At 40.2% G+C, this 65308-nt stretch overlaps 1 protein-coding gene across 1 annotated transcript; it reads left to right on the forward strand.

Annotated features, from left to right (window-relative positions):
• The first annotated feature begins 9567 nt into the window (after window positions 1–9567).
• Window positions 9568–57856, forward strand: LOC122805999 (vomeronasal type-2 receptor 26-like). The gene is made up of 3 exons (XM_044076240.1): window positions 9568–9744; window positions 46115–46238; window positions 56946–57856. Exons 1-3 carry the CDS (start codon window positions 9568–9570, stop codon window positions 57854–57856), a joined length of 1212 nt encoding a protein of 403 aa, XP_043932175.1.
• Window positions 57857–65308: the final 7452 nt, after the last annotated feature.

Genomic DNA, 65308 nt, shown 5'->3' on the forward strand with positions numbered 1-65308 from the left:
TTGAGAGGTTTGGCTATGCCTAATTCTATAAAGCAATTTATTTCCATGTACTTCTCAACCTGTTAATGCAATAAATCTGGACAAGGCGAAATATATTGGGGGAACATAAACAGTACTAAAAATTGCTCTTGTATAAACTGAAACAGTTGATAGAACAGGTCTTACTTCAGCATGCACTTTTCTGAAGGTTATGAAGTCTGAAACTCAGTGTCATTATTTAGTGACTTAATTCCTAAATGATTTTCCAGAAAACCACAAATATTATGAGGAACAAACCAAAAATAAGAAGCAAAAATCTATTTATTCTGTGAAAATCTGGACAGTTGGGAGGTTTAGTTCAGCTGGGGCTGTCTGAGTTTGCTGCCCCTCCCCCTCACAAAATCATAGTCGAATGGAGCCCGCCCCCCTGCAGCCATTCCAATGATCCATTACTTGGCTATTTCACTCCATTTACCATAAACACTAATGTGCATACTGCTTTACTTCTATGATGATCTGGATTTCATTTGAAAGTTTTATTTTGCATTTTACAGCACAAACACTAAGACATCTGCAAAACAAAGCAATGCAGTCTCACAATGAAAACAGGCTTAGCATTAAAAACTTCTCTGCCCTTGAAACGCACATTCAATGAAACAGCATTGAAACCCACATTCAAAGAAAATACATTTTGCCAGTGGCAGATAAAGATTAACTTTGGACTGTTTTCAAATCATAGGCCCCTTGCACATGAAACATACATGCGCTCTTTGATACACTTTCCTTATTCTACTAAATTATATTCCTTGTACAATACAGTACAGTTGTTAGACGGCATTTTAAATGTATTGTTTTGAACATTTTTCCAGTAAACAATGAAACAAAATGCATGCACCAATGACAAAACTACCCAATTCAGAACATTTCCATCATAAAAGTCTACTCAACCTTCTACAGTCCACCAGTATCAGTAAATATGCACAATTTCTGAAGTTGTAAAAGTCATCTAAATAATTCCACATTAAAGAAATCTGTAACAATGAAGAGGTTGCTGCTAGCAATCAACTTTATATGTCACTGTTTATTCATCTACAAATAAAGTGCCTGTTGCCCTTGAGGAATAAATTGCCTATGTTGCATGCATTAAAAAAAAAATAAGCTAGTAATATCGCAATAGGGACTGTATGGCAAACTGATAACAGGTTCATAGTTACTACTCTAGGTATCTTTGCCAAAATGGACTGCAGCATCCACCCACTTTACAACAAAGTACAGTATCAGCAATGCATTTATCTACTGTGAGAGTAGAACCCACAGCCTTCTGCATTAAATGCAAATACACTACCTGTTGTGCTATTAATGAAAGCAGACTCAGAGCAAGCAGCACTAAAGTTTTGTTCCCCTGCAGCTCTCAGCTCTTTGTAAAATCTACTTGACACGTAGTTGTATCTCTGAACTTTGCAGCACAAGAAATCTGGAAAAAGCCAACATTTATTGGGGGAGAGACAACCAGGGACACATTTTAAACATTGCTTGTATAATGTTGGAAAGTTGCTAGAATAAAATGCTGTTACCACCATACATTTCACTGCCACGTCTTTAACCCAGGGGACCCTGTGCAAAACAGTCAGAGAAACATACCACTATGCCAAATCAGCTGTTTTGTAAAAGAGAGGAAGACAAACTTAAATGGCTACCATTTAGTGAATTCAGTTCTCAGCATAGTTGTCAACCTCTTGGCACAAAACACCTGAACAAAGCCAATAATGGGGGGAATACAGCCCTCAAACATATTCAGTGAATTCAGTTCTCACTATAGCTCTCAATCTCTTAGCAAAAAAACATGTGGACAAAGCCAGTAATGGGGGGGAATACAGCCCTCAAACATTCAATTAATACAGTTCTCACCATAGATAACTCTCAAGCACAAATACCTGGACAAAGCCAATAATGGGGGAATACAGTCCCAAAAATAGGGACAAATTTCAAATATCCATGTTATAAACTTAGGCAACTGCTAGAAAAATGTTGTGTTACCATGTACTTTCTAAAGAATATGAAGTCTGAAATTCAAATGCCTGTTATTTTTTAAACATTTAACCAGTAAACTAGTCTGACTTGGAACAAAAGAATTTTCAGCAGAGCAGAGAGAAATGCCAATCACATCTTTGCAAAATGAGAGAACATCCAGACACCACACAGAAGGCACCCCAGCCAAGAATCAAACCAGTGAACCTATAGCTGTTAGGCAACAATGCTACCAGTGCACCACTACACTACAGACTTTGCAAGGAAAAATGTAGATATAGAAACCACAGATTTTATGAGGTACAGAACAAATATAAGGCAAAAATCTGCAAGTTTTTTTTTTTTAGAAATGGTGGTGGATAGGGAATTCAGGTCCTTGCCACCTGCATCCAAGATACAGGGTTCAAGCCTGAGTATCTCTATCCACCACCATTTGCTCTCTCTAGCCACCAGTATATAGTAACTGGGGCATTATACACACACACACACACACACACACACACACACACACACACACACACACCTGATGTATGTCTCACCCAGCGACTTGAAGTAATCCAAGCAGCAAAACCACCCGAGAAATCCAGCATCCTGAAGTAGCAAAACCCACCCGTGACACGGAGCAATCCAGCCAGCGACCAAAACCTGCTACACCTACCTCCTGAATGAGCCCGTGCAATGAAAGTCCCATGAGAGCAGCTCACCTCTCTCAGTCCTGATTGGATCTGCCTGCAGCTGAAGCAGTCCAGACCTCCTCTTCTGTGCGGTCGTCCCCACACTGATTCCTGGGTGCATTTGCAGCAATGATTGCTGGGTACCTGTCTATCTCTATCCAGACTGCTGATAAAGGCAGTCTGGACTCATGCTTTTTTTTTTTTTTCCTGTTTGTTTTTTAGTTTTAAAGATTTTTCTTTTTTTTTTTCTAGGTGGGAGGGCTGCAGTTCGGCAGTCCAATACCACGAGCCGCCCCTGTATATATATATAAATAAATATATATATATATATATATATATATATATATATATATATATATACACACACATACACACACACACACACACACACACATATACATACATATCTATATATATATCTATATATATATATATATATATATATATATATATATATATATATATATATATATATACTGTAGATGTAGAAATACAAACACCTGATGAAGAAATAATCCAAAATGCCAGTACACAAGGCACAACAGAGAGACTGCAGTACAGCACAGGAAGTGCAAAAATCGACAATGTTTTTGAAGTAGTGAAAAAGAAACAAACTCTTTTGAAAAAAGGACAGTGCATATAAATAAATAAATAAAATAACAGGGGCTGCACCATGCATGTTACTTGTGGTAACTTTTTTTTTCCATCTCTCTCAACTTTCTGGTTTTAAAGCCCGTGTTTGCGCTTGATCCCCACCTTTCTCGTAACTAGTCTAGTCCAGGTACAGATTTGCTGTATCCAGGACTGTTTGTAAGCTTCTGAGCCCCCCAAGCCTTTGTGTTGGAGTGCAGCCTTCTAGCTTATCAGTGGGAGTGGTAAGTACTCGGTAGCCTGTCTACCACAAGAGGAGTTGTTCTTGACCCAGGAATTGTAGTTTATTGATCATTCGGGAAGTTGTCCATCTCTTTCAACTTTCTGGTTTCAAAGACCACATCTGACCTTGTTTCCCATCTTTCCTGTAACTAACCTACTGGAAAGCACTAGAAAGCCTTAAACTGATATAAACCTTCTAGCTTAAAAGAGAGACTTTGTAGTGATTGAGTATCAGTTTTCTGTATTTTCTTGCTGTTCTTAACTGTTTTCCACCTAAACACTGATTTTCCAGCACTTATTGTGATTTAAAAGCTTGTTTTTTTCACATATTGTACTTATTTGACTGCCTGCACTTTTAAAAAGTTGTTTTTTGTTTAAATAAATTGTTTAACTGTTGTAGGCTACACACTAAAATGTGATAGCCTTTTCTGGTCGCTTGTAATCACTTAAAGCTGTTTTAAGTATACTTTTTACTGTTTTTGCCTTATCTTTTCAAAAAAAAATTTCTTGTTTCCTTCCTTTCTAAGCTAGTATAGTCCAGTTTTCAGGCTAGTGCTGAATTCAGGGCTGTGTTACAAGTTTCTGAGTTGCCCATACCTTACTTGGATAGAGGGAAGTTTCTCTGTTCACCTGTGACAGAGGGGAACTTTGAGCAGCCATCTGTCCCTGGAGGAGTGGTTCCAGCCCAGAAGTTAGTAGTTTAAAAAACGCATTTGCACGGTTTTGTGTGCCGGGCAGCACCAGTTAGCTAGGGTTAAATTATTCCCGGCTCCACTAAGTCTCCTCTTTAATTTTTCACTTCAAACTAGTCTAACTCTCAACCTAAGCACTCAGGAAGCATCCTACAGTCCAGCACTTGCTCAGACCTAATAGCAAGCACTAATATACCCTGACACTTGACTGCCCAGCAGGGCATGGCTCTTTATCCACCCCTCACCAACCAAGTGACTAAGCAGCTCACCCTACTATTCAGGCATGACCAAAGGGCAACTTCAGGTGTACTCTCCAGTCCAGCTGGTGAATCTGGGTATCCTGAGGCAATGTTACAACTGCCTCATGTACACAGACAGCCCTCTCCTCCTACCACAAAACACTAACATATGTGAGAGATGCAATTATACAGCCAAACTGGAGGCTAAGGTCTCTCCACCCAAGACTGGAACAGACAATCATGAGGAGAAGGTTAACACTTGCACCACACCTCCAACCTCACATAGGCCTACTAAACCAACACTGGCAAAAAATACACATAAATACACAAAGTCATACTCAGAGGCTCTAAATAAAAACCTGCAAAAGCATCAGAGAGCTCCAAAGCAGACACCCACAAAACTTGCACCTCCCGTCACAAACCAGACAACACACAAAACACAAAATCAGTGTGCCACACAGTCACAGTCCTTAAGGTGAAATAACATACCTAACACACTAGTAATAGGTGACTCAATAGTCAGGCACACTGACGCCCCACTCACTAGGCTGGACAAGGAGAAGGTTGCTGTTAGCTGCCTGTCGGGAGCCAGAATCCACCACATAACACAAGCACTCAGGTCACTCTAGAACAGGTACAAATATGACTCTGTCATTGTTCATGTTGGTGTGAATGACCTGAGACATCCCTCCCTGGACTACATGAAAAGAGACATGGAAGAGCTCTCTGATCATGTAGCCCAGGCAGGTATGACCCTGACTAGCATCCTGCCCTCACCAAGAATGATACCTCAGTATAAAGAAAAAATGATCAATTTCAACAATTGGCTAAGCTTCTGGTGTCAATTCAAAGGGGATCCAGTGTCTGTCAGCCTAGGATGACATGCTCGACAAGCCGTGTTGCTTCGCAAGAGATGGCTTGCACCTGTCACCCCTTGGCTTTCAAATACTGGCCAAGGCTCTTGCTGCCCCTATAGTGCCTTTTTTAGGCAAGGCTCAAAATTCAAACCCACCTCTGTAAACAGCACAAGTAAAAAAATGAGGGTTATGCTACTCAACGCCAGGAGTTTAAATCTCAAAATGCATGTGCTCAAAGCACTCCTAAGTATGGAGAACATCGACATCTGGGCAGTAACTGAAACCTGGTTCAAGGCTCCAGAGAGCACTCCAGCACTACTGGGCTACAACTCATACCACACATTTCAGCCACAGAACATGGACCGAAACACAAAAGGAAGGGGTGTATCCATATTCATCAAGGATACCCACACCTCCAGGTTAGTGGCGCAGCATGATACCTCTGAGATCATCCATGTGCAACTAACATCAGGAAAATCTGCAATGCAAATAGTGGCCTGCTACAGATCACCCTCCATGACCCAGGACCACCACTCCGCCTTTCTGGAGACACTGGAAAACATGAAGGTCCTACCGAACACCCTGATATTGGGCGATTTCAATTACCCTACCATTAACTGGAAAAACTACTTGAGTACAAAATCCCAGGCTCAGCACTTCCTGGAATTTATCAACTCAAATGCCCTGGATCAGCTGGTAAACTCCCCTACCAGAGGCCACAACATATTGGACCTGGTCATCACCAACATGGGCGAGAGGTCCTCTGTACCAGAGGTCAACCCGTCACTGGTTAGATCAGACCATAAACTAATCACCCTGGATGTCCACACCCCACCACCACCCGCAACCAAGGAAACCACAGTGAAAAACTTTTCTAAAGCAAACTTCACCTTACTTAAGGCAGAGGTGGCAAGTTTCACAGCCCCCACGCTAAAGGATAACACTGCCCAAGATGCAGAATCCTTTACAATTGCACTCTATGAGCACCTATAAGGATGCATGGATCATGCCATCCCTAGCAAAACCAAGACTCACTCCCCTAAGAGAAGGAAACCAGTCTGGTGGACCCCTGCCATAAACAGGTTATACAACAAAAGGAGGAAACTAGTTCAGAAAAAAAGCAAATCCCAAGAAGGAAAGACATCCCTGATCAGTATCAGTAAGAAACTAAGGTCCCTCATAAAATCATCCAAGGCTAACTTCAAAAGAAAAATAGCCAAGGATTCGAAAGATAACCACAAAGCCTTCTTTAGCTATGTCAAGAATCTAAGTGGCAATTCGCAGATATGTTCTGAGATAGTGCAAAACAGTACAAAATATACTGAACCTACTGGTATTGCCAGCATACTGGCAGATAGATTCAGTGCAAACTTCACCCCCCTCTCACCTTCAAAAGGGCCCACAACAATACCGGAAAAGTGTAGTGTCCCGGAAACCAGATGGTGTCCCAGGCTGCATCTTGCACAAACTACAGAATGAACTAACCCCCCACCAAAACACGCTGTTCAACCTCAGCCTCTCCACAGGCTACATGTCCATAGAATGGTGCACAGCAATGGTTATTCTGCTCCACAAAGGAGGGGCCACAATTGACCCTGGTAACTATCACCCCATAAGCCTGACTAGCCTGGTCTGCAAGGCTATGTAGCGCGTCATCATGGAACTCATTAACAAAGACATTGGGAACCTCCAAACACTTGACCCGACCCAGTTCGGCTTTGTTAAGGGCAGATCATGCCTACTAAACCTGGTTGACATCTTTGAGACAGTCACGAAGGTCATAGACAAGGGAAAGGTGGTTCACACAGCCTACCTTGATCTTGCCAAGGCGTTCAACACCATTCCTCACTCAGGTATTATAGAAAAACTCACCAGCCTGAACATAAACCCCTACGTCATGAGATGAGTTGCCAACTGGCTTACAGACAGAACTCACACAGTAAGAATAGTAGGCTCCAGGTCTGACTCTAAACCAGTCACAAGTGGTGTCCTACAAGGCTCGGTTCTGGGACCCCTACTGTTCGGCATATATTTCTCAGAAGTACAGGCAAACACAGGAGGACTATGGCTAACCAAGTTCACCAATGACTGCAAACTGGGAGCCATAATTGACTCTCTGGCTGACATGGGCATCCTTCAAAAAGGCCTTACTGAGACAGACACATGGTGTCAAAGTCATGGCCTCAAGCTAAATACCAAAAAATGCATAGTCATCCTGTTTGGGAAAAACAAAACACCAACAAATTACCACATAGGTGGCAGCCCCCTTAATACTGAAAATGTAATAAGAGATCTGGGGACCCAGGTAGATAGTAATCTCTTCTTTGACAATTATATTGCCAAAGTAGTTAGGAAATCCTTCTATGTGGCCCATCTAATTACTAAAGGGTTTGCATCGAGAAATAAAGAGGTTATAGTGCCCCTCTACTCGTCACTCATCAGACCCATCATAGAGTACAATACCCCATTTGGGATGTACCTCACAAGACACTTCCAACAGCTGGAAAGACCACAAAAGCACCTCACCAAGAGGATTACTGGCCTCAAACATATTTCCTATGCAGCCCGACTGAAAAATCTCCGACTGTACTCAGTGGCATATCGCAAAGCCATGTCCAACTCAGAATTGATGGACATGGTCCACCTAAAGAAATCCAAGTCACTACGAGCCACATACTCTAGTAAGCTAAACCTCACCACAACAATAAATAGAACATGCTGGAGGATAGATTCCTGTCACAGAGACTCCCCATGCTTTGGAATAAAATTCCTAACTACATTAGGCAGAGCCCCTAACTAACACTCTTCAAGAGAAGCCTTGACGAGTGGATGGGTAACAAAAAAATACACCCCTGGGATCACTTCATTGGCTCTGCTTGACAGAGGCTCAGTTAATTAATCAATGGGGCAGCAAAAGCCAACACACTCTGGCTAGGCTTATAAATGCCCTCAGGCAGATAGCCTAGTACCTACCTATGAACCTATGAACCTATAACTCCTTGAAGCATACCTGTCAGCTTCTTTGTTCAAGAATTCTGGACAAAGCCAAAAATAATGAGGAGACAAAGGCCCAAAATAAGAGGCAACTTTTAAATATGATGTAATTCATTTAAAAAGTCAATAAACAAAAAACGTTTTGAATCAGCATGCATTTCTGGTCATTAAAAAATATGAAGCTCAAATGCATGGTATTATTGACTAATCTTCAGTAAAGTGATTTACCACAAAAGCCCCTATATTCTAAAGACATGCTTCTGGAGCATTTTTCTCCCCGGGCCTCCACTGAAAACAGGATCTGTGGAACCTAGTCGGACTTTCCCGGTCAACAAATGTTAAATAAATAAATAAATAAAAAGGGCAATGTTCACCCTCTAGTACAATGATAGTCCAAAATCTCCAGAAGTAGCCCTTTCATTGGATACAGGCCAATACAAAATCAAGAGGAAGTTCCAAAAGAGACAGCAGTCCCTGAAAGGCTGATGGGACCAAGGTCCACAGTAGGGAAATCGGCAGAAAGAAATAAAACCCTTCAACAAATGGAGTTACAATCCTTCTTAGCTCTGCTCCTCAAATAATGGAGTTACAATCCTCATTAGATGTCCTCCTCAACTAAAGTAGTTACAATCCTTCTTAGCACTCTTCTCAGTTCCTCAATCTTCTGATGGGAGAACTTCCAAAATCCATGTGTGTAAGTGTGTGCGCGAACGCACGCGCATGCATGTGTGTCTGTCTGCCTTTCTGTCTGTGTCTGCCTTATGATCACACCATGCCTGATGAAGCAACCTGTTCATCATTGAAACTTGCTTTCACACATTGCTTCATTTGCCAGTAAAGTAATCTGTTAAACAGCCAAGTATTTTTTTTAGATTTGCTGATATGGTATAATCTCCTGTTCCTTCATGAGTTCATAGAAATACATCTGAAATGCAAGATGAGACCACGCCCACACTTTGTATGATCACTCCTAGTGCTGATAGATTCCATTGGATGTTATAGATACATAACAGCACTACCTTTACTGAAACCTTGCTTTCCTGTATAGAAAGGTCTGTCTCATAAATCAATGTGTTGGTAATCAAAAATGGGAACAACTGCAAATCACTGATTCATTTAAAGTTTACTATGCACTGTTTTATGGCCATTAATTAGGACTTTCATTGTCTCTTATACATAGTTGCTTCATTATACAAGAAATGTCAATTTTAAGAACACTGGAGGTGAAGACATGTATTTTGATGCAAATGGTGACCCACCACCAAAGTATGACATCCTTAACTTTGCCATATTCCCTGATGGAACCAGCAAATACTTTCAAGTGGGTACATACGAGTATAAAGCCAATGGAAAGCCAGAGCTCATCATCAATGTGGGAGACATTTTGTGGAATGAACGATTCAGTCAGGTACTTCAAATTCAGTTCTACCTTTTATTATTCAGACTCTTACAAGGTCCTTTTTTCCCCTTCCGTTTTTATTTATTCCTTGCATTATTTCTATTTTTTAATTTCGCTTCTCTATATGTGGTGTTTAGCCATCTGTCTGCTTGTCCTTTTATCTCTAGAATCATAAATTTATATACTTTCTTATAGTGCTCAAGCCTTAATTCCTTTGAGGAACACTGACTCCTTCAAACTTGTATCATAGCTAATCTACTATGTCTTATTTCAAACTGTTTATAAATTATCACAGGCCTTCATAAAAGTTGTTCCAGTAAGCTGGAATGTCTTCCAGGAAAGCATCAGAAAAAAATATTATTTAGAAAATGCCCAAAAAAAAAACCAAATGTAACTCGACTAGAGACATGGGTTATCAAAATGAAAAATACCACTAGTTCCCTATATTCAAATGTTCATTTCTCATAGTTGCTGTCATTTCATTACTTATTGTATTTACATTCCTCCATGTAAATAATGTTTGTAGAATTTATGTTAGTAACACATACTTGTATATGTATGTTTAAAGCTTCATAGTTGTGTCATTCATACCACTTAATACTATCCAAGTTAACCCAACTCAGTGCTAGACTGGTAACCACTGTACATTGTTTACCCAATTTCTGTATCTTTTCTAATTCGAGACTTTCATGCTCTATAACAAGCACAATCAGAAGGTGTCAACATATGGTACTATACCCCTAAATTACCATGTATATGTAACCCCTTATCAACTTATAGAGTCTTCTGCAATTGTATAGATAGTCTGCTATATTTTATCATATCACCCTCTTTATCCATACATTGTTATTTCTTCATCTACAATGTTATCAATATGTTGTGTTTAATTGAGTGTTTACTTTAGTCAGTTTTGCTGTATACATAAATACAGTATTTCTTCTATGTACTGTGTGTTCTGTTCCAAATGCATAACATATCAAAGCTCATGTTCCTTTCTTGTTCTTGCTTTACCAAACAAAATCATACAAATGTATCTCCAGGTTTTAACAGTATATCCTCTGAAATTATTGCACATTGTAAAGTAGCATCATTGGTTTATTTTTCAGTGCTGTATATGGATGTCACTGTAGTGTCATATATACTTTGACCAAGGTTCTTGATGAAAAGGGTCAACAGACCAGTTCATTCATCTAATTAATAATGCAAAAATAAATAAAATACTTTACTGGGTGGTGTATGAGTGAGATTCATGAAATTTTAGTGAGGCACAGCACAGCATCACTAACACCATGTAGACCCACTGCACAGATTTAAATAGTACTCAATGCAGCACCATGTAGCACCTCATATGACACCATGAAAGATAGCATAGCACAGGTCATCCAAAGACATAAGAGTACAGCAGGTTGGAAACAAGGAGTGTAGCATAATGCCATAGAAAAACATAAGTGAAATAGAATGAGTGTTACACAGTACCGTAGAAAAACATAAGTGAACTAGCATGGATAGCAAAACACAGAGTGAAAAACAAAGCAGAAAGCACACTGATCTAAAAAAAATGAAATGCGGCTCAAAATGTGCAATTCAAAAAAAAAAAAAATGGAACAGAACCCCACACTGTAAAGTGTGTTAGTAAAATGGCAGGCAAGCTATCATGCTTCATCAGACATGCAGGGTTAAACTACATGCTTTGAGAAATTAACAGCAGTATTGCAGAAGACATCCTACATGCACAAAAGCAAGACAGGTGTGGTATGAACTGACTGTGGCCACCAAAAGCAGTATGGAACATGTCATGCTAGAAGAGTGGAGAGGCACAGAAAGATCCAAGACAGTACGCTTGTGTCATTTTGGGTAGCCATTGTAGTCAACAGCCAATACTATAGCATGTGCACAGGTACAGGCAGTGTATAGAGAGCACATTTTGTGTCACAAAAGTTGAAACTCCAGCACATGCAATAGCACAGCTGTGTATGTCCTACAGCAGCCACATGCCATTGAAAAAGCAGTACCACATGATCCACTGCATCTTGCCAGTACAATCCAGTGTGGACAATGCAGAGGCAAACAGATGGCCCATGAGGCCTAGAGAGATCATTCTATATCGCTGTTACCAGATACAAATAGCAGAACAAGTACAAATATGACTTTGTCATTGTTCATGTTGGTGTGAATGACCCGAGACATACCTCCCTGGACTACATGAAAAGACACATGGAGGAGCTGTCCGATCTTGTAGCCCAGGCAGGTATGACCCTAGCCCTGAGTAGCATCCTGCCATCACCCAGAATGATACCACAGTACACACAGTACAAGGACAAAATGACTGACTTCAACAATTGTCTAAGCTGTTGGTGTCATTCTAAGGGGATCCAGTATCTGTCTGCCTGGGATGACATGATCTACAAACCACGATGCTTTGCCAGAGATGGCCTGCACCTGTCGCCCTTGGGATTCCGGATACTGGCTAAGGCTCTTGCCACCCCTATAGTGGCTTTTTAGGCAAGATTCAAATGACAAATTCACCACCGTAACAGGTATAAGGAAGAAAAATATGAGAGTAATGCTACTTAATGCTAGAAGTCTAAACCTCAAAATGCACTCACTCAAGCCACTCCTTAAAATGGAGAACATTGATATCTGTGCAGTGACAGAGACATGGTTCAAGGCTCCAGAGAGCACCCCTGCATTACCAAGCTATAATTCATACCACACCTTTCAGCTACCAAACCTGGACCGAAGCACTAAAGGTGGAGGCATGTCCATATTCATTAAGGATATCCACACCTCCAGCCTAGTTGCTCAGCATAATGCATCCAAGATTATACAAGTGCAACTAACTCTAGGCAAGATCGCAATCCAAATTGTAGCTTGCTACAGATCCCCCACCACGCCCCAGGATTCCCATTCCTCATTTCTTGATAAACTGGAAAATATTAGGGTACAACCTAACACCCTAATAATGGGCAATTTCAACTACTCCACCATTAACTGGGAAAACTACTCATGTACCAACTCTTGTGCTTAACGTTTTCTGGAATTCATAAATTCCAACGCCTTGGATCAGCTTATCCACACGCCCACCAGGGGCAGCAATATCCTAGACCTGGTCATTACCAACATGGGCAACCAGAGGTCAATTCCTCATTGGTCAGATCTGACCACAAGCAAATCACCCTAGACATCCACATCCCACCCCCACCCCACTCCCCGTTAGGGAAACCACCGTAAAAACTTTCTCCAAAGCCAACTTCACACTTCTTAAGACAGAAGTGGCAAACTTCACAACACCCATGCTGACGGACAATAGAGGTACAACTGCTGAATCCTATACAACTACACTTTATAAGCACTTACACGAGTGGATGGATCATGCAATCCCTAACAGAATCAAGATGCTATCCTCCAAAAAAAGGAAGTCAATCTGGTGGTCCCCTGCCATAAACAAACTCTACAACAAAAGAAAGAAACTGTTTCAAAAAAAGAGTAAAATCCCCTGACTGGAGGAACTCCATGGTCAGCCTCAGTAAGAAGTTGAGATCCCTCACAAAATCCTCCCAAGCTAGTTACGAAAACAAAATTGCCACTGATTCTAAAGACAACCACAAAGCATTCTATAGCTATGTCAAGAATCTCAATGGCAACACTCAGATCTGCTCTGAGTTACAGCACAATGGCACTAAATATACAGAATCAACTGATATTGCCAACATCCTGGCAGATAGGTTCAGTGCTAACTTTACCCCTCTTTCATCCCCTAAAGAGCCCATCTCTATACCGGAAGAATGCAAAGTTCCTGTAATCACGGCTGCACAGGTATAAAACACACTCTCCAAAGCCAAGAACACAGCATATATTGGACCTAAGAACATCCCAGGCTGCGTTCTACATGAACTACAGAATAAACTGACACCCCACCTAAGTACCATGTTCAATCATAGCCTCAACTCAGGCTTTGTGCCCACTGAATGGTGCACAGCAACAGTTATCCCACTCCATAAAGGGGGAGCCACCATGGACCTTGAGAACTACCGCCCCATTAGCCTGATGAGCCTGGTCTGCAAGGAACTTATAAACAATGACATTGGTAATCTCCAAACTCTGGTTTGTAAAAGGCAGATCATGTCTCCTAAACCTGATAGACTTCTTTGAAGCGGTCACCAAAGCCGTAGATGAGGGTAAGGTGGTTCACACAGCCATCTAGATCTCGCCAAGGCTTTCAACACTATCCCCCACTCTGGAATTATAGATAAAATCACTAAACTAGGTATAAATCCCTATGTCACAAGATGGGTTGCCAACTGGCTCACTGACCGAACCCACACTGTGAAAGTAGCAGACTCTAAATCCAGCTTCAGACCAGTGACAAGTGGAGTACCACAGGGTTCAGTCCTAGGTCCTCTCCTGTTTGGTGTCTACTTCTCTGAAGTACAGGCTAACACAGAAGGTCTTTGGCTAACAAAGTTCGCAGATGACTGCAAACTAGGAGCCATAATCAAAACTCCTAACGATGTGGACATCCTACAAAAGGGCATCACTGAGACAGCTGCCTGGTGTCAAAGCCATGGCCTCAAGCTCAATGCCAAAAAGTTCATTGTCATCCCTTTTGGTAAAAACTCTGTACCCATGAACTACCACATAGGCGGAAGTCTACTTAATACCGAAAGGGTGATAAGAGACCTTGGGACACAGGTGGACAGTAGTCTCTCCTTTAATAATCACATCGCCACAGTAGTCAGGAAATCCTTCTACGTTGCACACCTCATCACAAAAGGTTTCTCATCCAGGAAAAAAGAGGTAATTGTTCCCCTCTATTCATCACTCATTAGACCCATTATATAGTACAATGCCCCTTTTGGTATGTACCTCACAAGACATCTACAACAACTGGAAAGGCCACAGAAATACCTCACAAAAAGGATTACCGGCCTCAAATAGATGCCCTACGCAGACGTCTCAAAAAATCTCCAGCTTTATTCTGTCACATATCACCTACTCAGAGGCGATCTCTGCCTAACATACAAGGCTATGTCAAACCCAGAGCTGTTGGACATGCTCCACTTAAATAAATCCCAGTCCCTCCGAGCTACATGCTCTAGGGACCTCAGCCTTGTCACCACAATAAACAAAACATGCTGGAGGGATAGATTTCTGTCCCAGAGACTTCCCATACTCTGGAACAAACTACCTATCTATATCAAACAAAGCTCCTTATTAGCACTCTTCAAGAAAAATCTTGATGATTGGATGGGAGATAGGAAATTCACCCTGGGGATCACTTCTGTGGCTCTGTTTGACAGTGGCACAGGAAAATAATTTTCTTGGGTGGCAAAAGCCAGGGTACCGTTTGGCTAGGCTTATATAGGCCCTAGGGCCAATAGCCTAGTACCTACCTATGAACCTATGTATAAGGCTACACAGCACAGACTGCAACCTACACAGAGATCACTACACAACATATCCTACTATAACACAAGCTGCACTAACTAATAAGTGTTCATTAATACATGCATGGAGAGTTTGTGTCCAGAAATACAAACAGCAATGGATTAGACAACAGAAAATGCCTAGGCCATAGTAAACACAAGGAAGCTCATTAATTCAAGTACAAATTTAAGTGCTTAAAATCCTAAGCCTTTGAAAGTAAGATTTTAGACATGAAAATATATAACAGCTAATAGATAGATAGATAGATAGATAGATAGATAGATAGATAGATAGATAGATAGATAAAATAACTAAAATTATGACTTGCTGTTAGTACATACGATATTTAGAGCAATGAATTATATTTATAATGAATCATACATAATGAGGATAGAAATTCCTTGTAATTCAGCATCCTATATCATCATTCACCAAAGAACAGTTACCAAAACAAAATAGGATACTTGCAAAAACAGATCATTTATAAAAGCCAAACTTAAGTTCATAACAGTGATCTACTCTGAAGCTCATGACCAGAAAATTCTGAATGATTTCCTGTTTCTTCAACTAACATTAAAGTTCACTAAACAGCAATGCGTGAAACAAGCCAAAATTCCAGCATAGAAACTGTCCAGTTAATGCTGTGTAAAAGTTCACACAAGATAAAAAGATGATTTACTTTAGAATTAACATTCAAAGAATGCCCAAATGAGCTTCAGTCACAGGTCATAAGGTCCAAGATGGTAGCAGTAAGCGGCTGCCAGCAGACATAATCTTGATTTTTTTTTTTAATTTTTGTATTTTTCTAGTTATTAATCATGCTGCTAGCTAAGATGGGCTGTTATTCTTTTGGACTTTAAAATGTTTTGAGCTATATTTGTTGAATGTGTGATTATTTCTGTACTGTGTAGCTGGAGTGTTTGTTGCCTTTGGCTGTTCATTCACCTATATTATTTTGAGGATCACTACAGATGCTTGAGTCCCGAGTATTCGAGAGCCACTAGCTTGAGGACACGGACTTGAATGCCTGAAAGCTCATGTTGGCTGTTGCTCTCAGACTGGAATATGAGTTCAGGTAAGCAGCTATGGGGAGGAGTGTTAGGGAGCTGGAAGGGAGTTTTAGGTTTAGGGAGAAGGAGTGAAGTTTTTGGGTTAGGGAATGATCAGGGGAATTTAAGTTTAGGGAAGGGGGTTGGAGTTTTAGGTTTAGTGAGCAATCAGAGAATTTAGGGTTAGGGAGGGGGGGTGGAGCTTTAGGGGATTAAGGAGTCAGGTTGGGAAATGGGTAGGAGTTTCAGGGTTTAAAGTTTCAGGGTTAGAGTTTAGATTCTTGTAGGGCTATTTATTTTTACTGGGTCAGGTGCGAGAGGGCTCTGTAGAAATGGGAGACCAGGGTAGTGGGAGCCTGATCATGCGATTTTTTTTTTTTTGATCAAGTGGCAGCGAGCAGGTGTGTTGTGAGCTTCTATCACATGAGCTCCTGTACGAGTCCCGTTATTTTGTTATATAGTAACTGGATTCTAATGAAGTTTTTCCATTTGGTTGTTACCAAAATGTTGCCTATTAGCCATGGAGGGCTAATCACAACTGTTACAATACTGCAGCTGCCTTTTATGGGCTCTACACTGAAGTTATGTTGCTGTCTCTGTGCTAATAATTTAAACTGCAGCCTGCTTTGATCTGTTGCTGAAGTGGCAATGAGTCACTTAATCCAGCTTGCAATTGCCAGGACTTCATTAACTATTACTTCTCTATGGGTGAATTTATTCCATTTGTCTTTTTTTTTTTCTCAGAAATCTATTTATTTATTTCAGAGGTAATTCACCAACAAATTTACAACAGTCCTATATACAAAGTGGGTACATGCAAACAAAGAATACAACCATATTGGGCGTAAGACCATAGATAATTTACCAGCAAGGCTACAATAAACAAGCAAATGGCACATAAACAACAGTACTGTTGATAGCTTTGTATTAAAAAAAAAATAGTAGTATGACTTGATATAAAGAGTTTTGACCTTTAGTTAACCCACAGCTATATACAATATTTACAACTGCTATGATGAGAAATCTCGTAGAGCAGGGAGTTTGACTGTTTCGTATGTTTTATACAGTTAACACGAAACTGTGGAATTTACCCTGCTTATTTTATTATTACGCATTCAGGGGACAGAAGATAAGCTAATATCTGTAATATCTACAAAAGAGTATTATTCCTTCAGAATGCGGTCAATGAGAAAACCCCAAAACGCCATTTGTTAATTTACATAAGCCATTGCTTAACGGCTCTTCACTTATGTAATTTTTGTTGACTTCTGCTGAACCAGAGACTAAAGTACTCTTGTTTTAGAGCCAGGATCCCTGGATGCAGAAGGGAAGCAGGACACACACTGGACAAGACATAGTAATGTGGTTAACAGAAGGCATGAATAGGGAGAAAGTGGCAATATGCAGCAGTTGTATGGGACAGGTACAGGGATGGTGGTGAAGGCACTATGTACACTGTTTAATGATTGGGTTTTTTTGTGGTAAAGCAGTGTTTTATGTTAAAGGAAACAGTGGGGTGTTTACAGAGATAACTGGAAAGGACAGTAGGTGAGTTAAGCAGAATAGATTATTCAAGAGATGCCCAATAAAGCATTGATTTGGAACAGAACACAGGTAGCAGTAGGAAGGCATAAATGAAAGGTGCACTGCCCTGCTGGCCTTTTTCCTTTTACCTTTCATCGGGGCCTCATGCTGACTTCCCTGCTGACCAAAGATGGAGTATGTGCCATGTGTTGGTATCATTGCATGGATGTGACCAGTAGATGAATCAGCATGGTGGTCTTCGGGATTAGCATGAATAACTGCAGTCACCTGATGGGGTGTTTTTGGAATCTTCAGCATGGCATTATACTGCCTAACACTTTCCCTGTTCCACCAGTCCAAGGCTTCAACAGGAGCAACAAGGTGCCTCGTGGCTTGCAGGATTTCTCCTATATCATGACCGTATACCTGGGACACCAGAATCTCCACCACATCCTTTTGTCACAGCAGCCATTACATACTTTTATGAAGCAACACTTTGCCTATTCCTCTCATTGTGTCTTGTACCTTAGAAATTGTACAGGAAAGATGCAAAACCTGGGGCTACAACGAATCAGGTCTGGAAGCATTCTCAGCTGAACAGACTGGGACATGATTAGACACAATATATATGTTAGGATGCAGACAAAACAAAAACAAATAACTGTTGTAAGTGTAGTCACTCACCCTATATGTGGTATACTAATCGACTTCAGTCCTGGTACGGAATAAGTGTAGAGAGTAACCATCTCTGTGGTTTATCAATGTTGAATCAGTGTAGTAATTTACTACATTGGCACTACACTTTCATACTGCAGTGCTAGTACATTAAAGTGTAGATACTTACCAGATATGTGATGCACACTTACACTGCATCACTGGTACAGTATAAGTGTAGTCAGGCACTACATCTGTATTACATGTTTACACTGCAGTACTGGTACATTATAAGTATAGACACTTACCACTTTTGTGGTGCACACTCACACTACAGTACTGGTTCGATATAAGTGCAGACACTCTCCACATCTGTGGTATACACTCATAATGCAGTACTGGTATATTAAAAGTGTAGACACTCACCATATCTATACTACACTTTCACACTGCACTGCTGCTACATTATAACTGTAATCAACACATTTGTGGTGCACACTCACATTGCAGTACTTGTACATTGTAAGTGTAGACACTCGCCAACTCTGTGGTACACACACACACTGCAGTACAGGTACAGTATAAATGTAGACACTCATCATATCCATGGTGCATACTCACAATGCACTGCTGGTATATTATAAGTGTGGACAATCACCATATCTTTGGTGCACATGCACACTGCAGTACTGTTACAGTATAAGTGTAGTCAATCACCACATCTGTACAGCACACTCACACTGCAGTACTAGTTCAGTACCAGTGCAGACACTCTCCACATGTGCTCTTTTCAAGATTTCAGGAATTTAACTAGCAGAATGGCATACATTAAAGTGATTAAGTAAGGTCCACATTGGCCATATTAGGTACTAATAATTAGGCAACCTAGTATGTTACTTGGGCCCATGGATTAAGTGTTTTAGCTTTTGGGAGGGCTAACAGGGCTTGTTCCATAATTTTCAAAGCATGTGAATGGGATTGTGGAATCTGTGGATTAGTGATAACTGTGCATAGAGTAAAATGTATACTAAATTTGCCAGCTCAGATATTCATTGTTTCCTTCGGGTCAGGGTGGGCACTATTATTGTGGACTAGCTCCAGATATTGTTAGCTGTTAATTCATAACTGCCTAACATGGTTAAAAAAACATTTGTAGTTATTTTTGTTATTAGTGTCTATTATATGTTTGTATTTAGCTTTGAGCCTCCTAATGGTTACCTTAAGCTCTTTACTAGTTTGCTCAATATGCTATTAATTCAGTTAGAATGAAATTTTTATAGGCATTAAGTAATTCCTCTCTAATTAGATAATTTATATATATATATATATATATATATATATATATATGACATTTCACCGAAAATCCATTTCGCCGAAACTTTCTGGCATAGGGTCCAAATCGTCGAAAATCCATTTTTCCGAAATTAGTACTGACAGTGTATCTGCCCTTTTCCCCCACTGTAGAGTGAGAATATTAAAGTAGGGGGGTGTGGGTGGAGTAGCCCCCCACCTACTCAGGTTGTAAACTACTTACTAACCCTTTTAATAGGGACTTCTCAATAGACAACAATACTAGACAATATTAAACTGTACTGGGCTGTGCCCCCCAAACCCCCCTATGTGTGTGTTTTTCTGTGTGTGTGTGCGTGTGTGTGTGTGTGTGTGTGTGTGTGTGTGTGTGTGTGTGTGTGTGTGTGTGTGTGTGTGTGTGTGTGTGTGTGTGTGTGTGTGGATATTCCACCATATGGTATATTTTTTTAATTTTTCATTACGTTTTGTATACCTAAGGGTTGCTTGTCATTGCAACAATCATTTTAAATGGGAGTAGATGTCAGAGGCATGGGCAACAGCTTTAGGAATGAGATCTATCAGAGGATGATTACAGCAGAATTTAGTTAGATTATCATGTAAATGAAGAATGTTTTCAGGGGAAGTATCACCAGTTTTAAATAAGGAGATCCTTGATTAACAAGGGAAACTTATATATATGGAGGTGTTCAAGAAGTGGCCATGTTTGTTGTCTATGTACATCCATATTAAGTAGCTGATACCCTCCTCTGTTAAATAGATGGGAAAGACCTGCAGATAGGTTCATAGGTTCATAATTTCATAGGTGTGTAGTAGGCTAATGACCAATGGGGTCTTCTCAAGCCTAGTCATATATCTCAAATCTAACAAGTTCTTTATCCTTGGTGGTGTAAGCAGGAACTTGGGAGATAACTGAAAAGTTCATCTCTACTTGATTCCCAAGTAGACTATTCTCTATCTGTAAAGCCTAGCACTTACTCCTACAGTACTTGCACCTTGATAAAGCACTCTTATTATAGATAGTACCCCACCAGCCTAAAACCCACTTCCCCCGGAGTCCTTTGAAAGTCACTTTATCTACTACTTCTAGTATGTCGAGGGATCAGTTGCTAGTGTCCTCTCCAGCTCAACTGGTGAACCTGGGAATATTGAGGCAATGTTACAACTGCCTCATGTACACAGACAATCCTCTCCTTCTCCCACAAAACACAAATACATGCGAGAGATGCAACTATATGGCCAAACTGGAGGCTGAGCTCTCTCAACATAGGACTGGCAAGACCAGACAGGAGGAGAAGGTAACCACACACAATACATACCCAGTCACACATGGTACCATCACAACTTCAAATCATACACATACTCACACAAAGACATACTCGGAGGCTCTGATCAAAAATTTACCAAAACAGCAGAGGCCACCAAAGCAGACACCCAAACAACTACCACCTCACGACCCAACACATGCAACACATAGACCACACAGTCAGAGTGTCAAACAGTCACAGCCCTTAAGGCCAAACAAAATGCCAGACACACTTGTCATTGGTGATTCCATAGTCAGACACACTGACATCCCGCTCACCAGACTGAGTAAAGAGAAGGTCACAGTAAGCTGCCTGTCGGGCGCTAGAATCCGCCACATAACGCAAGCACTCAGGTCTCTCAACAGCAGGTACAAGTACGACTCAGTCATTGTCCACGCTGGTGTCAACGACCTGAGACGTACCTCCTTGGACTACATGAAAAGGGACATCGAGGAGCTCTCTGATTATGTAGCCCAGGCAGGTATGACCCTGACCTTGAGCAGTATCCTACCTTCACCTAGAATGATGCCACAATACAGTGATAAGATGATCAGCTTTAATAATTGGCTTAAATTCTGGTGTCATTCAAAGGGGATCAATGTCTGTCTGCCTGGGATGACATGCTGGACAAGCCACGCTGCTTCGCAAGGGACGGCTTGCACCTGTCACCCTGGGCTTCCGGATATTGGCAAAGGCTCTTGCCACCCCCATAGTGCCTTTTTAGGCAAGGCTCAAATTCTAAACCTACCACCCTAGAACACCAAAAGGAAAAAACTAAGGGTAATGCTGCTCAATGCCAGAAGTCTCAATCTCAAGATGCACGCACTCGAGGCCCTTCTCAATATGGAGAACATCGATGTCTGTGCTGTGACAGAAACCTGGTTCAAGGCTCCTGAGAGCACCCCAGCACTAACAGGTTTCACCTCATATCATGCGTCCGGCCCCAAAATCCGGACAACACCAAGAAAGGAGGGGTGTCCATATTCATAAAGGACACCCACACCTCAAGGTTGGTGGCAACGCACGATGCATCGGAGACCATCCAGGTGCAATTAACCATAGGCAAGACTGCTCTGCAATTTGTAGCATGTTACAGGCCACCCTCTCAAACTCAGGAACCTCACATGGCCTTCCTGAAAACATTGGAGGGATAAATGTATCTCCAAACACCATCATACTAGGTGACTTCAACTACCCTAATATAGACTGGGAACACTACTCAAGCCCGAACACTCTAACCCAAAGATTCCTGGAGTTCATAAACTCAAATGCCATGGAACAACTAGTCACCATCCCCACAAGAGGAGAAAACATACTTGATCTCATCATCACGAACATGGGATCAAAATGTTCAACACCGAAGTATACCCTCACTGGTGAGATCAGATCATAAACTAATCTCGCTGGAGGTCCTCATCCCGCCCCACCTGAAACAAAAAGACCACAGTGAAAAACTTCTCAAAAGCCGATTTCACACTTCTAAAAACTAGTGTGGTCTCCTTTAAGGCCCCTGAGCCAGTGGTAAACATTACTCAAACCGCTGAATCACTTACAAATGCCTTCTACCAGCACCTACAGGACTGCATGGATCAGGCAATCCCAAACAAAACTAAGACTCTCTGTACCAAAGGCAAGCGTCCAGTCTGGTGGACCCCAGCCATAAACAAGCTCTACAACAAAAGGAGGAAGCTACTACAAGATAGAGCAAAATCCTTGAAAGGTAAGACACCTTTGATCATTATAAGTAAAAAACTAAGAGCTCTCATAAAATCATCCAAGGCAAATTTTGAGAGAAAAATCGCCAAGGCCTCTAAAGAGAATCATAAGGCCTTCTTTAGCTATGTTAGAAACCTAGGAGGAAACTCCCAGATATGCTCAGAATTAGTTCAAAATGATGTGAAAATTACTGAACCTACACACATTGCCAACATACTGGCTGACAGGTTCAGTGCAAACTTCTCCCGCCCCCCCAAAAGGAGAGATATCTATTCCAGAGGATTGTATCCCCCCAAACATCTCCAACGCCCAGGTGAGAACTGCCCTCACTAAGGCAAAAAACACAGCATCCATGGGACCGGATGGTGTCCCCGGCTGTGTGCTACATGAATTCAACGAGGAATTAAACCCACAGTTAGGACAGCTGTTTAATCTTAGCTTCACCTCAGGATACATACCCAAGGAGTGTCGCACGGCGACTGTGGTCCCACTTCATAAGGGCGGTGCCTCCACAGACCCTGGAAATTACCGCCCCATTAGCTTGACAAGCCTTATCTGCAAAGCCATGGAGAGGATCATAATGGAACTCATAAATAAAGACATAGGGAACTTGCAGACTTTGGATCCAACCCAGTTTGGCTTTGTCAAAGGCAGATCCTGCCTCTTAAACTTGGTTGACTTTTTCGAGACAGTCACCAAGGCCATTGATGAGGGAAAGGCAGTCCATACAGCCTACCTCGACCTGGCAAAGGCCTTCGACACAATACCCCACTCAGGTATCATCGAAAAACTCATCAGCTTGAATGTAAACCCATACATCACAAGATGGGTTGCAAACTGGCTAAGTGACAGAACCCACAGGGTCAGAGTTGCTGGAGCCATGTCAGACCCAAAGCCTGTCACAAGTGGTGTCCCACAGGGCTCAGTCCTGGGTTCACTCTTGTTCGGCATCTACTTTTCTGAAGTACAAGCAAACACAGGAGGGTTATGGCTGACAAAGTTTGCAGATGACTGCAAACTGGGCGCCATAGTCGAAAACACATCTGACACAGATATCCTCCAGAAGGGCCTCACAGAAACGGATAACTGGTGCCAGAGCCATGGCCTGAAGTTAAACGCCAAAAATGCATAGTCATACCCTTCGGGAAAAACAAGGTTACCCCTAGCTACCATATAGGTGGCAATCCACTGAGCACAGAAAAAGTCATCAGAGATCTGGGGACCCAGGTTGACAGTAGCCTTTCGTTTGACACTCATGTTGCTAAAGTAGTTAGGAAAACCTTCTATATCACCCACCTGATCATGAAGGGATTCACATCTAGATCAAGGGAGGTCATCGTTCCCCTGTACTCATCACTCATTAGACCTATGATTGAGTACAATGCCCCGTTCGGAATGTATCTGACCAGACACCTGCTGCAGCTTGAAAGGCCCCAAAAGTTCCTCACCAAAAGGATAAAGGGTCTCAAAATATGTCTTATGCTGCCCGACTGAAAGAACTCCAGCTCTATTCAGTCTCATACCGCTTGCTCAGAGGTGACCTGTGCCTGACATATAAGGCCATGTCAAACCCAGATTTGATGAATATGCTTCACCTCAAAAATCTAGATCCCTCAGAACCACAAGGGCGGAGACTTAAACCTTGACACGGTTATAAATAGAACATGCTGGAGGGACAGATTCATCACCCAGAGACTCCCTATGCTGTGGAACAAAATCCCGGTACATGTGAGGCAGAGCACCTCTCTGGCCTTGTTCAAGAGGAATCTTGACCAATGGATGGGAGATTGCAGATATACCCCAGGGATTACTTCAGTGTCACTGCTTGACAGAGGCACAGCAAAATGATAGGCATAGTTTTTATTCAAACTAAAGGGGTGGCGAAAGCCACATAACTATGGGCTAGGCTTATAAATGCCCTTGGGCAGATAGCCTAGTATGAACCTATGAAACCTATGAACCTATGAACCTATGAGACATATACATGTTTATTGGAGATATAGGTGCAAACTGGGGTGAATTTCCAGTTTTTCATCCAGTTATCCGTGATTTACATGGATGAGGAGCCTGTTCCAGAGACAGGGTAATCTCTGAGATACTACCTGTCTCTCCAGCAGGTCCTGTTTATATCACAGGCAAGGTTTATGTCTTTAGAACAGGTAACTCTGGTACTGGTTGTTTGAGAATATGCAGGAGGCCCATAAGACTGGGGTCCGAAGATGCCTTTTATGCCAGTCATAGATTTCCCCTCAATAGCCTGTAGGATTCAAAATACAGGGATTGGACTTTGAGGCAGTCTGAACTGGACATGTTATTCTTTTACTGAGGAACCCCTATGGGTGCTCCAATTGTTGGATATGCTTGGTTAGATACGTACCAAAGGGGGCATTGTGCTCTGATAAGTCTGATGAGTGATGAATACAGTGGAGTGAAGACCTTCTTGGACCTAGATGTTATATCTTTGTTTATAAGTTGCATAACATAGAATGATATCCTCACTATGTATGCACATGATGGTCAAAGGCTAGATTACTGTATACATATGTCCCTAAATCCCTGACTACTGATTCAACTCTTAGGGCTACGTTCTCAATATGATAGTCACCAGAGGTGGTTTACTTCTCAAAGGATACTACTGTGAATTTCTTTGGCATTTGGTTTTAATATATGGCTCTGATACTAGTTACTTATCTATGTCAGCCCTTCTTGGAGAACATTTGTGTCATTAGGGGATTCTATGACTGCTCCTAATTTGCAATCATCTACAAATTTAGTCACCCAGAGCCCAATGACATTGACCATGACTTTGGAGAAGTAAATGCCAAAAAGGAGCAATCTGAGGGCCAATCCCTGAGGGACTTTGCTTGTTTAGAGGTAGACTTCCCAAATCTAACTTACAGGATCCTGTCTTGTGAGCCAGCTGGCTGCCCACCTGGTGATATAAGGGTTAATATGTAACCTCATGAGTTTGTTAACAATGGCTGAGTGGGGTATTGTGTCAAATGCCTTGACCAGGTCAAGATAAACAGTGTGAACTGTTTTGCCCTCATTCATTGCTTTGGTGACCTTCTCAAAGAAGTCCACCAGGTTCAGTAGGCATGACCTGCCTTTGACAAAGCCAAACTGAGTTGACTCCAGTGTCTGAAGGTTTCCTATTCCATTATTAATCATATCCATCATAATTATTTCCATTGCTTTGCATATGAGACTAGTCAGAATTATGGGTCTGTAGTTTTCAGGGTCCATTGATGGACTGCCCTTGCACAAAGGGGAGACCATTGCTGTTTTCATAGTTTGCTCCTAGTCTGCAATCATCTGCATATTTGGGTAGCCAGAGGTCCATGACATTGACCTTGATTTCAAGTAGATGGCAAAAAAGATTCATTAGAGACCGAAGACATAAAGGGAGGACTGGAATGAATGGACCATCTATCCTTACAGAAATCTAGGTAAGAAGGGTGTACTCATAAGGCTTTCAACTCAGAAATTCTTCTAGCTAATGTGATGAGTACTAGAAAAATATTGTTTTCAGGATAAAAAAACAAAGTCAGCTATATAGATGAAGCTGGTTCAGAAGCGGATAGTGTATTTTTTTCCCAGCACAAAATAAAAAACTCCATAAGGGAGTAGGATCCTTGATAGAAAGTCTGAGAAGAAAGATACACCTTAAAAAGGCTTTAGCCACATTTAACAAGACTAGAAACATATGGTTTGAGCAATGGTGGATATTTTCGTATAGCAGCTATATACACTTTTACAGATGAGTAGCTGACACCTGTGTCAAAGAGTTGTGATAAGTAATCTAAGACTGAAGGTATAGGAGAATTGAAAGGTTCAAATCATGAAGATGAAGTAGAAATGGAAAATGTATCCATTTAATCTGGGGGGTCTTTTGCCATCAGTAGAACCCTAGAAGCCATACAGTCAATCACTAGGGAGTAAAGACTCAGATGGATCTTGTTGCAGGGGTGAGTTAGGGTCCTGAAAAGCCTTGGATGGAGAGGTTTCTTCAAGGGATGAGGGAAGAGGAAGGTCAGCCAAATTTATTGAGGCTAAATGTAGGGTTATGACAGTGATTTTGTACTTTCCTGTGTAGCTATTTGGACAAATATATCCATTAGAGGACAAGCATAAAGGAGATGAGCGAGTCATTTGTAGATCACAGCATCCCTTAGTTGTATCCCCACAGGATGGATGATGGAAAATAATCTACTATACTTTGCATTGCTTAGAAAAGCAAAAAGTCACAACAAGGCTTTCCCCAGTGACTGCATGGCTTCTACACTATGGAGGAAGGCTGGGAAAGCACTGTTATGGCATCAGGATGAAGCAGTTGAGCATGTATGTTAATGATTTGGCTTACCCTGAAATGTTTACAGGCAGAAAGTGGTTCGTTTACATAGCCCATTTCCCAACCCTCACTGTCACTTGACATAAGAGAGATGATTGGCTGATATACTAAACCACTGCCTTGTTGTCACTGTGAGCAACTATCTCATCCTGGGTTAGGGGGTCCTGGAAAGCATGGAGTCTGAGATGGAGTGACATCATCGCCAGATCACTGATGTTTAATGTGGTCTCTAAGATTGACCAGACAACTTAGTTTGCCCTTGAATATGCCTCCTCCCATCCTACGGCAGCGATATACACTGAAGCAGCTATTAATGAGTCAGTATTTGAAATGAGTCATGTCTTATCAGATCTGGTGAGTGTGATCTCCACTTCAGATGTGATTTGCAGGATGTGGTTATCTCTCTCTGCTGGGTATATTGGATCTGAGATTTGTGACCACTGTACTGGTACCATCCACTGCATTAATCTCATACAGAATTTTGCTAACAGTATCAGTGGAACTGTCACTGCAATCAATGCTAAGGTCATCAGGCACAGATGGGCTGTGACAGAAGGTGCATGAATGTGGAGATATATTAGTTGTTGAAGAGGTAGGATCCTCTCTCAGGGCAAATGAGTTCTGCAAGTGGCTGTACCAAGACTACAGCATATGAATGTGAACAGCTGAGATGACTCCACTGCAGATGAAAGCGCAGAGTGTCATTGTGATCCCTAACTACAAAAACAGAATTATTCATTTATTAGGGCCTCTCAGGCAGACATTAGGTACTTCAGTGAGGGAGTAGATGGAAGCCAGTCATCCAGATGAGGAACTGCTTTCACTTCTTGCAATTTCTGATTCACTGCAACTGTAGACATATAGTTTGATAAACACCCTTGGGGCAGAGGTGAGACCAAATGGAAGAGTTTTGAAATGGAAGTGACTGCTTCCTACGAAAAAGTGTAGGTCCCTCCTTAACTCCTTGGATATCTACATATATGAATGTAGGCATTTTGTAGGTCCAGCTAGCCCATTATGTCTCCTTATGACAAGTATGGAAGGAATGGCTGCATCATGACTGTCTGAAAAGCTTCTTTTTGAATAAACTTCTTAAGGTTACTTAAGTCCAAGATGGGCCTGTGATTATTCATTTTCTCTGGTACCAAAAAGTGCACCTGAGATTATCTATTTTCTCTGGTACTAAAAAGAACCCAGAATAGTATCCTAACCCTTTCTGGTGTGGTGGGGCATATTGGGTGGCTCTTTTCATTATGAGGTGTAAGATCTTTTCTTGCTGAACTTATCTGATGGGGTTGAACACTGTAAAGAGTAGACAGGAAAACTGTACAGAGGGTCCTACATGAAACTGTATACTCTCAGGATCATCAGCAACCCTTTTTTCACATTTTCTATAAGGGTCTGAGTTGTCATGTTAACTGTTGCCATCTCTCTCAATTCAATGGCACTCTCCTACCTTCTTCAAAAGTTATGCCCGACTTTCACAGGTCCTCTTTCACGCAATCTATCCACCTCTTTGCTGGATGCCCTAATTTCCTCTTGCTTTCTTCTTGTCTCCCAAATCTTCTTCCCTAAATTGTCTTCTGCCTTTCTGCACATGTGCCTGAACCATTGTAATCCATTCCCTTTGATCCTTTCTGTAATTGGAGCTACTCTGGCTTCTACTGTGATGCTTTCATTTCTTCATCTGTCCCACAGTGTGCATCTTACCACCCTTCTCGGGCTCTTCATCTCCACCACCTCTAGCTTTCTCAACTGCTCTGCCTTAACTGCCCAGGTTTCTTTATCATACAATAGTACTGGTCACACCACTGTTTTGTACACCTTGATTTTCAACTTCTTTGGCATTCTTCTGTCATATACTACACCTGACACTGTGCTAGTTTCCTTCTGATTCTAGCTTTGCCCTCCTCATTCAGACTTCCCTTCTCTTCATCCACCCCTTCCAGATACTTCCAGATACTTGAAGCTGTTAACTTCCACTTTTTCCCCTTCTGTCTTAATTCTTAGCTTCCTCTGATTTCCCCATTTGCTGACATTACAACTGTTGCACTCATTTTCATCCAATGTGCCTCTGGTTTTGCATGCCATTCCATTATCATCTTATGAAGTTCTTGGTCAGAATCAACTTCTAATGCCACATCATCTGCATACAACAACTTTGTTGATCTGTCCCCTTCAATCTGTTTGCTGATGTATACCATCACCAGTATGAACAGCAGTGGATTCAAAGCTGAGTCCTGATGCATACCTTTAATGTGCTGTGGGCTGGTAAACGTTGTTGCTGGCATCCCTTATAGAGGGTGTCTGACTATCTTCTTTATCTTTCTGTCTTTGCTTTGCAACCTAATGGTAGATAGCAGAAAGAAATGCTGTGCCATTTTCCAGAAGATGGTGGAGTGTCTCTGATGCCTTGTTCTTTGCTATTGCAGCTTCTCAGTGTTCACCGACCAGTACTCCTTCTTAGCCTTGTCCTTCTTTTCTATCTCACACTTTTTCCTGTGCTCCTTTCTTTTGATGACTTCCTGCACTTCTGCATTTCACCACCAGCTTTCCTTATGTACCTTATTTTGATATCTGGCATGGCCGCATATCTGTTCTATAGTCCCCAGACATGCTGTTTTAAGGCACTGCCATTCTTCTTCAACTCCACCTATTTCATATTCTTCCCGAAATGCTAGAGCCCTGAATAATTCCTTAAATTCCTGTGCTTTCTCTCCAGTCAGCTTCCAGGTCTTCAGCCTAGTCTCTGTTGACTCTGGAGCTTTCTCTGACCACTGTTTGTAGCTGATTGTGGCAACCACTGGTTTATGCTGTGGGCTGACTGCTTCACTGGGGATGACTTTGCATTCACTGATTCTTATCCATACCCTGTCCTTACCAGGATGATGTCTACCCGAGTTGCATGTTGGCCACTCTTGTATGTGACCTTTGTCTGTCTCTGTCTTGCTGAACCATATGTTTATCATCATCAAGCCATTTGCCAAACAGAAGTCTAGAATGGCCTCTCCTTTATTCCTGTTTCCCCACCCACTTAGACAAAGGCAATTTTCATATCCTGTTCTGTCTGTCCCATACAGATCACCCATTACAAATACCAATTCATGTCCTGGTTTATCTAGTAGGTCCTGTAACTGCTGTCTGAATGCACTTTTCCCTCACTATCACAACCCTGCTTTAGGGCATATGCTAAGATTATGAATAGCTCCCTATCCTTACACAGTAGTATGATTGCCATGAGTCTATCACTAATTCTGATGACATCTCTCGCTGCCTTCTGAAGATTTTCCCTTACCACAATTTCTGCACCATTTCTAGTTTTTAATTCCCCAGAGTAGTAGGCTCTGGAACCCAAGATAAGTGGCTTTGCTGCACTGCCCGTACATTTTGTCTACTGGATAATAAGGATGTCCATCCTCCTCCTTATCATTATGTCATCATCCTCCAAGCTCCATCCTGGGCTGTCAGTCAACTATATCAAGATTGTTTGGTTTTACATCCAGCTCTTACTCAACAGAGCTATCGCATATAATCCAAGCTGGGCAACTGGACATCGGATGCCCAATAGCTTATTGGGCCAGGACACCTGGAATTAGGGTTGCCACCACTTCGTTTTTTTTCCGGACTATCCGGAAATCAAACTGATTCTCTGATAGTCCGGAAAACACTGTACAAACTCCGGTATTCTGTTTCAAAAAGGAAACAGACTATCGGAGTTTGTAAACCTGCTGATTTACTATGCTTTTTTTTACAGAAAAGCATAGTAAATCAGCCAAAAGCAGGCAGCAGGAACGAAAAAAGAGGGCGTTCCCCTCTGAGTGATGTCATCACGATGTCACAAAATGGGTGGAATGTGGGCGGGAGAGGGAGTGGGGTGGGCGGGGTTACTTGTGACACGAGGGGTGTGGCTTTACTCTGGTTTTAGCCATGAAGGAAGGTGGCAACCCTACCTGGACTTTATGGCAGACACACACTAGCCAATAGGGGCACACATACCCCTCCCATCATTAGCATGAGTCTCTGGCATAGGTCAGAACAGGCTGGGTCCGCAACCCACTTATCACCAGCAAATCCTATGGCCATTTTTGGTGACATTAGCCAACACAACTGAATCACCTAGAGCCAATTCTTACACTGTTGTGTGGCTGTCCCTGACATAGCATGCAGTCTGTGATCCATGTTTTCCTGTTTTGATTATCCTGTACACCACAGTTGATCCACAAAGCAGTTATCTATATAGTTCTTATCCCTACTGGCACCACAACTCCATTCTTGGATCAGTTTGAAGTGGAAACGCTCAGTATGTTTTTGGGAGGTGGGAGGAACCCCACAGAGACCCAGGGAGAACATGCAAACTCCATACAGGCATTGGTCATAGGTCAGGATCAAGCCTTGTATCTTGTGCATGAGAGGCAAAGACCTTAACTAGTTTGCCAATTGGTCTCTATACCCTCTGGATATTAATGTCCTTATCCAGTTGCCTTGAAACATAGGTAGCAACACAGGAAGGTGGAGGATGAAATGATCCATGACTGCTTCCAGAGTGGGACAGTCAGGTAAGACCTCAGAGATTTTGCCATTACCTCCTAAAAGTTGCGAAATGGTGAACTGCTTTTCTCATTTTCCTCTGGCAGGGTAACTGTTTTAGAAATCACCATAATAAGACTGGTTTCTTTCAGACTTCTGATTTTGTTGTTGTTGGCCATGGCTAAATCATAGCTGATGCAAACTCTTTTGTGTCCTTGAAAAGGGGCATTGTAGAGTTTGAAATTTCATACTAACTACTCCAAAGGGTTTGCAGTCCTATCGTATGTTTCCCCAGGTGGTCTTTCACTTCAGGCCAAAATAAGTGGTACTTTGAAAGAGTGACATCAAATAAGTTACCTTCAAATGACTGGCAAATTCAGTAAGGCAAAGCCCTAGCCAATTTTGCTGGAACTGAGAATACCCACACCAGCAAATAAAGCTGTACCCATCTGATTTGTATACTGGTGATACCATCAGGTTTGAAACTTGGGAGAACGATCCAGATTTGAGATTGCAATGTCTGTTTTAAACATTCATCTAACAACTTATCACATGAATGTTGCCTTTTATTAACCATCTTCCACTGAAATTAAATCATACATGGCATGTATTTTATAGCCCTTAAAGGAAATGTGGAGGTTGTATAAACATGTCAATAATTAATTTGTAGCCCAAGATCCTTTGTTAGGCTGGATGAACTGCAAGGTTCTGGCAAAGCTGGAGTCTTTTTGAGAGCTATGGATGGAAAAATGAGCAGTTCTAATCCTAAGATGCAGGAAGATCCTATAAACTTTCCTGATTACAGGCTCTGCAACATCATGGTTGTCCCATGTTATTAGTGGCTAGTTTGAGCATTTTTACCAGTACTGGGACCACCCATTAAGAAGACTGGGAGGTCTGAAAGACTTCTTGCAATGTTTCTTGTGGGGACAACAAAGGGTTTGAGGGTCATCCTCCTTCTGCCTTATCATTTCTATGATCTTCCCAAATTTGGGATCATTTGTGGAGATATGGAAGATTCTGTATTTATTATCAAGTGTTAGTGATTTAGTGTAAAAGACAGTATGATTCTTTTTGGAAGTGCCCCCCTTGGAGGTGACATGTCCAAGGAAAATGAAGAAGCTTGGTCATTGTGACATGCTACAATCAGCCCCTGCAAAGGTCTTTGTGATTCATTGTCCTAGTACTATAAAATGGTGAGGGAAACAGGCTTATATGGAAGGTTGTCTGTTGTCTAGGAAGAAATTGACATATGAATGTGGGCAGATGCTGAAGATGGCAAATGGTGTTAATGTCATCACGGGCATCAAGCCACAAATGACTGGAAGGCCAAGCCTAGTGAGTGCCAAAAAGCTCAGCCTCAGCAGATAATGCCCCATATTGACAACAAAAAGTCCTGCAACAGTGAAACTGTCTACACCAATAAAAATAATACAGATGGCCAATCAACAATTGAGCTCTTGATGACAAAAACTGTGATCTCGAGACCAGGACAAAAGATAGCATAGAAAAATCTCCAATTATTGACATCACCCTCATATGGGTAAATGCTGGCCTACTCAGTACATGTGTCAGTAATACAGAAATAAGTGAGAGAACCTGAAGTCAGTCAAAAAACACTGTCAGTGGCAAAAAGATCAATAACATTTTTTTCTGTGGGGCATCATCTCTGATAGAGCTTCTTGGTTTCCACTGCAGCTCTCCTTCAGTGTCAAACACCCTACCCAGGGATACTGAGGACTCTGATCCCCCACACAGGGAGGTTAGGAACTTCTTTTCAGTTAATGGTGGATTGGCTAACAAACCACTTCATGTCATCATAAGCTCCTGTGCCAAACAAGCAACATGTTCTTTCACTGCATGACTTACTTTGGTGGTCCAGCATCTGACCTACTTGTAGTCCCTGCCATGGCCTATGACAGCACTGATATCACTAATCGCATCCTGCCAGGCACAGTAGAGATAGGCACAGTCAGATTTCTCTTGGTTAAACATTTGCCAACCACTAAAATGGAATACCTGCAACAACATCTCATTTTCTGCATGGAAAACATGTTTTTTGACTCTCGCTTTTAATTTCTCCAAATCATTTGGGTTCTAATACCATGATGGGAATGGACCTCATTCCAAAGTCAAAGTACAATTAAAGTTCATAAAATTAGTATTGTTTCAATCTTTAATGTCAGCCAGAAGTACTCTTAGCAGCACCCACAATATGCTCAGTAATGACTCCTTCTGCAATTCAAACAGAGTTACATGTATTGGTAACATATCTAAATACGACTGTAGATTCTTTTTTATAAGATCCATTGCTCCTATTACTATTGGAACTGTCTGGATATCTTTCTTCCACATTGCTCTTGTTTCTGCCTGCAAATCCTGATATTTTATGATTTTGTGTCTCCCTCTGTACGCAAGGCACTGTAGTCACTGGGTGTAGTGATTTCAATGATCAGTGCTACTTTTGTCTTCTTTTCATGGACCACGATATCTGTTTTTCTCGCATCTGTCTTTTGAATTGTTGGTAATGGGTGTTCACAAGTGATATAAACTTCATCGTTTTCTATGATGCTTTGTGGTTTATGTTTCCAGTGTTTTTCAGCTACTTCAATACCATAATGTTTACACAATCCCCAGTGCAACAGTCTTGCCACATTATTATGCCTTTCAATATACAATCCTTCTGCCATTAGTATGTCACAACCACTAACAAGGTGTGCAACTGTTTCCAATTCTGTTTTACAAAATCTACATTTCTTTGTTTCTCCCACATGTTCAATCAACTTTGTAAACCAACGTGTACATAGCCTGCTATCTTGGGACACCAGTATTAACTTTTCATCTTTTGGTTTGAATTCACCTCTCTTTAACCACATGTCACATGTCAATAATTAATTTGTAACCCTAGATCCTTTGTTAGAGTGGATGAACAACATGAGTTTCTTCCAGGAGTTTTCTATACCTGCAACTATATTTATGCATTTTCCACATTTCTTGCCTTCTCTTCTGATCCTTCACCTTATATTCTTTCTTTTGTTTTTTGGCACATGCAGTTGCTGCCTGATTTTTATCTACTTCTGGTTTGATTTCCATTCCTGCTTGACGCTGATATGCTTCTGCTAGACTAAGAAGGGAAGTCATCTTTGATTTATTCTCCTCATGTTTCAAAACTTTCACTATGTCTGGGTCTTGTGAGGTCAGCAGATATGTATGCAGTCCCACGATTGCAGATCTATACATGTAATCAATTTCAAGGAGGCCCCTACCATCATCGGAAGTGGGAATATATAAACTTGGTATGCACTTATTTTTATAAATCATTTGATGAGTATGAAACATCTTTCTTGTTTTCCTATATAATCTATCCAATACCTTTTGGGGCCAGTCAGTCACTCCAAAACTGTAAGTTAGGACAGGAAGAGCAAATTGGTTTATAGCCTGAATTTTGTTCCTAGATGTCAACGCTGTTTTCAGGATTAATTTAAGTCTTCTAAAATATTCCTTACTAAGTTTTATTCACATTTGTTCTTCTTTTATTGTTAATCCTTCATCAATTCCCAAACATTTATACACTCCATCTTGATCAAGTTCTTGTATATCACATTCTTGTCCCAAACTGATGTTTTCTTGGTGCTGCAGCTTTCCTGCCTTAAAAGTTGCTTTTGCACATTTATCAAGACCAAATGACATTTGTTTCATCATCTCCTATCCAGTTAGGGGTTGACACAGCAGAACAACGGTCCACAGAATGATTGGCAGTGGAGTTTTACAGTGTTGAGTTGCCAGACCAGCACCCAGCCTTCCACAGAAGGCACACACATGCACACACTCACATCTAGGGCCAATTTACTGTGTCCAATCCACCTACAGCATGTCTTTGGGATGTGTGAAGAAACCAGAGCACCCAGAGGGGACTCACGCAACCACAGGGAGGACATGCAGACTCCCCACAGAAGGCACCCCAACCAAGAATCGAACTGGAGAACCTCTTGCTGTGAGGCAGCAACGCTAACCGCTGCACCACAACATCTGTATATCATCTGAAAAAGTTTTGAGTACTTGCAGTTATGCTTTCAGTTCTTCTGATGAGCTATACAGTTTTAAATCATCAACAAAGAGAAGATGAGGTCTTTACATGTTGCTGCTTTCTGGGAGCCAAATTATAACCATGACTTAATCTGTTAAGCCAACAGCTTAATGAGTTAAGGGCAAGGCAAAAGAGCAATGGTGACAGAGATTCACCCTGGAATATCTCCCTTTGGATTTTTATCCCTGGAATAATAATTTGTCCTTTATCATGGCTTAACTGCAAAGTGGTTTGCCACCGCTTCATGGTTGCTGTGATGCAGTTTATCAGTGTAGGTGTATCTTATACATTTTTAATCACTCTTTTATCCATGAATGTGGGATACTGTCAAATGCTTTTTTGTAGTCAATCCATGCCATACTTAGATTCTTCCCATTTTTACAATTCTTCTCTATGACTTTATCCTTTGTTCCATATGACATTTTTATTGCCGTTTTTTTTCTATTGCCATAATTGAGTTTTCTTCACAACTATAAACTCTGTCGGCATCAATTCCAGTGTATAATTTATACTCCATCCGAAGGCAAGTTATTGGTATATAATTTTTACTGTAGCTTGCAGGTTCACTCTTAAGGAGGAGCATTGTTCTTTCTGTTGTTAGCCAGGTTGGTGTCTGTTTGGGGTGTGCATATAAATAGTTCTTACTCATAGCTAAATCTTTGTGCAAAGATGTTGATACTTTTAACCAGAAGTTAGGTATTGCATCTGGGCCTGGGGTTTTCCAGTTAGAGGCTTTTCTTAACTTTGTTTCAATCTCTCTGGCTGTTACTTCATCCCATTTCATATCCTGTACCTTTGAACTTCTTATTCTTTGTTTTATTTCTTCTATCCATTTAGCATCTTTGTTATGTTCCACAGACTCTTCACAAATACTTCTCCAAAATGCATCTATTCCTTCTTTTTTTGGTGGTCTTTCAATTCCTCTTACCTTGTTTCCCAATTCTCTATAAAACTTTTTTGGGTCATCAATAAATTGCTTATTTTGTGCTTTTCCTTTATATTTATCTGTGATCTTCTAAGTTTCTAATGCCTGTGCAGATATTTTTAGTTTATTTGTGATAGTGCATGATAAATCCTGATCCATTATAATGCTGAACATTGCTTTTACAACAGCTGTCTTTCTGAGTATTTTTGTTGATCTGTTCCCTCTTCTATACTCTTCTAACAGTGACACTTCTTGTCTTAATTGCTTTATAGCTTTCTGTATTCAGTAGCTCCATGATGGTATTTAATTTCTCCCCGTCCTTTCCCTTACTACCCTGCGCTCTTCTGGTAGAATTTTATCTGTTATTAATTTAGCTGCACAGTAATATATCCAGCTTACTTCTGTTATATTGCATAGATCTCTATGGACAGTCCTAATTACTGTGTTCATTTGTTTTATCAAACTTCTTTTAGGGTTTTATTCACCTTCTGCAGTCTATTTTTTTCATTGATCATATGCCCATCTATGTTAAATCAAGTAACTCTTCTCTTAGTTCATTATGTTCTAAACTGAGGGCACTTTTTTTGTTCTCCATTTTCTGTGTGCATTCTGTAGAGTAGAAAGTTCTACAGCATCTTCCTATGGCACATTCTCTTGAATTTCATCCTGTGTCATCTGTTGCTCTGTTATAAGGGAACTCACTAGCCTATCACTCCTCAACGTTGACTGCATCAGACTTGCCACAGTTTCCTGTTCCTTTCCTTGCAGTCCAGCTTCAAGTGAACATTTATCCTGTTTTTCTGTGGAAGGCTCCAAAATATCTTTATATGGTAACTGACCAGTTGCTTCCTGTTCCACTGTTTTTTTCCTTAATTTGTATGTCCATTGCTCTATCCTACTGTAGTGTTTTCTGAGTTAGATCTCCTACACTGAATCCTTCACTTCGCATGTACTCCATAACCTCAGTTTCCATTTCTTTAACTTCTCTATTACTAATCGTCTTTTCTACTTTTTCTCTTTGTCTTTTTATTTTTTTGTATTGTAAAGTTTTTCATGTCCAAATTCCTTTGCCTGTATTGCTCTTCAAATATCTTTGGTCCTACACATTTTGTGTTGGTTAGTTTTGCTTTCTCCTTTGCATAAAATTACAGCATATTCAGTCTCTTTTTATTTCCCATGTCCATATTTCTTCTTCAGATGTTTCCTGATCTTCCTGTCTCTCCTTACTTTGGGGGCTTGTTCCATCATGCTGTGATGTAATCTGTGTTGTTAGACCTTCTGCACCAAATTCTTCAATTCGCAGGCATTCCATAATTTCAACTTTGATTTTTTTTTAACTTCTACTTTACTAATCTTCTTTTCTACATTCCCTCTTTGTGATATTATTTTTTTATTGTGAAATTTTCCTATCTGGATGCCTTCGCCTGTATTTCTCTTTGAATATCTTTAGAGCTGCTTTGCTTGTATTGATTAATTTGGCTTTTGACTTTGCATAAATATTGCACCATATCAAATCTCTTTTTCTTTCCATTGTCCATATTTCTTTTTTATATTTTTCAAAAATCTCTAAGTTTTGTTGTTTATATTTTTACAGTTCCTCAGATGCTTCTTTTTCCAAACAGATCAAAGTTTCCTGGTCTATATAATATTTTTCACAAATCGGTTGTATTAATGAACACAGAACCTTATTTGATGTTTCGAAGTATTTTTCTTTCCTCTAATTTCTCTCTTAATCTTTTTGTATATCTTTTGTCTGGAAATTCTGGGCTTCTCGTGTAAGAGTAACAATAAATAATTTCTTTCTTATCCTCAATATTCCACTCTGTTGTCTTTATGGCGCTTCTTTGGCTTATCGGTTTTTGTGATTTTTATGGACTGCCACTTCCTTCTATAACACAAGGGCCATCCTCCCCCTGGGCCTGGCCTGGCCCCATTGTAGGAATGTTTCTGTGTTTTGAGGATTTTATACTGTAATTTTTTCCAGTCCTGGCACCAGTGCGCCTACAGGATTGGGCACTTTTTTATCCTGGCTCTTGTGTACTCGGCTATCTTTTTTTTAAATTTTTGACCTACTTCTGTCCATGCAGTATACTACATAAAATACAGTCTATATATCAGTGTCGTCTTTGAGATTTTGTGAAGAACAGGGTCCACCTCATGAAGGTGCTCACCAAGACTTGAGGATGAATTCAGTTTCAACAACACTACTTTCCTTCGCTTGCTAACTTATTATCTTTCGATTCTCTTGTGTACCAGGCATCATGCTCTGTGAGGAAAGATGAACTTCTTTGTGGATGTGAGTAATGATACAGTTCTTACACACAGCATCCTGTGTGGTGTTACTATGTGTCTGTAATGTATATAATGTTAAGTGTTGTTTGTAACACAAATACTAGCTTAACCATAGTAACTCTTCATATAACATTGTAGTCATTCCCACTAAAGTGAGAAAGCAGCCAGTATACATGCAGTGGACAACCTGCAATTGACATCAGCAGGGAAGGGCCTCCTTTCAAACACCACTGACAGCAGTTCTGTTTTGAAGTAACTTTGTCCCACTTTGCATAAGGCATGCCATTCACAGCATAAGGTTGTATAAATTTATTTATTTATTTGTTTGTCTTTTAATTAGGGAGAGAAGCCCATATTAAGTAGACATCCAGGAAGAAAAGCTCCACAAATTTATAATAATTTCAGTTAATGTTCTGGTTAAAAATAACATAAATTAACCACTGCTCCAGTGTTGTAGAGGAATAAAGCTTTGACTACAACCCAGGTGGCCCAGGTCCAATTAACAGCTTGGCAACTGACAAAATGGCAGGGAGAGATTGGCATGACCATTCTGGGGGACAGTGTTTACTGGTGACGCTCCCTATGAGGAGGCTTGGTCCAAAGAGGGTATTTACCCTCAGATGTGTGTCCAGAAGCACAGAAGAGGAATAAGGAAGGTGGGTAGGTCATACATAAAAAAAATGGTTAGAAGATAGATAGTGGACCCTCAAGATACCTTTACGATACTTGCTTGCTCAAGCTTAAATTCTGGCATTGGACCGAAGGGTGAATTCAAGTACCGTTAGACCCAGTCTTGGACATGGGCACTGGGTCAGCTACCAAAATGACAGTAAGGGAGAGGAAACATGTATAATGTAAATTAATTCACTGTTTTAAAATGCACAGTCCAACTGAAACCCTGAACGAGCATGGGCACCTACTCTAAGTGTAAATATGGATACAGACTACTGTTACCAAAATTAACCTAATCTGTACAAGGACAGACTGCCTGTAGTCAACGTTTGGGTACCATACCTGGGGGGGGGGGGGGGGTGGAATGCTGAATGTGTCAGCTGCATCTTGTGTCATATAGTCACACAAACATGTCTGAGTATCGTGTTCTACAGGGGTGCTGCTGTCCAGATTAGTTACATTGTTCATTTTGTGTGTGTCTTACATAGTAATCGGTAATGCATCTAGCAACAAGCAGCCATGCAGTGCTATACATAAACTAACTGAATCATGTCCATCAGTGTTTATGTAGGACTGTTACATACTGTGCCATATACAAGCTCTTCCACTCCAAGAAACATCTCCCCACAGATAAGCATTGCAAAATACATATGGGACTAACTGTAGGACTGTATATAACCTATCACTTCTTACCTGTACTCTGGCCTTCACATAATAGCCTTTAGATGGACTCACACAACAGCATCAGCCACAACTGACACCTCCAAATTTATTTTGTGCAACTTTCACAATGGCAGTACACGATACTTCAAAAATCTATGCTTTGCAACTTTAATGTTGAATTTCTCCTTCACACTTCCAGCCGTTTGAGCCTAGGCAACTTCCCCTTTTGATTACCATGTCTGACATGACTAGTCTTTTTTCTTCAGCCTTGGCTTACAAATGGTTCTACTCTTTTCACAAATGTCTAGTCTATGGAGTTTGAAAGCGCAGTACCAACAGGAGGTAGAGCAGGTAAATATGAAGTTCAGAAATGTTAATGCTTAGCTCACCAATGGGATTTTAAGCTTCTCTGTTCCTCACAACTCGTCTACCTCTGAAATTAATTCTATTCCCTTGTCACCAGTAATCTTCTGAGGAGGCTGTTGGCCATAACATCAGTTTGTAAATTTCAAGGCTGTCAGCATGGTACATATGCTAATGAGGGCCTAACTCATACATGTTATCGAATTGTTCTTAACACACATCATGCTTGTGAACATAATCTCTCTAACAGGTTCAATCAATGGCTCACACCCACATGAGTAACTGTTGAACACACTGTGTATGCACGGGCAGGTCAGTGCCCCTGTGGGGACGGTATGCAATATACTTCACAACAGCAGCTGACGGAGTTGCTAAAGAGCAAATATACTCTCACAAGTCAGCCGTAGACAGATAATACATACATTAAATGCCATGTTTCATACCTTTCTGCCCCCCTTAGCACTCCAGAGTTTTCCATAATGACTTATACATACCCACCCACCAGTCACATTACTAAGATGCTCTATGTTGTGTGACACATGCAAAACAGACATGCCATCAATATGCTAGACATGCAAAAACAAAACATAACAGGCATGTCATCAATACGCTAGACATGCAAAAACAAAACATAACACGCATGTCACCAATATGCTAGACATGCAAAAACAAAACATAACAGGCATGTCATCAATACGCTGGACATGCAAAAACAAAACATAACAGGCATGTCATCAATACGCTAGACATGCAAAAACAAAACATTACAGGCATGTCAGCAAGAGGTTAATATAATTCTTTGGAATGAGATCAAGTGAATGACCATGGCTTCTGAGAGCACCCTGGTGGTACAACAAGGAATCACAAGTCTACCTATAGGGATCACTGGGAGTGGAGTACCTGCTTGTGGACTCCTTGTGCCACAGTGGTCTCCGATACCACTGGCATACCTCGCTCTAGTAAGCAGTGCTGGCATCTCTGCAGTGGCCCATAGAGGTGCCATCCTGACTTTCTGAGATGATGGGAAGAAAAGCTTAAAGTAAGGGCATCTGAGATGCATTGTTGGTATATATGCAATCTGTACAGGTATTGATTTACTACATAATACATAGTGGGTTGTAGGAATGTTTCTCAAGTGTTATATTTTATTCCAGTGTTCTGGAGGCCATACAGGTGAATCATGTTCTGTACCAGAGTAGGATGGAAAATTTTCCAAGCACAGGGGTGGATATTACTTAATCTCCTTAAATATATTAATGGTGAGGCAAATGAGGCTCAGTTAGAGAGACAAGCTAAGCTGTCCACTGCCCAAAATATACGATTACTTGCTAGGAATATAAAAACAAAAATCAACTTCCTTCTACTACCCTACTAGTCAGACCACTTTCTCAGTCCTCAGCTTTCAAAACTCCTGTGCTTTTGGCGCAGTCCCACCCGCTATCTCTACAACAAAACCTCATTTGTTGTGTGGATCATGGGAGGGACTGAGCCAGAAGCTTGGAAATTATGGAATCTTGAAGATAGGCACTGCAATAAATACACAAGCCAGAAGAGTGTCTGTAACTGAATATCACCCTGAGCAGCTGCCTATCTTACTTATGCATAATGCAGACAATGAGTGCAGCAATATTCTTTAATGATCAAAATCTTTATATTTTTCAAGAGAGAATTTTATGTATTTTTTGTAGCTTTTTCACTCTTTTCTAAACTTGTATTCCTAAGAAGTAGTATCCCACAGTTCTGCTGGAAATAGGAGGGGGTTATGGTGTTAGGCATGTAAATTTCATGTTACTTAGCTTACAGATTTTTTAGCAGATATTCTACTTTTTAAGAGTCTTTGTCCAGAGAGCTTGTTTGAATAACTTATACAAATTTTGGAACAGGAATAATTTATACAAGTTTTAATTTATTTTCAAATGTAATAGGTAACTTATGCCATCAAGAAATTAAGTTATTTAAAAAATGAATAATGTGATCTGAATTTACCATAACATTTATGCTTTCTGTAATAATTTTCAAATATCAAGCTATTTCATAAATTACAATTATATTTCATGGAGATATGTCTAATAATTTGACCAGTATGTAGAGGATTTTCATTAATGTGGGGATCAGAGTTAGAACCAAAATAATTTAATAAAGTATCCAAAGTACCAATACATTCATCTGTATTTGAAGTAGGAAGCAAAGAATCATCTGCAGATAATAAAAAAATTAAATTCACTACTCATACCTACTATATACCATTTATTTGACTTTCGGACCTAATAATGTTAATTATTTTATAGCAAGGAGCAGTAGAAGGAAAACTACGCAAACATGTTTGATTACTTTGTAACATTTAACCTTTGGGAAAGAAATGAACCTATTTATCATAAGATGTTGAAATATAATAAATTTTGTCATATTAATACAAAATTAGAATTCTTCCAGAATGTTGAACAACAAATCACATGCCTTCTGTATATCTTGTTTAATAACTTAGGTTCATATTCATGGATACGTACAAGGCTAGCTGCTCTTGCGGTACAATTTAAACCTAGTCAGTTTCCCTTTTTGTGCTCAAAATAACCTACCCCATTTGATTATAGATTGGCCTTACCCATGCTTTGGTCGATAATTATATATTACTCCTAATGAGAATAACTGGGATCATACCATAGGTAATTTGAAGGGATCCGTGTGTGGAATAAAGCATTTAGGAGCTGCATCTGTCCATTCATAGTATATGATCAACTAAGGTAACACTTTTCTTAATATTATCTTTTACTTTGGAGCTAGGTGTGTTGGTATAGAGGAATAATGTCCTTACTATGACCCAGACTACCAGAGTTCAGTTTGTGGCTCAGGTGTCTGTCCAAGTTGGCATAGAGAGGAGGTACATGATAAAGCTTAAGTTTTCTCACATGTGTTTGGAGGTGGGGGTATGTGCATACTTAGACTAGCTTCTGATGTAGAAAACCTTGTGAAAACTAGTGATCGTGCATTGATGCTTGACTACAAGGGATGCAGGTCATATTGATCATTGCATAGACATACGATGTGCACTGCCAAGCCTACTGCATTCCAACCCATTACATATGAACAAGCATGTACGAACATTATGGTTAAACAGAAAACAAAATGATGACTGCCTCAGTGATGTCTCATCTCAGTCAGCGCTTTCCCTAATGATGGGGATCAAATAGGTCAGTTGACCAAGAGATGGTCTTGATGATTGACAAGCAGTGGGGTGAAAATAGCAAAAATTAATATTAACCAGAAAACAGGCCATGGAATTTCCTGTCAACTTCTTTTTTATTGCAAACCCTTAGCACTTTGGTATTCTCTGTTTCCTAAGGTGTATTAGATCCAACTATTTAGCAAACTTGTCTTTAAATACCATATCAATTCAATCAAATTCCATAATAGTGTAATTAAAGTTACTTGTATTAAAATGGAGCCCAATACATATGGCACATAGAATGTCATGATTCAAACTAGAGTCAAATTAGTTCACTGCATAATGCAATCAGATGAAAGAAACCTAGAAATATTAGCAGCCTCCTCTTGTACATTCATGAGTGCTTTGTCTGCATGTATCTCTCAGTTATCACGATCAGCCAGGCCCTTACATTATTGTCTTTATTACTTCTAATCACCCAGAAATATCCCAAATCTAAATTGAAAGCTGAACTTTCAACTAAAATGACAAAGTGTTTGTGCCATCTGTTAGATTATCTACATTATTTTGTACTGTTGTATTTCTTCTGTAACTACAGTTTTCCCTGCATGAATAGCACATCCAACCATTGGTGAATTTTGTCACATTTCAGTGTGTTTTTGTACTGTAGTATTTCTACTTCCATTTTTCACATTATTAGGATAACTCAGGAATTTTTCAAAATAAACTCATTGTGGATTTGTTGCATTGCATCATTGCATCATTATCTGGAAGATGAGTGGTACTCACACACACACGCACACACGCACGCACGCACGCACACACGCACGCACACACATGTATAATATACATGTGGGTATGTGTGTGTGTGTGTGTGTGTGTGTGTGTGTGTGTGTGTGTGTGTGTGTGTGTGTGTGTGTGTGTTTATTTATTTATTTACTTACTGGCATCTTCAGATGGGCAAGATACCCCTATTCAGTGGAATCCCAGGGAGAAAAGCTCCACATAAACAGAGTTAAGTAGAATATAAAAAACAAAGCAGTAGAATTATCTAATCTTACAACATACGTAGCAAGTGAAAGTAAAAAAGATAGTGCAGTGTTATAACTACAACGGTAAGGCATACTAGTTGAATAAAATCTGAAAATCTAAAGTGCTAAAGAAAGGAAAAAAGTAGAGAGCAGTAATAAATAGGTATATCTACATAAAAACAAACAATTTATATATAAGCCAAGTGTATTTACATGAGGCATGCATTATTTGATTGTGTGCAAATTAAGAAGGAGAAGCTAAACAGATTGAGAATAATACAAATGTCTATTTACTAAGGTAGACATGAAGAACAGTTACAGTGGTGAGAGGAGGGATTTTTCAGCTAAGCTTTAAGTGAGGAAGAACCCCACACACAAGCTATAGCAACCTTCCGTGCACAATGCCAAGTAGGGCTAGTTGTAAAAAAGGTGAGTCCAAGGCAGAAGCCCTCACTAAGCTTGTGTTACAATCCACTTCTTCAACATGGATTGTGGATGCTACCAGGATCTAGACAGTCTGTGATGCGTTTTATGCCTTATTTTTCAACTATAATGATTGTAGTGTACGGATCACTAGGATTATGCTCTGATTTTGGGGAAAGGCATCTTGTTAAGCACCATTCTTACATCAGAACAAGGTTTTATTAAGTACCTCTTACTGCAGTTAAGCTCTAGTTACACACTAAAAAATTAACAGCAATCAACAGTCACCACAAATGAGCAGTGGGAAGTTGTTAAACACTTCAGTTGGACTCCTTTATTTTAAAGTCTGAAGTGTTTAACAGTCGTAATGAAGTGCTTAACAGCTTCCCACCATCCTCTCTTGTGGTTGCTCTCTGTCTGGCAACAGTATGTGTTTTTTAACATTAATGCACCTTTTTTCTCTAACTGTTGAGTGCATGGCTACTAGATCACATACCATTCAGGTTCAAAATTAACTTCATTTATAATTTTCTATGAAATGTCAGTGCAGTCATTTCAAATGTAACTCATATTTGCACTACATTCCTCTTGTGTCACACATATGCTTCTCTTCTGGCAGTAGACAATTAGAAAATTGCCCTGTTAGATCACTAAGTACGCCTTTTGCCTTCTGCCCCCTCCCCTCCAGCCTTCACCAGCTTCCAGCACCACTTTGTATTTTAAATATGCTTATGTCTGCATTTTGCTTCACTCATTGTAACACAAATACAGAAGTTTTTTAAAGTAATTCTGGTGGTACATTGCTATTGTATTTCCAGGTGGAATAGAGTATAATGCTTTCTTACTGGATGTTTTAAGCCTTCACAGGTGAGCAGTGTGATTTTGTTTATCTCATAGGTACCACGTTCTGTCTGCTGCGAAAGCTGTCAACCTGGATACCAAAAGGTTTCTCGTCGAGGACAGCCCCTCTGTTGCTTTGACTGCTTAGCCTGTTCTAAAGGAGAAATCTCCAACCAAAGTGGTAAATGTTATAGACTGTTAAGTATTTATTGTGATATGCAAGTTGCTTTTGTAAACATAAGCACAACAAACTACATTAGTCATGGAACTGGTCTGCAACTAAATTACTCAATGAGGTCGCACTGAGTGTGTTAAATATGCATTCAGACATACAAAGATAGTATTTATACTTATGGGCATTGCTTTTCTTTTCCCATTGATATCCTTTCCTGATTTTAAATCTTACAATAAGAACAAATGGAATGCAAGTTAAAAATTATTAACCTGTCAGTCTGAAGGGGGAAAAATTACATGTCAGGAAGTTAGCAATGTGGTACTGAATCGAAGGCAGTGTTTTATTTACAGCAGGATGTTTATGCCAGACAAATCATACAAAGTAAATAAACCAAGAAAGAATCACTTGGCTCACTGTGGGTGCCAAAGATTAAGCCTTTTGATTGCCTTTTTTGCACTGTCAGTCCACCTACTTAGCCAATCACAGGTTTATGGGGTGGTGTCCATGCATGATGATGTAAAAGGAGGGAAACATGCTGGAGTATCTTGGATAGCCATGTAGGATGTTTCTGCCTTCTCTTTCTGTTCCCTTTAAAGAGAAATAATAATAAAGAAGAAAAAAAAAAAATATATATATATATATATATATATAGAGAGAGAGAGAGAGAGAGAGAGAGAGAATTAGAGATAGATAGATAGATAGATAGATAGATAGATAGATAGATAGATAGATAGATAGATAGATAGATATACCTCATTCCACATATCCCAACCCCAAAATGAGGTCAGGAAGAATAAGGGTGGTAGAGTTTCTGTCTTCAGTAAGGACAGGAACACCTCCAGACTGGTTTGCCAGCATGACACACTGGAATTACTCCAGTTGCAACTGACAGTTGGCAAGACACTCATCCAAGTTATAGCCAGCTATAGACCACCCTCCATGACTCAAGACACCGACTCCACCTACCTGGACCTACTTAACTCCATCAAGGTACCCCCTAACAACCTGATCCTTGGTGACTTTAACTACCCCACCATAGACTGGGTGAACTGTTCCTGCACTAATGCACTCACCCAAAGATTCCTTGACTTCATCAGTTCTAATGCACTAGACCAGCTCATCTCATTCTCCACAAGGGGAGATAACATTCTGGACTTGGTTCTCACCAGCATGGGTGACCTCTGCACCACTCACATAGTATGTTCTTCCCTGGTGAAATCAGATCATTGGTCTGTCTCATTCGAAGTTTCTAGCCCAATCATCTGAACCTCCACCACCACCCCAGCTGTAACCAGGCTAAAAAAGTTCTCAAAAGCTGACTACAACCTCCTAAAGGAGGGTATCAGTAGCTTCACACCACCAGCCCCCTCAGAGGATACAGACAACTATTCTGTACACCAATGCAACATACAAGCACCTGGACAACTGCATGGACTCAGCCATATCCAACAGAACTAAAACCTGCTCCTCAAGGAAACACAAACCTGTCTGGTAGACATCCTCCATCAACAGACTTTACAACAAAAGGAAGAAACTGTTGTCCAAGGGTAAAAAGGAACAATTTTCAAATTGGAAGAACGTCCTCCTCAGCCTCAACAAGCAAATTAGATCACTAGTGAAAATCTCCAAAGCCAATTATGAATTGAACTAGCTTCCAAAACAAAGGGAAACCACAAAGCCCTCTTCAGTTACGTTAGGAACCTCCATGACAAAGCCCAGGTGTGCTCTGAATTAGTACTTAATGGTACCAGTTACACTGATCCTGTTGACTTAGCCAACCTGCTATCTGATAGGTTCAGCACAAACTTCACCCCCCATCCCCCACCAAAGGCCCAGCACAAACTTCACCCCCATCCCCCACCAAAGGCCCATTCATCATCTCCAGTACTTGTTCCACACTTCACATCTCCATAGATCAAGTGTTAAAGGCCATATCCAAGGCAAATAACACAGCTTCCATGGGACCTGATAGTTTCCCAGGCTGCATTCTGCACCATCTCCAGCAAGAACTAGCTTCACCATTGAGCACCCTAGTCAACCACAACCTAAGTACAGGCTTCATTCCAGCAGAGTGGAGAACTGCCATTGTCATCCCCTTGCACAAAGGTAGTGCCACTACTGACCCTAGAAACTATCACCCCATTAGCTTGATAAGTCTGATCTGTAAAGCCATGGAGCATATTATAATGGATCTCATAAACAAGGGCATTGGCAATCTCCATGCACTTGACCCCCACCCAGTTCGGATTCATCAAGGGCATATCTTGCCTGTTGAACCTGGTTGACTTCTTTGAGACTGTCATCAAGGCCCTGGATGAGGGAAAGTCAGTACATACAGCTTACCTTGACTTGGTCAAGGCCTTTGACACAATGCCCCACTTAGGCATCATCAAAAAGTTAACACAACTTGGCATAAATCCCTATCTCATCAGGAGGGTGGCCAACTGGCTCACCAATAGGACCCACAAGGTCAAAATATGCACCTCCACCTCCAACAGCAGACCTGTCACTAGTAGTTTTCCCCAGGGATCAGTCCTGGGACCCGTACTGTTTGGCATCTACTTCTCAGAGGTCCAGGCAAAGACAAAGGGCCTGTGGCTGACCAAGTTTGCAGACAACTGTAAGATGAGTGCTGTCATTGACTCCCAAAATGATGTTAACATACTGCAAGTGGGTCTCACAGAAACAAATGACTGGTGCCAAAGTCATGGCCTTAAGTTAAACACAAAAAAAATGTATTATCATACATTTGGCAAAAACACGTCCCCTACTGATTACCACATTAACAGCAACCCCCTAACCATACAACATGTGATGACAGACCTGGGTACTCAGGTTGACAACAATCTCACATTCAACCATTATGTAGTGGCAGTGGTCAGAAAACCCTTTTACTTTGTTCATTTCATAAGTAAAGGGATTGCATCCAGAAAAAAGGAGGTTATTACCTCTCTGTTGCCTCCCTCATTAGGCCAATAATTGAGTATAATGCCCTACAAACTGGGTATAAATCTCTAAACTAAAAAACAAAACAAAAAAAATGGAAAAGTCCTTGCAGTGAGTTGAAGCAATTTAATAAAGCAATTTAATTAAGTGCTTTTCGTTTGCAGAATCTGCAAACTTCTTCAAGTCTATAATGCCCCATTTGATATGTACCTCTCCAAACACCTGCACCAACTGGAAAGGCCACAGAAATACCTCACAAAGAGAATCCATGGCCTCCAACACCTGTCCTATGTGGACAGGCTCAAATCACTATCACTCTACTCGGTATCGTACAGATTGCTCAGCGGTGATCAGTGTCTCGCCAACAAGGCAATATCCAACCCTACCCTACTAGAGATGCTCCATATCCATAAGTCTAAGTCCTCGCACATTACCCACTTGAAAGGCTTAAATCTAATATGTGACATCAGCAAAACCTGCTGGAGAGACAGGTTTGTCTCCCAGAGGCTGCCCCATCTCTGGAATAGACTTCCCATACATGTCTATCAGAGTACCTCACTGACCCTCTTCAAGAGCAACCTTGATGAGTGGATGGGAAACCACAAATTTGTCCCAGGGGTTCCACCTGTGTCCCTCACTGACAGCGGTGACAGGGGCTGACTGAGGTTTCTTTTCTGGAGATAAACTCTTGGTTAGGCTTGTAAGGGCCCCAGGACCATTAGCCTAGTAACCTCCTATGATTCTACAGATATAGATATAGCTCTATGTATAGATATGGGTCCCCTGCATTTAACCAAATGTATGTTTGTTTGACAAATGCAGAAGTGTGATTTAATGTCACCAGTATGTATGGCTCAAACAGTAAATATTTCGATGGTACTGAATGTCAATACAGGTAAGTAAGGTTATGGGAATGATAGTATACATGCGCGCACACATGTGTGTATGAGTTCAGGTTAGGGTCAGGGATGAATGAAGGATGAGTGTTGTGTGTTCGTGTGCGAGTTTGTGTATATTAGGGTTAGGGTTAGGTTAGAGGACAGATTCAGTGTTGTCTGTGTGTGTGTTTTTGTGTATGTTTGTGTGTCTGAGTCTCTCAGGTGAAGTGGCAGTGTTAAGGGAAGGTTTTAATGACAGTAGGGTTAAGGTTGGGGAAGGAGTAGCAATAGAGTTAGGGTTAACACCCATTACTAAGATGGTGCAAGAGGGTGGTAAGGTGTAAGCAGCAATTAGGGAATTTAAGCTCTCCAAGCACAACAGTCCCAAGAGCTTCTGATATGGATCTTGTTAGCAAAGTGTTCCCTGGGAGTTTATTATCCTTAGAGACCAAGAATATAGAAAAGGAGTCCGGCCATTTATAGCATCAGGGATTTTAGTATGTAAGGTATAATAGTTATCAGTATAAGCAACAGTGTGAAGATCAATTGACAGAATTCTTGTTAGCTGATTACTGAATGGACATTTCCAGCCAAAATGTAAGCACTTAATACATTCAATTTATGTTGCACTGAATGTGTTATTACAAAGTTTAGAGTTTCCTGTACTAGAAAGATAGAAGAGGAGAGGCTATAACATAGACTGTAGCAGTGCTGAATTTTGCATGCCTTCCTATGTTTTGTGCATAATTATCCAGTTTGGAGCACTTTCAAAAAAAAAGCTTCTTCTTTTGGCCACTAGTGTAAAGTTGAGCAATATTCTTTACTACTGTAAGGCCCTTCCTTGCCCACTGAGGGGACTTCAACAGTTACAGAGGACATGGATAACCCACAGTCCATAGTGGCTGTAGGTCTTACACCAGAGGGATACAGGTTAAGAGATGAGTGAACTAAGGTTCAATAAATGGCCACAGCAGAGTCATCCGCTTGCAGCTAAGGCAAATTGCTAGCCTGCTGTGGTGGCAAAGGTTGTTTGCTTAGCTTTTTCTTTTTCTTGCTGAAAGAAGGACCGATAATGGAACCAACAATCTGTTCCATGGCCAAGCCAGAAATAGTACCTCTTTCCCAGGGAAGACAAGCAGCAAATGCCAATAAAACTACCAATCCAAAAGTTACATTTTTAAAAGAATAAAACACAGTAAAAAGCATTTTCAAACACTATGGCTTCCTCACAGTGAAAAATTAAGCACAAATTCTCCACAGAAAATATGTTATCTGCTAGCTAACACTAATTTTAAACTGACTGAAAAAAAAAAAAGTGCTCCATTAAAAAGTATGTTACGGTCTTGAGACAGTCTATTAAAACTCAACACTCCCAGCTTTAAAATAACTTTCTTGAAGAGGAAATTAATAAAAAAAAATCAGTAAATATAAGAAAATGGAAGTTTGTTTCTCCAAAGGGAACTTACCTGCCTAGTGAAGGAAAGTACAAGCGAGTGTCGATCCTCGAAAGCCTCAGAGGAGCGTACTCCTCAGAATTTGTAAAGCTCTGAAGCACTTGACTCCCAAACTTGTGTTTTAGTCAGCTCAGCTCAAGCTGCTTGGCATTTTAGGCACGTGGAAGGTGCCCTGAAGTTTTGGAAGCTGGCCATCTGCTATATCTTTAGCAGGGTATTACCCATATAGCTAAGGCTACTGCGGTAGTGATCAATATAAAGAACATTACATTATACACTGTAAAGTAGTAGCTAGGCCATTTGGAGCCCAGGGTGAGACCTTCATTTTGCAACACCCCCCCCCAAAGCCTACAGAGCAAAACATTTTATTTAACAGATATGGGGAAAAAATGTCTTGTCAACAACTTTTCACAAAAATATAAAAGACCAAGTGAGTCAGAATGGTCAAGTCTGACCACCACTCCGAGGTCTTCACAGTTAGGATACAACTCTATATGCTCACAAAACATCTTTAGAAATTTCTCTCATGAAAATTTGTAGCAACTAACTGATGACCTGATACAATTTAAAAACCCACTTTCAGGACCCAATAGTCAACACTGCAAAACTTACAGAGTGTCTTAGAAGAAAAATGCCCAGCATTGCACTGATTCACAGCAATATCATCTACTCAGACCCTCAAGACATAGCAAGCATATTAGCAAATAAATTTAATTCAAAAATCTCACCATGTCACCCCCAGTTTCTCCCACAAAATAAATTATATATCCCTACTCCAGTAATTACATCTAAGCTCCTTCCAAGGTAAAAAAAGAAAATCTCTGTTGCGCTTGACAATGTGCCAGGATGTCTTTTTGCCTGTATGAATCGTTTTACAGGCCCACGCCTACATTTATTCAACCTTCCTGTCTCAAATGGCTTTGTGCCAGAGGCATGGAGAACAGCTGTGCCCACCTCCACCTTTGTGAGGGTGACTTAACCCCATACCAACAGATCATTTAGTCTAACTAGCCATGTCTACAAGATAATAAAACATTCATTATTGATTTCTTAAGCAAAGATATTGGCTGCCCTAAATCCTTTCAGATAAGAGTTTGAGTTTGTGAAAAGTGGATCCTGCCTGTTTAACTTAATGAATTTCTTCGAAAAGTCGTTAAGATTTTGGATGAGGACAAAACAATATATACAGCATACCTTGATTTTGCCACTTCTCGGGCATTTCTGAGAAACAAATTAGCTACTGACAGCTAACTTTCCCACAAGTAGAACCATTCAAGTGAAGATTGGGTGGGGCACTCTGCCACCAAAAGCCATGTTGCCAGTGAGGTGCCATGGGGCTCTGTGCTGGGACTGATGCTGTTTAATATCTATTTGTCCAACAACAAAGTTGATGTCAAGGGTCTCTGGCTGATCAAGTTTGCAGATGACTGCAAACCTAGAGTGATTATAAACTCTCCAGACAATTCCCATATTCTTCAAGAGGGCATATTACATATGAACCTTTAGTAAGAGGACTAACGTCTAAAGCAAAGAAAAGTTAAGTATTGTGTCATTTGGTAAATGCAAGCACTCTAGTGCATATGATATAGTAGAGACCACCCTCAGAACTGATATAATTATTATGAAGCTGGACACCTTGGCTGACAATGAGCTGTCCTTCAACCATTGTATCTCTGAAGCCATATGAAATATTTCAACTTAGTTCTGGTGATTATCAAAGGTACTCCTACTCTCCTTTTAGGCCCATAGTTGAATATAATGCTGCCTTTAGCATGTACCTAATGAAATACATGACACAGTTTGAAAGACCCCAACATTTCCTGCCCACGAAAATCAAAAGTCTAAGCTCTATACCCTACACAGAATGCCTCAAAAGCCCCATGTGTATTTTCTGTCTCATACAGAGTCTTGTGGGGTGACCTCTGCCTGTCCTATACTGCCTCAAATGACTGTCCTGTGTGACCGTCTACATATTCACAAATTATGCAATACAATAAATCACTCACATTAAAAACCTAAATGTCTTTCTCAGCATAAATATCCTGTTTAGAAGTTACTTTGACAAACAGATGAGAAACTACAAATACACCCCTAGGTTGATCTGTCAAGCCCTCATAGGAAGGGAGAACATGAAGTGGACATTGCTTGTCTTGGCTTCAAATGATCCACTTAGACTAACTGCCTAGTAATGACCTGTGGACATCTACAAGTTAACTTTTAACCAGGATTCATTTGCAGTTAGAATTTCTGGATCATGCTGAGAAAGCTGTGTTTCAGCCTGTGCCCACTTCTCATTAATGCCGCAAATGTTCATGTAGACAATGCTTAGATTTTTATTGCTGAGCAGATGTTGTGTGCTTTTTGCTGGATGTCACTAGTCATTATATATCATATTCATGTGTGTGTGTGTGTGTGTGTGTGTGTGTGTGTGTGTGTGTGCGTTGGCCATAGAAACTGTGAAGGGCAGTGAAATGTATATATATATATATATATATATATATATATATATATATATATATATGGTTTCACTTCATAATCTCGAAATGCTAAAATCTCGAATTTCAGCATTTTGAAAATATGAAGCCGATCCATTCATGGGCGTCCACGGTGGTGCAGTCATTAGTGTTGCTGCCTCACAGCAAGAGGTTCTCCGGTTCAATTCTCGGCTGGGGTGCCTTCTGTGCAGAGTCTGCATGTCCTCCCTGTGGTTGTGTGGGATTCCTCTAGGTGCTCTGCTTTCCTCCCAAAGACATGCTGTAGGTGGATTGGACACTCTAAATTGGCCCAAGGTGTGAGTGCGTGCATGTGTGTGCCTTCTGTGGAAGGTTGGGCGCCAGGCTGGCATCTTGACACGATAAAACTCCACTGCCAATCATGAGCAGACAGGTGATCTGCTGTTGCGACCCCTAACTGGGAAAATAAGAAGAAGCCGAACTGTTCACAGTCCCGAAACCCACAATCATGAACATACAAACCACACAACCCTACACTACATGTAAGGAGGGGGGCAAGCCCCTGTGCATCTCCCATGTGGCCCACACCCCCCCACTTATATATACCAACTCCGAGATCGCACATAACAAAAAAAATAAATAAATCACACCATGGCTTGCACAAATCCAACACTCACACTCATACTTATACCTCCTTACCCACACATACAATGTACAAAAACATACACTCATTCACCTTCAATTAAAGACACCATACAAGCCAAACACTTCACATAATGTACCGGAAATGCATAAGTGCGGATTTGAGATATTCAAATTTGCTCTTATGCACTTTCGGCATTTGCATTTTCAGCTTCATCGTCTTGGAATGCTGAAATTTGACATTTCAGCATTTCGAGATTATGAAGTGAAACTATATATATATATATATATATATATATATATATATATATATATACGTGTGTGTGTGTGTGTGTGTGTGCGTGTGTGTATGTATTTATTTAGCTGGAATGTGACAAGAAAATGGAAGGCTTTTTAGGCATGTGATTTCAGGGAGACTGTGAGTGATGTCAGAAAGGTGACTCTGGGCAAAGTTATGACCCTGTTACTAGAACTGTTAATGTTCAATACATGAAACATATGATGTACAGCAGAAGCTAATGAGTTTTAGATCTCTATATAACAGACATAATAAATAAATTGGCACAGTGCAACTGTTATTTCTGTAGAGCAGTTAACATTTTTTTAAATTAAAAGAAAAAAATAATGACAAATAATATGCACAGAAATGGAACGTGATTCAGTAACATTCAGTATGTATTTTAACATGCCACAAATACAATACGGTGCTATGACCACAGGGAGTAAACAGCGGCTGTTACAGGGCTACTCTGACAGACTGTGCACTGAGTAATACATTTTATACTGCAGAGGACAGACTGACTGCAGAATCCGTATAAATTATGGGACAGGGGAGATGTAACAATCAGTATCCCTGAACGAAGTATTCAACAGACAGTTTGCCGCAGGAAGGAACCGTGTCCCTGTCCATCAGTAGGCAAATTCTTCCTTCCTTTTAGATTCTTCTGCTCATGTAGTGTTAAGGTCCCTTTTTGTGGTAATCTTCAGTCATTTATCCACAGTAACTTATCTAAATAATTATGGCAAACAGACCCACTTTAGTGAGACCTACCCACCTAAGCAAAGCCATTAAGCAATCAAACAATGAAAAATGTACACAGAAGTGACGGCAGAATTTTAACGGAATCAAATTATAATTCCAAATAAACAAGGAAGCAGAATATGTCTTTAGCTCTTTTGTTCCTTTAATTCAATAGGAACTTCTTCAGAATGACCATTAAACAAAACAGAACTAGAGGAACTTGATAACCAAGATGTTCTGCCACTTCCTTGTAACTTTTGTCACCAGCCTTCTCCAGCAAGACTTTGTTTGTTTATTCTACCAACTCCTTGTAGAAGTCAGCATAGAAAATACTGTACTGCAGACAGGAAAGGATTTCCTCCTTTTTGCAGGAAAAATGAATTTGGGTAGAGGAAAAAACAATATCATACATGGAGTGCCATGATTACACTCAAGTAGCAGTTAAAATACACCGTACATCATTGTTATTTTAGCATGAGACCTGATCTTAACAATGCTTGTTAAGCATCACCTATATGCTGTAAAGATCACCTCTGGAGATAGGCACTTTCTGCTGGCATTACCAGCTAACAAATGGCAATAGCAGAACTTAAAACAGATTTGTTTCTGTTTGTTAGAGAATTAATCAAAATAGTAAAATAAATGGATTTATGCATCAGCTACTTCTCTTACTAAGACAATATGTAAAAGATGCCTATTGCTTTCTGTTTGACAGTGCTTGCCAACTTCTTTAGTGGCTTTGAAAGCCAATAAAAACACTTTCTTTTATTTTCCATAACAAGTTGTACATGGCGCAGGTAAATTACAAAGAGTTATGACTGGGTTTCTGATTGTAATTTCATATTATGTGCTCTTAACATCGATGCCAAGATTCACCTCGCAGTCTTCTCTCTTGAGGTGAATTTCTTGGCATCCATGTTTTGAAGACATCATAAGCAGGTTACAGTCAGAAACCTGGTCATAATTGTTAACTTTGAGAGGGCTGAATGCTGAATGAGATGAAGAGTGTGTCACACCATGATTACTTGTGGTATCACTCACACTGTGTGTATGAAATGGCTAAAGGGCCTGCCCACACCTCCTTGTACATTGTCATGTGCAGACATGGGGGCCTCAGCATCCAGTCTCCTTTAGAATGTATTTGTTTTCTGTTTGTTGTTTAAATCACTTTTTTCAAAGCATTACTTATCAGACTGCAGGCACACAGACCTACTATATTTTCAAAATTACATAGATAACATGATTAGTAATAAAATATGATGTTGTTATCTTTACAAAGTAATCTAACCCTGTTTCACTTGTGCTTATTTATCCCAAAGATGCTCTGAGCTGCCTGAAATGTCCAGAGGATTTCTGGTCTAATGACAGACGAAACATCTGCATTCCGAAAATCCTGGACTTCCTGTCCTACGAAGAATCACTTGGAGCTTCACTATGTTTTTGTTCAAGTATCCTGAGTTTCTTGACAGCTACCATTCTCAGTATATTCATTAAGTTCAGGGACACTCCAATAGTAAAGGCTAATAACCGTGAGCTCAGCTACTTTCTGTTGCTGGCCCTTACACTCTGCTTCCTCTGTTCCCTACTTTTTATCGGTCGTCCCATGAAACTGAACTGCATGTTTCGTCAAGTGGTGTTTGGTTTGATATTCTCCCTTTGTGTGTCTTGCATTTTAGCTAAAACTGTAACTGTGGTGATTGCCTTTAGTGCCACAAGGCCAGACAGCAGGTTGAAGAACTGGGTAGGATCCAAAGTTTCCTCTTCCATTGTCATTATTGGATCACTGGTTCAGGTGATCATATGTACAGTTTGGCTGATTGCATCTGCACCATTCCCAGAACTCAACAAGACCTTAGAAGACGGAAAGATAATTGCTCAGTGCAATGAGAGCTCCATATTTGCCTACTGGATCATGCTAGGATACTTGGGCTTACTAGCTGTTATCTCCTTTGTGGTTGCCTTTTTAGCTAGGAACTTACCTGGAAGCTTTAATGAGGCCAAGTACATTACTTTTAGCATGCTTGTGTTTGTCAGTGTGTGGATCTCATTTATCCCTGCATACCTGAGCACCAAAGGGAAGTACATGGTGGCGGTGGAGATTTTCGCCATCTTGGCTTCTAGTGCTGGAATGCTCAGCTGTATATTCTTACCCAAGTGCTATATCATAATATTGAAGCCAGAATTGAACACCAGGGGTTATATGGTAGGGAAAAATGACACAAAACTATAGCAAATAATAATAATAATAATTGAAAGTTACTTGAAGTTTGTCACCAAACCCTTACCTTAGAAAGTACAGTTAGATAACAAATCAGAGTTTGGTGAAGGTTTATTTAACATGTCTTTGAAACTGCCTTTACTGTACCCATCCTGTGAGAAGGAGATTGCAGGGAACCATTGTAATTTTTGCAGTATGATAACATGTCCCTTATATACACCTTAAATGATCACCTACATTACCTGTTAAGTAAGAAGCAGCATGCTTCCAGTATTACTAGTCAGAGATCAGAGCTACCTAGGAGCTTTTCTAGTCAATCCCTCTTCACCATGATCTGAGGAGGGGAATGTTACTGACCATACAGCAAACAGTCATTTCCTGAAAGTACTTTTTTACCAGGCATGACAAAACTAACGTTTGCTCTGAGATGACTACAGAGCTTGCCTTATTTTTCCTTCAGTTTGCAGTGATGTCTAATTTAGTTATTTAAAGCAAAGCTATCTTTTCTTTTTGATGTATGTCCCCTTCCCCCATACATGGTCATGTATGCTCACTTCATTTTTAAAATAATCATGTTAACAAGGCCACAACAGTTCAGAAAGAAAACAATAAATGTTCCTTCTAGTGGTCTCATTAGGAAAGAGTTGTTGCATTCACTAAAAAACACATTTTTCTCATGTTCTGGGTAAGTAAATGCTCTTTGATGTCTATTAATCATTTTGTTTCTAAGAGAGAGAGTAGGTAGTTTCACTCCCATTTCAAAAGAGACCATTTGTAAACCTAGACATTTCTGTCCTTTTTCCACAGATGTCTTGTCATTTGTGATCAGTAACGCTGTGATATGTTTTCCAAGAAATGGCCATTTAGTGACTAAATGAAATTTGACTTTTTAAAGATACATAGGATAAATGACCTGATGGGAAGACAGTGTCCCTCATACCACTCCGAGGTTACCTCACTAACATGAAGCAGTATGCTGTGTGTAACATATAAGGTGATTCTTCCTCTGGTCAGAAATTACTGACAGTGTAAGCTGCTTCATAAATAATTCATTTTATATGAGTGTCAAAGAAGTGGGAATGATGAAGGGAATTTTAAAAACATTCTTAAGAAACTGCATGTGAGGTAGTGTAAAGAAAGGGCATGTCTAATTAAATTAATTTCTGCCGTGTTCATTTAAACTTGAGCTTTAAAATACTTCTGATTCTATTCAGAAAATATAAATATTTCTTTAGGCATGGTTTATTTTTAAATTGAGATACTATTTGCATAAAAAAATAGCAGGCTTAAGAGATCATCAGGTATAAAAAGAGCATTATGATTTTTTTAAGAAAACATAATGCTATGCAGCTGTGTTGTACTGTAGAGTGCAGAGAATGGTATTTTTTACTTAGTGGATTCTTTGATGATCCATTTTTTTCACATATGAAAATTTCAACTAGCTAATGGAAAAGTTTTGGGGTTGTCTCAACAGATTAGAAAATCAATAAAGCTTTCTGATGTTATACTGTGATGTAACTGTATATCTCATTTACAACAGCCCCAAAATGTTAAACTTTGTCACATCTTGTCCAGATTTTTTCCTTTACTTGCAAGGTACAGTTCTGTCATTGTTATCTGTTATATGATTAAGAATGTGATGAATATTCTTATTGCATATGTTTCTCAAAGCCATTAGATGGCAGAAAATTAATGGAAAAAAAAAATAAGCACAGAAAAAAACAACTATCCACTTAACTAGATTTAACCAGAACTGACAACAGTAGTTGTCAGGATAGGTTAGTGTATTTAGAAGTATCTACTGGAACAGGTGAGATCGAAGGAAACATGGAAGACAAACATTTATTCAAGGTAAAGAAATTCCAGTAAAAGTAAGCTTCTCTTTAATCTTCATTATCTACCTGTTGTTTCTTCTGTATTGTTACAATCTGCCACACTGCCAGTAGAAGACATATGTCCAGATTCTTCTGTAATGTTACAATCTGCTATGCTGCCAGTAGAAGACATATGTCCACATTCTTCTGTATTGTTACATTCTCCTACGCTGCCAGTAGAAGACATGCGTCCACATTCTTCTGTATTGTTACATTCTCCTACGCTGCCAGTAGAAGACATATGTCCACATTCTTCTGTAATGTTACAATCTGCTATGCTGCCAGTAGAAGACATTTGTCCACATTCTTCTGTATTGTTACATCATCTTAGTAGAAGACATATGTCCACATTCTTCTGTATTGTTACACTCTGCTACACTGCCAGTAAAAGACATATATCCACATTTTTCTGTATTGTTCCAGTCTGCCACACTGCCAGTAGAAGACATATGTTCACATTCTTCTGTATTGTTACATCATCCTACGCTGCCAGTAGAAGACATATGTCCACATTCTTCTGTATTGTTACAATCTGCTACGCTGCCAGTAGAAGACATATGTTTACATTCTTCTGTATTGTTGCAATCTCCTACACTGCCAGTAGAAGACATATGTCCACATTCTTCTGTATTGTTACATTCTGCTACGCTGCCAGTAGAAGATATATGTCCACATTCTTCTGTATTGTTACATTCTGCTACGCTGATAGTAAAACATATATGTCCAATTCTTCTGTATTGTTACATTTTCCTACACTGCCTGTAGAAGGGTCTATATTATCTAATCAACTGCTTAACTTGTCAAACGCCTATGCGTCAAACACTAAGGGTCGAAAACTTACAATCTCAAACTAACAGGTAAGTGAATTCTTTCACAGGGAAAGAATTAGCTTGGCCATTATTGGGAATTTGCCTTTTCTACAATGTAGAGCGATCTTGGAGTTAGCATATTTAGTTGGGGGTGTCAGTGGCACAACCCCCACCCCCACATCAGGAGTGTGAGGGATGAAGCCCCCCCAATTTTTTTCAGCTTGAAAGTTTATGTTAGTGTGGCATGGTCAAGCAAATTCTTTCCCGGTGAAAGAAATCACTAACCTGGCTATTCCAGATTGTAAGGTTTCGATCCTTAGCTGTTGACGATTAGGCGTTCAACAAGTTAAGCAGTTGATTATTTAATATAGACCCCAGTAGAAGACATATGTCCACATTCTTCTGTATTGTTACAATCTGCTATGCTGCCAGTAGAAGACATATGTCCACTTTCTTCTGTATTGTTACATTCTACAATGCTACCAATAGAAGACATATGTCCACATTCTTCTGTATTGTTACAATCTGCCATGCTGCCAGTAGAAGACATATGTTCACCTTCTTCTGTATTGTTACAGTCTGCCATACTGCCAGTAGAAGACATATGTCCACATTCTTCTGTATTGCTACATTCTGCTACGCTGCCAGTAGAAGACATATGTCAACATTCTTCTGTATTGTTACAATCTGCCACACTGTCAGTAGAAGATGTATGTCCACATTCTTCTGTATTGTTACATTCTGCTACGCTGCCAGTAGAAGACATATGTCCACATTCTTCTGTATTGTACATTCTGCCACGCTGCCAGTAGAAGACATATATCCACATTCTTCCCTATAGTTATACTCTGCTACTCTGCCAGTAGAAGACATATGTCCACATTCTTCTGTATTGTTCCAATCTGCTACACTGCCAGTAGATGGCATATCTCCACATTTTTCTGTATTATTACATTCTCCTACACTGCCAGTAGAAGACATATGTACACTTTCTTCTGTATTGTTGCATTCTGCTACGCTGCCAGTAGAAGACACATGTCCACATTTTTCTGTATTGTTCCATTCTGCTATGCTGCCAGTAGAAGACATATGTCCACATTCTTCTGTAGTGTTACATTCTCCTGCAGTGCCAATAGAAGACATATGTCCAATTTCTTCTGTATTGTTACATTCTACCACACTGCTAGTAGAACACATATATCCACATTCTTCTGCATTGTTATATTCTACTATGATGCCAGTAGAAGACATATGTCCACATTCTTCAGTATTGTTACAATCTGTTACGCTGCCAGTAGAAGACATATGTCCACATTCTTCTGTATTGTTACAATCTGCTAAGCTGCCAGTAGAAGACATATGTTTACATTCTTCTGCATTGTTACATTCTGCTATGCTGCCAGAAGAAGACATATGTCCACATACTTCTGTATTGTTCAAATTTGCTACGCTGCTAGTAGAAGACACATGTTCACATTCTTCTGTATTGTTACAATCTGCTATGTTGCCAGTAGAAGGCATATGTCTACATTCTTCTGTATTGTTACATTCTGCCACATTGCCAGTAGAAGACATATGTCCACATTCTTCTGTTTTGTTACATTCTGCTATGCTGCCAGTAGAAGACATATGTCCACATTCTTCTGTATTGCTACGATCTGCCACACTGCCAACAGGAGACATATATCCACATTCTTCTGTATTGTTACATTCTGCTACGATGCCAATAGAAGACATATGTCCACATTCTTCTGTATTGTTACGATCTGCCACACTGCCAGTAGAAGACATATATCCACATTCTTCTGAAGTGTAACATTCTACTACGCTGCCAGTAGAAGACATGTGTCCACATTCTTCTGTATTGTTACAATCTGCCATGCTGCCAGTAGAAAACATATGTCCACATTCACCTGTATTGTTACAGTCTGCCACACTGCCAGTAGAAGACATACATCCACATTCATCTGTATTGTTACAATCTGCCATGATGCTAGTAGAAGACATATGTCCACATTCTTCTGTATTGTTACATTCTGCTATGCTGAGAGTAGAAGACATATGTACAATTCTTCTGTATTGTTGCATTCTCATACACCGCCAGTAGAAGGGTCTATATTATCTAATTGACTGCTTAACTTGTTGAACGCCTAAACGTCGAAATCTAAGGGTCGAAAACTTACAATCTCGAACTATCAGTTAAGTGAATTCTTTCACAGGGAAAGAATTAGCTTAGCCATTATTGGGAATTTGCCCTTTCCCCAAAGTAGAGTGATCTCGGAGTTAGCATATTTAATTGGGGGTGTCAGGGGCACAGCCCTCCACATCGGGGGTGTGAGGGACGAAGCCCCCCCACTTTTTAACAATTTGGAAGTTTATGTTAGTGTGGCAAGGTCAAGCGAATTCTTTCCCAGTGAAAGAAATCACTTACTTGGCCATTCCAGATTGTAAGTTTTCGACCCTTAGCTGGCGGCAATTAGGCGTTCGACAAGTTAAGCGGTCGAATATTTAATATAGACCCCAGTAGAAGGCATATGTCCACATTCTTCTGTGTTGTTACATTCTGCTACACTGCCAGTAGAATACATATATCCACATTCTTCTGTATTGTTGCATTCTGCTATGCTGACAATAGAACACATATGTCCACATTCTTCTGTATTGTTACAATCTGCTATGCTGCCAATAGAAGACATATGTCCACATTCTTCTGTATTGTTACATTCTGCCACGCTACCAGTGGAAGACATATGTCCACATTCTTCTCTATTGTTACACTTTGTTATGCTGCCAGTAGAAGACATATGTCCACATTCTTCTGTATTGTTACAATCTGCCATGCTGCCACTAGAAGTCATATGTCCACATTCTTCTGTATTGTTAGTCTCCTACACTGCCAGTAGAAGACATATGTCCACATTCTTCTGTATTGCTACAATCTGCCACACTGCCAGTAGAAGTCATATGTCCACAATCTTCTGTATTGTTACATTCTGCTACGCTGCCAGTAGAAGACATATGTCCACATTCTTCTGTATTGCTACATTCTCCTACACTGCCAGTAGAAGACATATGTCCACATTCTTCTGTGTTGTTACATTCTGCTATGCTGGCAGTAGTAGACATATGTCCACATTCTTCTGTATTGTTACATTCTCTTACACTGCCAGTAGAAGACATATGTCCACATTCTTCTGTATTGTTGCAATCTTCCACATCGCCAGTAGAAGACATATGTCCACATTCTTTTGTATTGTTGCATTTTCCTGCGCTGCCAGTAGAACACACATGTCCTCATTCTTCTGTATTGTTACATTCTCCTACATTCCCAGTAGAAGACATATATCCACATTCTTCTGTATTGTTACATTCTGCTACGCTGCCAGTAGAAGACATATGTCCACATTCTTCTGTATTGTTACATTCTCCTACATTCCCAGTAGAAGACATATATCCACATTCTTCTGTATTGTTACATTCTGCTACGCTGCCAGTAGAAGACATATGTCCACATTCTTCTGTATTGTTACAATCTACCATGCTGCCAGTAGAAGACATATGTCCACTTAGAGCGCAGCAGATATACAAGCATTGTACTTAGCATCATTAACGTAATAATGTCTGACGAAGGGCTTGTGCCAGCTTGAAAGCTCAAGTATTTGCAAACCCTATACTGGTTCAATAAAAGGTATTGCATCCTGACTGTGTTCCAGTGTCTTTGCATTTTCTGTTAGTGGACCAACATGGCTTTTCTGAATTATTAATATTTTTTCTGCCTTCATAGCTGTGTTGCAAAGTAAGTCTGTTAATTAATTTCAAGTGACTTAACACCTTTAATAACAATGTTGTAGGTTAAAGCACAATTAATTTCAAGTGACTTAACACCTTTAATAACAATGTCGTAGGTTAAAGCACAATGATCCGGAAATTAATTGTGTGAAACAGGAGACTGTCAGCCTTACTGATTTCTTGATAAGTGATTACTAGATATATTGAATGCCACTCTGGTTACCTAGTGTAAGCTACACAAATTCAGCAAGTCAGATAGTGATAATGTTTATCCTACCTCTTGACTCTACAGATTTTTGCCTCATACTTTTGGTCTGCTTCTCATAAAATTTGTGACTTTCTGGCAAATCAGTGAGGATTGAAGTCACTAAATAATGACATACATTTGAATTTCAAATGTCATATCCTTCAGAAAATGCATGCTAACACAAATCCTGTTATTCTAGCAATTTTCCTTAGTTTATAAGAACAATATTTAAATCCATCCCTATTTTTGAGCCTTTGTCCCCCCCTGTGATTTTAGGCTTTGTCCAGATTTCTTGTGCTAAGATTTTGAGAGGAATGATGATGGTGATGATGATGGTGATGATGATGATTATGATGATGATTGTGATGATGATTGTGATGATGATTGTGATGATGATTGTGATTACTTGCTATGAGTTTGTTCCATACTGCATCCTCACCTCCTCTTTGGATTAAATACAAGCATCATTCCTTCTCATGATGCATCTTCAAATCCTCATTATGGGACCTATAGAAGCACAGATCCTTCCCACCGTATTGAAATATGCATCCAATTCCTGTTTATACATCACTGAGGTTGTTCTAAACAGGGAACACACATGCAGCTTCCTTTTCAGTGCTGCATCAGGATAAACCTAACCACTCAAATCTTTTTCCAGATTAAATAAAACAAAACAATAAAAGTGTTTTTTTTCCGGGAGGTACACCCTGCACCTCATGCACCCTTTGTATCTCTCTCTCTCTCT

This window comes from Protopterus annectens, chromosome 7.part0 (assembly GCF_019279795.1).
Source record: "Protopterus annectens isolate FY-2018-M chromosome 7.part0, PAN1.0, whole genome shotgun sequence".
Taxonomy (NCBI): domain Eukaryota; kingdom Metazoa; phylum Chordata; order Ceratodontiformes; family Protopteridae; genus Protopterus; species Protopterus annectens.

What these genes read in the sequence shown, in the direction of transcription:
- LOC122805999 (XM_044076240.1), top strand. Translation starts at nt 9,568, where the DNA reads ATGTATTTTGATGCAAATGGTGACCCACCACCAAAGTATGACATCCTT. An exon ending in GGAATGAACGATTCAGTCAG is followed by an intron (nt 9,745 to 46,114) that starts GTACTTCAAATT and finishes TTTATCTCATAG; the next exon opens with GTACCACGTTCTGTCTGCTG. An exon ending in AGAAATCTCCAACCAAAGTG is followed by an intron (nt 46,239 to 56,945) that starts GTAAATGTTATA and finishes TTTATCCCAAAG; the next exon opens with ATGCTCTGAGCTGCCTGAAA.